This window comes from Prionailurus bengalensis, chromosome C2, assembly GCF_016509475.1.
Source record: "Prionailurus bengalensis isolate Pbe53 chromosome C2, Fcat_Pben_1.1_paternal_pri, whole genome shotgun sequence".
Lineage (NCBI taxonomy): Eukaryota > Metazoa > Chordata > Mammalia > Carnivora > Felidae > Prionailurus > Prionailurus bengalensis.
The window spans coordinates 14651995-14724083 of NC_057350.1; the positions used below are offsets into that span (position 1 = coordinate 14651995).

Here is a 72089-nt window from a genome sequence, read left to right on the forward strand (position 1 = left end):
AGCAGGCACCAGGTTCTGAGCTGTCAGCACAGAGCCCGACACGGGGCTCGAACTCACAGACCGTGAGATCATGACCTGAGCCGAAGTCACACACTCAACTGACTGAGCCACCCACGTGCCCCAAGAAATCCTAGTTTTAAAAGATGTGAGGCCCCCTTTTCCCATAACAGAAAACAAATTACTGAGGTTTTCATCCATATGTCCTTTGATATAAATGTTATACATAGAATACTTAGACTTGTCACAGTTACCACTGAAGAAGTTTAAATGTCTTTGAACATCTACTCTACACAATGAGGTAACTGACCCCAGCTTCCATGGTCAGGGCTGCTGCAATGACCTTGGACGTGACAGCTTTTGGAAACAAGGTAAGGGATATAAATGTGGATATAAATGTTGTCATCCAATTTTTTTTTGTGGAAGATGCTGGACACTTGGTTTCTACCTAAGATTCTTGACAGAATGATCCAACAGCAAAATCCAACTTCTTAAATGTTTAATTTTACCAAATCTATTTCCAGCTTATATCAGGCAGAGAAGATGAATCGAAGGCTTACAAACTTGTTGGCATAAGATTTAAGAGCTGTCTGTGTATGTACAGCTGTTCAGTAGCAATTCAAACTTATTCTATAAATATTGGATATTTTACCACAGCACTTATTTCTTCTTTCACTCTCAAGACACTCATTTTTCATCTGAAATTTCTTTAGTGTATTTTACACTGGGAGAGATCTCTATAATCATTTTCCAATAAACGTGTTTAATGTGGCATTACAATATGGTCTTAACTTTAGTCATTTATCTTAATAATTTTCCTTTGTTTTATGATATTTCAAATGAAGGCAACTGCTTCTTTTCCTGAGGATATCATTTATTTCCATTATTAAATCATTGAAAACCAAATATAGATTTAGCTCGAGAGGGAGAAGTTCCTGGTCTTTCTCAGCTTGTTATTTTTCTTCCCTCTTCTGTGTCTGTGAGTCAGAATGCAGACTTTTCAGTCCCAAGTGGTCTTGTCAGTGATCACTGGAGGAACTTATTACATGGTAAATATGCTTTAGATGGCTTTTTGAATTATTAATAAAAATTTGTATTGGAGCAAACTCTAATTTATGGCAGTGATTTTGGGTGCTAAAATCCCTTGGCTAAGATTCTGGTTGTAAAGAGTCTTCATAATAATTTTAACTTATTTGGTCACTTCGCCACTGGTTATATTCACAGTATTGTTGATCATGAAAGAGAAATTGACACCAAGGAGCTGCATGAGAGTTTCATAGTGAACCACTGGACCAAGAAGTCTTACGATCCTATCACACAGACCCTGTTATCCATTGTCTTTTTACTAGCTGCCTCATGAGTTATTTGCAGGGTAAGGACTACTTATCACCCAAAACTTTTTGAGCCTGACATTCCCCCCCCCCCGCAAATATTGGCTATTTCCACTTTTAAAAATTGCTTTACATTAAGGATGCTAGCAGAACTTTTTGAAGTGTGGTACTATGTACCAAAACCTTAGGCTTAAACTCTCTTGGGAATTTATCATAAGATGATAATTCCAATGGAGACATTATATGGAAACTGTATTAGAAGTCACACTAATGAAAGTTAGAAACATTTTTAAATCAGCTTCAATTTTTTGTAATTCACAATTAACCTAAATCACAGTCTATTGAGTAAGAAAACACAACCTTTTTTCTGTTAACCTTGGCACATATAGTGGGTGAGTAATGTTATATAATTGTGTTTTTAATTTGTGTTTCCCTGATAACTCTGGTAACTAATCATGCCACACAATGTATTTGTTTATTGACTATTTGTATATCTTCCTTTCAATGTTCTCAGGTGTGGGGAGTATATTTGTCTTTAGACATTTGAATTGTAAGAGATCTTTACATATGATAGATATCTCTATCTCTATCATTTCTATTCTCTATCTCTAGTCTATAGCTATACCTATCTTTATCATCTATGCTATATAGCTATAGCTATACTATTTTTTCCAGTCTGTGGCTTGCTGTTGATGTATTTCACTTCACAATGTTTTTTTCTTTTCTTTTCTTTTTTCTTTTTCTACAGTTAGTACTTTCTATGTCTTCAAACAAAACAAACAAATAAACTTCTAGAAGCCTTAAAGTTTTAGTTTTTATGCTTAGTCCTATCATACATTTGAATTAATTTTTGTGTATACGAGGCAGAAATTAAGATCATTTTCTTCTCATTCCCTATAAATATTCCATTATTTCAGTACCATTTGATGAAAGTTTTTTGGGTTTTTTTGGGATCTTTGTAGGAAAAAAATCTCTGATTCCAGACTCCCTAACATTTTTCATTGACTTACTTGTGTATCCTCATACCAATATAACACTTCCTTGATTATTTGAGTTTAATAAGTGTTAAAATCTGTCAATGTAAAGCTTTTTTTTCCTTGTTAAAGATTGCATTGGATGTTCTAGGTTTCTTAGATTTCCTTATACACTTTGGGATCTTTTGTAAATATGCATACATCATACTGGAATTTCAATGAGGATTTTATTTAATATATAATTTCAGAGATATTCTTTCTATTGTCCATACATAAACATTTTATATATATCTAAATGTGTGTGTATCTATATCTATATCTATATCTATATCTATATCTATATCTATATCTATACATACATATCTTTAGTAATTGCTTCCACCATTAATTTGTAACTATCCAAAACTAAGTCTTTCACATCTTTCTTTAAATTACCTGTATTTTATTTTTCTGATATTGTTAATCATATTCTTGTACTTTATTTTCTAAATTTTCATATATAACTGAATCCTAGATTTGTAGATTGAATTTATCTTCTGAATGAATTAGTCTAAAATTAATATTATTTCTTCAATAGTTGTCATTATTTGAGTAGTTACTGAAATTCACCACTAAAACAATGTGAATCTGGAGTTTTCTTTGTTAGAAGTCTGTTTTTTTTTTTTCCTTTGTAATACAAAATTTATTTCCTTAAGAGATATAGTCATTAAGGTTTTTATTTCTTCTTGTGTCAGTTTTAGTAAACTTTTAATTTGAGAAATTGTTGACTTTTATGCAATACAAGAATATTTCACTACAGAAATTAGTACATAACATTTGACTTCGGTCTTGATATAAAGAAAGCCTTTGGAGGGGCACCTGGGTGGCTCAGTCAGTTAAACCTCTGACTTCCGCTCAGGTCATGATCTTGTAGTTCATGAGTTCGACAGCAGTGTGGAGCCTGCTTCAGATCCTCTATATCCCTCTGTCTCTGTCCTTCCCCACCTTGTTTCTCAAAAATAAATTAAAAAAAAAAAACATTAAAAAAAGAGAAAGTCTTTGGAAAATCAGGTTAGTTTATTTTCTACTGAATTATTCCTGCCTGGGGTGGAACCAGCACTAATGCTTTGATTGAGTGGTCAATATACATATAACTATAATATTAATATAGTTCAGTAGAATTTAAAATTAAATCGTAGAATAAAGCAATGACATTAAGTATTTTGTGACTATTTATTTATTTATTTATTTAAATGTTTATTTATTTTTGACAGAGAGAGACAGAGTGCAAGCAGGGGACAGGCAGAGAGAGAGGGAGACACAGAATCTGAAGCAGCTTCCAGGCTCTGAGCTATCAGCACAGAGCCTGACGTGGGGTTCGAACCCACAGACTGTGAGATCATGGCCTGAGCCGAAGTCCAACCCCCAACATACTGAGCCACTCAGGTGCCCCTTGTGACTTTTTAAATCATCATAATTATCTTAGAGCTATGTGGTAAACTCTTCTCAAAAGAACTTTATCTATGCCCTTAGTCATTAAATAACAGGTTTTAAAAAATGAAACATGGATATTAGGCAGTAGAATATCGAATATCCAATTAGTATTATGTGGAAACCATTAGCAAATAATTCTTTAATTTTCTCATCATTTGGGGTGATGGAGTTAAAACGAGTATCCAAATTTTAAGAACACGTACACAATGTTAAAGATATCCTTAGATTAATCTCTGAGAGAAATCACTCTGACTCACATTGTCTACATTTTTGTTTCTCCTCTCACTTCCTGCACAAGAAGATCAATAGAGCTATGTATTTATTCTAGCATAATACTATAATCTTGGATCCCAGAAAGAAGACCTAAATTGCCAGAATGCCTTCTGCACCTCTTTCAGATCATAATTGTAAAGGATTATTGACATTTAAACTAAGGCTCCATCAGTTTTGACTAGAATTAAATATAGAGAACAAAGGAACATTTATTTGTTATATTCTCTCTCCTCTTCTTCTCTCTGTCCTTTTTCAGGTCTGGAAGTGCCTTCTTTAAGGAAGCAACAAGATTTTAACTATCGTGTGTTAAAAATTAAGGAATATGTCTAATGAGACACTGTCAACAGAATTGGTTCTATGTTGGCCCTGAACCACACAAAATCAGGTAAAATTTGTTTGTATCTCAGTATTTTTAGGTATTTGATGTCTAAGTGATTACAGTTTCAAATAGGGCATGGATTTAAGAATAACATTAGTGCCCTGTGTAGCTCAAATAATAACAGGTAGTCATCACCATGAAAAAATAGAGAGCATATGTGGTAAAGTAGTATCATCTTGATGAAACTGTCAGATAGTCACTTGACTGAGCTGTAGAGACCCTCAGAAATCTAAATGAGGTGGAGTTTATGCAAGTCCTGATGTAGGAATAGTCTTTGAAGTTGCAAATGAATATTTCTCATTATAAACATAATTGAATAAAAGGAATTGAGCTAACTGAGCTAAATTTTTACCGGGATGGAAGATTATTCCATGCCTACTAAACAAAAGAGCCAAAAATACTTCTTTCATGAAATTTCTTCTGAGGAAGGAAAATGAGGTGTGTTTGGATGATTTACCACATCCATAAAATTTAGGGCATAAAAGCCTCTGAGCAGATGTGAAGATTCATAGTCAAGAAGCACACATTTGAGAACAAACCAAGCCTTTAACTCTTGACACCATAAGGTATTATGGCAGCTACTCTGGAGATCTGGGCTGTGGCAGTGGCTGGGGAGGTGACAGATATGTCTGCTACTGCCCATTGTGCTAGAGGGATATGGATTCTCTGGCTTCTATTAAAATTCTTCTTCATGAGTCTCATATATTGTTCCATTAGTGGACTTGCTGAATCTGATTTCGACCTCTGGATCAATGAAGACTGCATGGGTCCATTTATTCAAAATAATTAGCACCTAAAGTTTTCAGTACATTTATAATTACACAAATTTGTCTCTGTCTCCTTGATTTCTTTAATAAAGTCTCTTAATTTGAAACAGAAATGCAGGTTTTGTTTAATTCTTTATTATCAATTATACATGTAACTAAGCATAGAGACTACACAACTTTCAAAGGTTTCAATGTACTTTCTTATGTATTAAATATTTCACAGACATATAAAAAGAACATTCAATTTAGACTGAAATGAATAAGTTCTCAAATATCCATTGATTTTTTCTTTATTTTAATTAGATAATGCTTAGATTTAAATTCAATAAGAATAAAAAATCAAGTCTAACAATTTTGAACTGTGTATTTATTGTAATAAATAAAAAAGAATTTATATTGTTTAACATTTTGTACAATTCCATTTATCAATGCAGTCCAAAATAAATAAATTTATCCTTCTTTGAAAATTTGTCCTTATTTAGCTTTTTATGGTAAGAAAAGAAGAGTGATAGATCAAAATGTTTCTCTGAACTTCTAGGCAAGAAAAGCGTTTGTTTTAAATGAATTTCTTGATCATATATAGTATTTTTCTCTATTTCCCCTACTTGACATTCTCATGAAAATAGTTATTTTATAAACAGTTATTTTATAAATGTATTTCAAATTAGTTAATTAAAATATATGTAGAATCAAGCATATTAATTGGTTTAGATTTTTATTATCTTGCTGTTCCTCTGTAGCATGCAACGATACTCTTTTCTACTTTTGCCATCATCATTATCATGGCATTAAAGCCTTTTGCAACTGTATATGAAATGCAAACACCTAGATACAACCAGACAATAAATTACTCTGTAGCTTTACTTGATTAGAGCCATCACACATCCAAAGGATTTTTTTAATGTTTATTTATTTTTATTTATTTTGAGGGGTTTATTTTATTTTAATTTTATTTTAATTTTATTTATTTATTTTATTTTGAGGGGTGGGGAGGAGCAGAGAGAGAGAGGGAGAGAGAGAAATCCCAGTCACATTCCATGTTGTGGAATGTGGAGCATGACGTAGAGCTGAATGAATCCCGTGACTTCAGCCAAAATCAAAAATCAGATGCTTAATCAAGTGAACCGCCCAGGCGCCCCCAAAAGATTGTTTGAAAAGTGGATTTCCAATCAATTACCACTCACCAAAAGCAAGAATTTTATTGTTGACATTTTACATAATAGAGTATATAAAAGATGTAATAGAAATATATTACCTTTTCAAATTTGAATGGCATATTCAGGTAATGGAACAAAGTAAAGCTTTTATTACTGTTTGAGTTGGTGACCTCCAATAATACAAGGGCCACTGCAGAAGTGAGAGCTGACATAGACTAAAAGTTGTTGTGCTGCCCCTTATAGTTCAGGTGCCCAAACTCCAGATGGTTAAGTGAAACCCGGAGTCACCAATACCACAATTGTCAGAACCAAGATCAGAAACCAGTTCACTGAATCCTGGTGATCTGCCCCATCATGCTGACTCACTTTCATTGTATTTTTACAAATTTGAATACCATCTGGAAACTTCTTGCCCTATGAACAGCTACAATTTTATAACTGAGTTTATGGGAAATAGCTCCCTCTGTTAGATTAACTACCTCTTATTGTGTTTTCTTTTACATTTTTATTGTGGAAATTTTATTTCATTGTATATAATTGACTTCTCAATTTCTAATTTGGTTGTACTGCAAGGCAAATGAAGAATGAACAGTGTTAAAACTCATTTCTCAAGATTGTGGCTTTTTATTAGAAAGATTTGGATTTGTTTATGCAACTTGAAGAGAGAAAAAAAATAAAATCAGCCAACTCCTATCACTTGTCCTGTCAAATGTTGTACTTTCACAGGAGAGGATGTTGGGGATACATTTTAGTAATGTCTTTACAGAATTTTTACTCATATAACTAAATTTCATTTGAAACGATTCTATTCTCACACAGGTCAGTACCTTTACAGCCCGAGGAAGGTGTTCCAAAGTTACAAAGAAAAAGAATTATCATTATAATGAAAATGAGAAAAAAAATCTATGTGACATTCCTAGTATAATATAGTATATTTCTGTGACCTACATTTTCATATTTTATTGATTTGTGTCTCAGTTACAGGACAACCTTTGGAATTTATAACAAAAGTTTCCTTTATATATATGTAAAGACTATTATTTATCCCAAGGGAAAATGCATTTCATTCTTTTCTACCCATTATTATAGTGTTATTTAACATCCATTTCAAAGGAAACTTCCTAAAAGTGAAAAGAAGAAAAAATCGTCTACATTGTGTCTAACAACTGAACATAAATCAATACTTCTACAAAGGAATATATATTCTTCATTTTCCAATGGATACTTTTATTTTTATTATTTTTTTCACTTAGTAAAAAAACAAGACAAATATAATATTAATTAATATAATATATTAATACTACAATATTTGAATGTCAATATCCTGCTTCTTATTAGCGGTAAATTTGGTCTTGTGTAAAACTATCACATTTTATTCCTTGGAACTACTTTTATTTATTTGACTAGTGAGGTTTTTCATTTATATCTTATTTAGCGTTTTATCTTAGGTGGATACATCTCTTTCAAATCCAAATGAACAAAAATTAGCCATTAATCACTTTCGCGTGATGTGGCTGAGTTATATGGACACAACGTAATATATTTAATCCAGTCTGAGTTATTTGTGATTCCATGTATTTGAAAGGACTTCGAATGAAAAATTCAGCTTATCAACTGTTTCTAGTTTAGGATAAGAAACAATAGAACAATGTTTGGAAAAAAGTGACATGGGATATGTTGGGCTATGACATATTGAACCATATTTTGGCCTTCAAAAGGTAGCTTGCTAAGGTGTAGTCAGAGAGTTGCAGATTGTGGCAACCATGATAGTTACTTATCAATTTCTTTTTTAAAAATTTTTTTTTAACGTTTTATTTACTTTTGAGACAGAGAGAGACAGAGCATGAACAGGGGAGGGTCAGCGAGAGGGAGACACAGAATCTGAAACAGGTTCCAGGCTCTGAGCTGTCAGCCCAGAGCCCGACGCAGGGCTCGAACTCACGGACCGCGAGATCATGACCTGAGCCGAAGTCGGCCGCTTAACCAACTGAGCCACCCAGGCGCCCCAACAATTTCTTATAATTTACTTACAATTTCTTCCTGAGTTTTATAGTGTTTAATTCCCTATTCTGCTGTTTAGGGTTGAAACACTCATTTGTGGAAATTCACCTTTGATAAAATACTTGGAATGTCATAAAAATTCAACCACTTATTCAGAATCATGTAAATTAAAAATATTACTGACCCAAATCAAGAGACAGGAGGGGCGCCTGGGTGGCTCAGTCAGTTAAGCGTCCGACTTCGGCTCAGGGCATGATCTCACACTCTGTGAGTTCGAGCCCCGCGTCAGGCTCTGTGCTGACAGCTCAGGGCCTGGAGCCTGCTTCAGATTCTGTGTCTCCCTCTCCATCTCTCCCCCTCCCCCACTCATCCTCTGTCTCTCTCTGTCTCAAAAATAAATTAAAAAACATTAAAAAAAATCAAGAGACAGGAGCTACATGGAGATTAGTTAAGTGTATTCTGTTTCATTTCACCACTGTGTTTTCACTTTGAAAACTTTGAAGATAGCTTCATTCTTAAAATACTCTTTTAGCATTCAGAAGGCCCTGAGTTATTGTATGTTTTTTTTTAAAATTTTTTTAATGAGACCTTAATGAGCAATTTGCAAGATAGTACAAAGTAGTTAGACATTGCCTGAGAATAAATGGGTAAAGAATAGACTTATACAGGGCATCTGGGTGGCTCAGTTGGTTAAGCTTCTGACTCTTAGTTTCAGCTCAGGTCATGATCTCATGGTTGGTGAGATCAAGCTTCATGTTGGGCTCCACACTGACGGACTGGAGCCTGCTTGGGATGCTCTCTCCCTCTTTCTTTCCCTTCCCTGTTCATTCTCTCTCTCTCAGGATAAATAAACTTAAAAAAAAAAGATAATAGACATATAAACAAAGGGAAAGATATTACGGAGGATGTGAAAAAGACATGGAAGGAAGTATTTACTAGACTAAGCCAATATAAGCCTGAGGTGGGGGGAAATATCGTAAACTTTAAGATTTTAACTGCTAGTTCCTAGTAGGTTTTGAGAGGAAGGGAAGAAGAATAAAAGCTAAAATGAGAAGGGCAATAAAGATCATATATGAATTACTCAAGTCGGGTAATGTAAGGAAGAGATTGGTGTGTGCAAAAACATAGAGGCAGAGGCAATCTACGGTTTTAGTAAGGCTTTGAAAAGCATCAATTGTGGAGGGGATTTTTAGGACTTGAAATGGAAATTAAACTTCTACTCCGATAAGCCTGCACTTGAGGTGGACTTTGTGCCCTCAGTTTCTGAAATTAATTGTTCCATGTTTTGCAAGCAAAAGGTTGTGAAACTAGTGCTCAAAGCCAAAAATATTATAAAGATTATTATAATTAAAATGCTAAAAATCCACACGTACCTTCTTTTTAAAAATGTTTTCCGTACAGAGGCTCTTTCTTCAGTGCTTGCCTTGATAAATACATTTGCTTTTTGAAAAATATTGATTTAACAGCCGTAAATTGAACAAATATCCCTGAACTTAGTTGAAGATGGATACATCCATCTGGGAGATGACAGAACAGACAAAATGTTTAATTACAAAAGAGATGACATCAAATGGGAATGATGTAATGCACCTGGTAATAAGTAATTCAATTTAGGGTTGGGAATGTACAAATTTTGAGGAGTCAGCCATTTCTTCCCATAAAAGCAAAACAGCAAGGCTCAAGGACATTCTAAATGAGAAGCTAAGTAAGCGGAAGTATTTTAATGAGAATCGGGGCCTCTCTGTGTGTCAGGGGATGGAAGAATTGTGAGCTATAATATTACAGATAGTACACAGCAAGACACAAAGGAAGGTTACACGTGTGATTTTTCGTATGTTCTGCTCAGAGTATATAAGCACCCCTTTACATACGCCAACATTCACACTCGGGATCTTGCCTTGGACAACAAACCAAATTCACCATCCCTGGTGCCATGAGCTACTATGGAGGCCTGGGCTGCCGCTGTGAGGGTTTCAGTGGGCTGGGCTGTGGCTGTGGCTGGGGATGTGGCAGGGGAGGCTACAGATATGGCTGCTGCCCCCCATCAAGCTACAGAGGATACGGATTGTCTGGTTTCTGCTAAAATCCTGGCCCGGGAGCCCACCATCTGAGGCCATACAAGGACTATCCAAATTTGACTACAATCACCAAACCAAACAAGATCATCAAGGACTTACCCAAGATCAAAAACATTTAGCATCTATGATGTTAGGAATGTTTATCATTTTGTAATGGTCTCTTTCATGCCTCCTGCTGGCCTTTATTTGTGCTTTCATAACTGTGGGATTTTTCTATTCCTTTTGCAATAAATTATCCTAAGTTAAAACAGAATACATGGAGCTCAAAATATCAAGGTGATTATTTGTAACTGCACACAATTGACAGTGAAGAAAATAAAGTACTTCATGAAAAACCCGTTATAAGACATATTATATATATAATATATGTAATATATGTATATATGTAATATATATAATATATGTATTATATATATTATATATACAATACATCTTTTACCCATATGGCTTCATGAAAAGCCCAAGTTATAAGATATATTATATATATATAATATATGTAATATATGTATATATGTAACATATATATATAATATATATAATATATGTATTAAATATCTTACATATATAATACATCTTTACCCATATGGCTAGATATGGCTAGATAGATATGTGCAAACCATAATACTCAGTTGAAATGAAGATTTTTTTCCTTGTAACACTACACCACATCTTATCCAATGCTTTTAGTTAGACAATGCTGGTACTTAAACTTAGTACTGAACTATTAACTTTACATATGTTATGGCTAAAATAAGGCCGATGTGAAAAATAACTATTTTTTGTTTAGTTTAACTTATTTTTATTTAGCCCTTTTAGTTATAAGAAAAAAACAGTGATAGAATAAAATATATCTTTAAATATACAGTGAAAGTAAACATTTTTTTGTGAAGCTCTATCCTATTTTCCTCATGGTCCTCCATGGTGGGACAAGGTATTATTCTTCAATATTGTCTGAACCTTGAAATATTTTGTTATTAATCATGGAAACTTAAAAATCACTGTCATCACTTGTAAAGTAATCTGTAGTAAAGCTGTGACTGACCTGAACTTTATGCATTATAGCAAGTATCTTGTAACACTGACCTTCAAAGAGTGAGCCATTTCTTGTTGGTAATTCAAATAAATATTTGCCTATGAAAAAGACATAATAATATCATCATTTCTCTCCCCCTCTCTCCAATTTTATATATATATATAGGTAGTAAAAAAAAAAGTGAATATCCTTGTTTGAGTTAACCAAATTCAATAAAACCAATAGATTTTTAAAGCTGGTAGGATCCCTATAAAGCTCACCATAATGCCATCTTGGATGGGAAAGGACTCCAGAAAGTGAAATGGATCGCTAAAGATCAAGAATGGCATGAGAAATAGAACTTAAGACTAGAACAAATGTCACTGAACACCAGGCAGTCTACTTTGCCATGCCTACCCTCACATAGATCGCATACTTCCCTTCCTGAGGGCTCTCGAATAAAGCATCTTGTTCTGGTCATGCATCTTTAAAGAGCTTAATTATCACAGCTGATTTACCACACCCATTTATTTTGATTTGTAAATTTCTGATGTAGAATCTTGAACTACCAAGTTCTCTTTTTTTAAATTTATTTGTTTAAATTCAAGTTAGTTAACATACGGTGTAGTATTGGTTTTAGGAGTAGAACTCAGCGGTTCATCATTTCCATATGACACCCAATGCTCATCCCAACAAGTGTCCTCCTTAATGCCCATCACCCATTTAGCCCAACCCCCCCCCCCACTTCTCCTCCAGCAACCCTCAGTTTGTTCTCTGTGTTTAAGAGTCTCTTATGGTTTGTTTCCCTCTCTGTTTTGCCGTTTTTATTTTTCCTTCCCTTCTCCTATGTCCATCTATTTTGTTTCTTAAATTCCACTTACGAGTGAAATCAGGGCCCAAATGTCCATTGACTGATGAAAGGATAAAGAAAATGCAGTATATAAATACAAAGGAATATTACTCAGCCGTCAAAAGGAATGAAATCTTGCCATTTGCAGCCATGTGGATGGAACTAGACTGTATTATGTTAAGCAAAATAAGTCAGGCACAGAAACACAAATATCATATGATTGAACTATCAGTTTCTAATTTAGCTGTATCAAAGTAAAAACAACTAGTAATAGGGCAAAATCCAAACTCTCCTTAAAAAACTTATTATAATGCATTTGAAAATCTCAGACTTGTTTATTGAATATATGGATGAATTTGCTCAGCCGGATTGTATCTTTTCAGTGAATTCAGGAGATGTGTTGGAGCGCCACTGTGTATAGATCAAGGTAAATATATTTTAGGGTCACCATTGGAGGACTGTATGCTTTAGTTTCACTGAGTGAAACATAATTTCGCGTGAAACTATTTCCCCCCTAACTGGATAATCATATCATAGTCTGAAAAAAACTTTATATAGCTAAAGAAAAAAATCAATAACTAATCGGAGAAACTAACTCTCTTAGTATAGTGCAGCTTTAGCATATTAGCATACCTCTTACTGTTAGATTGCATTGCTTTGTGTTAGAATTAAGAGACAAACTTTAGAACACATTTCCTTCCAGGGAAAGCTGTCACTTGGTCCAGAAGAATCCATCACAGGATCATCAGCCGCACAACTGAGAGAGCTATCTGATCCAATAGGCAGAGTGTGACAGCATTAAGCTTGTTTGATTTATTTGTGTTGGTATGGCTTCCAATGACTTCATGAGAATGAAATATTCAAATTACAACTGTCTTTTAATTTAGGATGAACAATAACAACGGAACAACTTCTGAAGAGAGCAAAGGAATTAAAGAATAAGTGTGAGGCAGCCAAAACTTTCTTAATTAAGACAAGAAAATGCATAAAACATAAGATTTTTAAAAATCAATGAATCAGGGGCACCTGGGTGGCTCAGCTGGTTAAGCATCCAACTCTCAACTTTGGCTTAGGTCATGATCTCGTGGTTTGTGAGACGGATCCCTGCGTCTGGCTCTGCACTGACAGCACGGAGCCTGCTTGGATTCTCTCTCTCCCTCTCTCTCTGCCCCTTCCCCTGCTCACACAACCTCTCTCTCAAAATAAATAAACATTTAAAAAAGTTAACATACCATACCCATTACATTAAGAAATTCTCTTCATATATAGACGTCATGTTAAAGTTAAAAAAATAAGGTATATACAGGAAGAAAATATTCCAGAACATAGATCTGACAAGATGTCAGTATTCAAGTCTACAAAGAGCTCTTACAAGTCAACACTAAAATATTATAAACTGAACTAAAAATGAAGAAAATACTTGAAACGACACTTCACAGAAGAGGATATCTAAATGATCAAAAAGCATATTTAATGGCACCCACTATTATTACTCGTCAGATCAAAAAAAAAACAAATTAAAACAATACTCAGATATTATTACATGCCCACAAGAATGATCAAATTAAATAGCTTGACAAGTATTGCCAAAGATTTAAAGCAACTGAAAATCTTACATTGCTGATGTGACTGTAAACCTAACAACAGTTTTGGAAAATTATTGATAAGATCTAGTGAAGCTGTTGTCAAAATCTAGAAGGATGGCTATTTTTATAGTGTGATAGTGACCAAAAAGTAATAATAGAAACATTTTAGGCATTAAGGTATGCTTGATATAGGAAGTGTATGCACATTTGCAATAATTCATCAAAATTTTTAAGTGTTTATTTATTTTTGAGAGAGAGAGGGAGACAGAGAGAGAGAGAGAGAGAGAGAGAGCAGGGGAGGGGCAGTGAGGGAGAGAGAGAATACCAAGCAGGCTCCACCCTGTCAGGGCAGAGCCTGATTCGGGACTCCAACTCACAAATGTTGTGAGATCATGACCTGAACTGAAATCAAGAGTTGGATGTTTAGAAATTGTGGTTTATATACACAATGGAATATTACGTGGCAATGAGAAAAAATGAAATATGGCCTTTTGTAGCAACGTGGATGGAACTGGAGAGTGTGATGCTAAGTGAAATAAGCCATACAGAGAAAGACAGATACCATATGGTTTCCCTCTTATGTGGATCCTGAGAAACTTAACAGGAACCCATGGGGGAGGGGAAGGAAAAAAAAAAAAGAGGTTAGAATGGGAGAGAGCCAAAGCATAAGAGACTGTTAAAAACTGAGAACAAACTGAGGGTTGATGGGGGGTGGGAGGGAGGGGAGGGTGGGTGATGGGTATTGAGGAGGGCACCTTATGGGATGAGCACTGGGTGTTGTATGGAAACCAATTTGTCAATAAATTTCATAAAAAAAAAAAAAGAGTTGGATGTTTAACCGACTGAACCACCCAGGTGCCCCAAGGATTCATTAGATTTTATGCCTAAATTTGTATATAATTTATAATTCATTATTATGCTTGAAAAAGAATGCAAATGAAAGGATGGTTATACATTGCTCTAAAGACAGAATGCCGTTTGAAATTGTTCCTATTTTATTTTATTTTTTTCTCAAATTTTTTAGTACTTACTTATTTTTGAGAGAGAGACAGAGGGTGAGCGGGGGACAGGCAGACAGAGACAGAGAGAGATGGAATCTGAAGCAGGCTCCAGGTTCTGAGTTGTCAGCACAGAACCTGATGCGGGGCTTGAACTCATGAACTGTGAGATCATGACCCGAGCCGAAGTCAGACCCTTAACGAACTGAGCCACTCAAGCGCCCCAGAACTTATTCCTATTTTAAATCCCTATTGTTAAGATGCAGTCAGAGAGTTGTTATCCATACATGTGAGAAACATGGTGTTTATTTTTACAGACCTTAGAATTCATTCATTCTTTCAACATTTACTTATTTATTTATTTATTTATTTACTTTTATTATTATTTTTTGTTAATATTTTAACATGTATTTATTTTTGAGAGAGAGAAAGAGAGTAGGGAAGGGGCAGAGAGAGAAACGGAGACACAGAATCCAAAGCAGGCTCCAGATTTTGAGCTGTCAGCACAGAACCCGACTCGGGGCTCAAACTCATGGACCGTGAGATCATGACTTCAGCCAAAGTCAGACGCTTAACCAACTGAGCCACCCAGGCACCCCTGTTTTTTTAATTGTTATTACATAGTAGATGTTAAAGAGACATAATCAAATCCAGTTGGGAAATTGCATTATTTGAAAATTACGTATAAAATGAGGAAAACCTGAGCACTATATTTGAGGCCATATAAAATTCTCAAGAACTTAAAGACAAAGTCTAAAATTAAGGGCACCACAGAAGGAACTTTTGCTCACAATTTTCTTTCTTCTACCTTTTATCCTTTAACATATCTACATTTTGGAGATTCTGAAGACATTGCCCATGTATAATGTTATCTTATTGAATTTGACTGAGCCCTTTGATTTGTATTATTTTTTAAATAGTGAAATCTTAGCAACATACATTTGAAATCTTAGTAGAGTGTAGTATGGTATTTCCTGAGAAGAAAATACACACACACACACACACACACACACACACACACACAGAATAGGCAAAAGGCACATAAATGGAAAACTGTTACTTTGAAAGTAAAGATACAAAAGGAAGGAAGAGAAGGGACTGACTATAGACTGAATGAAAATTGATGGGTGGCAAAGAGAAATTTTACATACTTTGCAATATTGTGCAGCTACTGTAGCCTAATGGTTAATGGGGGACAGAACCTGGATGATATTCTAAAAGAGGTTGTAACATACTTATTAGAATGGCTAAAATCAAAACACGGACAACAAAATGCTGGCATGGTTGTGGAGAAATGGGAACTCTCATTTATTGCTGATCAAATGCAAAATGGCACAGACACTTTGGAAGACAGTCTAGCAGTTTTGTACAAAGCTAAACAGAGTCTTATGCATAAGATCCAGCACTAACTCTCCCCGTCTTCACCCACATGAGTTGAAAACTTATGTTCACACAAAACGACCTGAAAAAAAATGTTTATAGAAGTTTTATTCTTAATTGCCCAAACTTGAAAGCAATCAACACTCCCTCAGTAGAGGAAGAGATAAACAAATTGTGGTACCTCCAGACAATGTGGAATATTATCCAGTGATAAAAAGAAATGAGCTGTCAAGCCACAAGGGTATGGAGGAATCATAAAAGCTTATTGCTAAGTGAAGGAAGTCCATGTGAAAAAGCTACATACTATATGACTCTAACAATGACATTCTGGCAAAGGAAAAGCTATGAAGACAATAAGATTAGTGGCAGCAAGAGTCTGGGGGAGGGAAGGAGAAATAGGTGGGGCACAGAGGATTGCTAAGGCAGTGAAATTACCGCATGGGACCAGTGGTGACATGACATGCATAGTGTAACACAAGGACTGGTCCTTAACCTAGACTTTAAATTTCAGTTAATAATGGCATACCAATATTGGTTCACTAATTGTAATTAACACACCATACTAATTCAAGATGTTTCATAATAGGGGGAAATGTGTGCATGTGTGTGGATACTGTAGAAACTCTGTACTTTATGCTCAATATTTCTGTAAACTTAAAACTGCACTAAAAATAGTGCATTAATTAAAAAAAGGAGATTGTATGTTAGATATATGGGCCAGTCAATGGGAGGAAACAGTGAATGTAAAAATAGAGAGGAGATATAATCTGTATTTTGGGAGGCAATTTGGAGAGATGTCTAAGACAAGAGGGTTAGGATTTGGGAGGATAACTTTTAATCAGCTTTTAAAGCTACTCTGAAATAAATTTTTGATTACTGTGTTTTGCCTTCGGTTTCTGAACAATTTTATCCCACGCTTGCCAAAGCTCATGAAACTGTACAATACACAGAATGAAATTTAAACTATGGATTTTAGTTAATGATTATATATCGATATTGATTCATCAACTGTAGCAAGCAAAAACGGTTTTTAGTTTTCAAATGTGAAAATATAAAGTAGGTCAGCAGTCATCACTGGCCAACGTTCTAAAACTTACAGAAAAAAAAGTAGATCCTTTATTTATTTTATTTTTCTAGAATTCCTTACCGGTATTACAACAGTCAGACTGATTGTTCTTGGCTCTCAAATGTTTACATTCCTCAGCACTGAAAGAGATAAATACCTCACTTTTTTAGACTGAGGAATAAGATGCTTTGAAAGAACATGATAGATTGTAGAGCTTTGAATTTGACCCATTTCTCTGATGTAATTTGGAGATGAAGCATAGCAATCTAAAGAAAACCAGACATGAAGAAATATTTCAATGAAAAACACAACGCTATGAAATATGATTGGCATGCTACCTATGAAGAATTCTATTTGGGGTCTGATATATCCTGCCGTTGAAGATACTTCATTCCTTCATATGAAGTGATCCCATAACTTTTTGTGCCAGTTTTCTGGAGGTATAATTGACAAATAAAATTACGTATGTCTAAAGTATGGAACATAATTTGATAAAGTGATGCAATAACATTTAGAGGCCACCCTGACGAGGCACCAAAGCGATCTCAAACATTTTAATGAGTGTTAGGGCCTCTCCCTGTGTCAGGGGACAATGAATGAATACATTGTTGTCAGGGAGGTAATTAGAAAAATGACACAAAAGGAGGGTACACACGTGATTTATCACATGCTCTGACCAAGGTATATAAGCCTCCCTCCATCCATGCTGACATTCACACTCAGGATCTTGCCTTGAATAGCAAACCCAACTCAACACCCTTGACACCATGAGATACTACGGCAACTACTATGGAGGCCTGGGCTGCGGCTGTGGAGGCTTCGGTGGCCTGGGCTGCGGCTCTGGCTGGGGATGTGGCAGCTTCCGCAGACTGGGCTGCGGCTGGGGCTGGGGAGGCCTCAGACATGGCTCCTGCCACCCACTGTGCTACGGCGGATATGGGTTCTCTAGCTTCTACTGAGACCCTGCCCTGGAATTCGAACATCTGAGGCTACAGGTTCATAACTCAAATCAACCAAAATTTGAACCAAACAGTATCAGCTGGGACCAAGCCAAGATCAACGGATTCAGCATCTTAGAGTCTAGGAATAATTATCATCTTCTCTTTGCCTGCTTCATGTCTCCAGGTGCCCCCTATTTTCACTTTTGTAATCGTGGAATTTCCCTGTTTCCTTTGCAATAAATTATCCTCACTTAAAATGGAAGCTATGGCGTATTTTATTTATTTATTTAACTCAATTCTGATTTTCCCTTTCACAGTGTGCTTCTCTTCTTGTGTCCTTTCAGAGAAACAGTCCTAAACTCCTGGTTATCGGTCCCTGCAATGATCATAGCAATATAAACACAGAGTTTATGAGGATTAATCCGCTTTCCACAATAGCCACCTAATTTTGCTCAGTGGTGTTAGTTTTGATTTAGAATCTTGAACCTATTAATTTCTGGTTTATCTGGATCTGAAAAAAAATAACTAGCAAACAGTGTCAAGTTCAAATGCTATTTCCGATATTAAGGATGGATTTTGAAAGACTCAGACTTGTTTGCAAAACACAAAAGTACATTTGTTCAGTCAGATTCAGATGGTAAGACCTAACCTTTTAGTCAACCCAGTCATATTATATTAGCTTTACATTGACCAGATCAGAGAAAGTAATAGCTTGGTGACTCCACTGGATGACTATACTACTTAGCGTGACAGGGTTCAAGAACTATTCTATTTTCTTAATGGTTAATAGTAATTCTCCAGAATTTGAACAAAGGCCTTCTGTAGTTCTAAAGAAGAAAAATCCATACCATGGCTTGGAGCAGGTATTTGACATTCCTAGTATAATATTATATTATTAGAATTTGAAATACCTGCCTTTATGGGTCTCTGCTGGAGTTAGGGAAATTCTCCAGCACATCTTTTTTCCAGGGAAAAGCTACTGCTTATGTTGGGAACAACACATCACACAACTGATGCGCATCTGGCAGGGTCAAATGGGCAAAGTCTGACACACTGAAACCTGTCTGATTTATTTGTAATTTTATAGCTTCAGCTTGACTTAATGAGAATGAGATATTCAAGTTATTGACTGTTTTTCATGTTTAGAATGATCAATGAAAACGGAACAAGTTCTGAAGAAGGCAGAGAGAAAGAATTAAATAACAATGTGTGATGTAGTAAAAAATGTAATTGGAACCCAAAGCATTAGACATAAAAGAAAAAGATGACTAAATTAGACATCGTTATATTACAACATTGTGTTCTTGTATAAACAGAATGTAAAGTAGAAAAATACAAGCCACAAACCAGGTGAAAATAATTTTAATGCATAAGTTTGATAAAATGCCACTACCCCAAAATGTAAAGAGTTCCCGCTAATCAATTATAAAATATTGATTAATTGATTAATATTAAATAAGCCCAGTTAAAAATGGACAAAATACTTGAACAGGCATTTCAAAAGAAAGGATATCTAAGTGGCTTGTAAAGATATGTTAAATTCCCAGTGCCATTATTGATCAAGCAAAACCGAATTAAACTAATATTCAAATAACACTATGGACCCTAAGGATGATCAGATTAAGACTCTGAAACGGTCAATGTGGGTAAGGATGTGGAAAATCTGGGACTCTCATAGATTGCTGGTGGTACAGTAAACTGTATTAGCAACTGTATTGGAAAATCTTGGGCAGAATCTACTGAAGCTAAATATATATAGTATAAATTGGCAATGTGTTTCCTGTGTATACCCAAAGTAAAGGAATGCTTAGGTCTACAAAAAAGGTCTCTATTAGAAGGTACATAGAGACTTGATTCATAAGAAAGAAAGAAAGAAAGAAAGAAAGATGGGAGGGAAGGAGGGAAGGAAAGAAGGAAAGAAGGAAGGAAGGAAGGAAGGAAGGAAGGAAGGAAAGGAGGAAGGGAGGAAGGGAGGAAGGGAGGAAGGAAGGAAGAGAAACTACTCAAATATAGATTTACCGGAGCAAAATAGTAAATAAATTGTGCTCTAGTTATACAATGGGCTACTTTGCAGCAATGAAAACAACAAAACTAACGTTACATGCAACAACAAAGATGCATCTATCTCACAGAGACAGTGATGTACAAAGTATTTCAGGGGAGAAAAGTGCTGGTATACTTTATGATTTCATTCATATGACATCCAAAACAGGCAAACTTCTAGGCAGGAATACTAACTGGTGGGTCAAGAGAAAATCTGGGCAGCTTGGGTGTAATCGATCTAGGTGGTCTGTGAATTAAAGCAAAATCTCACTAATTTGTACAGTTAAGATTTGGATATTTTACAATATGCTTTAAACAACAACAACAAAAAGTAAATGAAATGATGGCTTATGAGCTTCTCTAAACTAAGAAAACTATTTGAGCCGGTTCTTCCTTTAAATCCTCAGATACATTCAGAGATACCCATGTCTGCGGAAGGCATGATCCTTACCTATAAGAACCCTAGAGTGCATTCATCCATTTGACTCTTCCTCATTGATTTTCTACTTCCTACTAGTATTTGCACAGCAGTCAACAAGTCCAGCTGGGAAAATGCATCATCTGATAATTGCTTATAAGCTCAACAAAAGCTGAACAGTGTATTTGATTCCATGAAAGGTGAAAAAGAATTTAGATGCTCAGTTGAAGAGCGTGTCTGGCAGGACTCAACCAGGATTTGAATCAGCCTTGCACATAGGTGATTAAGTTCTCCAAGTAAGCTGAAGGACTTTTGGCTTCACTTCATGCTTTCTCCACTCTGTCTTTTTATACCTATATTTTTGGAGATTCTGAAGACCTTCTTTTTTTTTAAATTTTTTATTAGTTTTCTTTATTTTTGAGAGGCAGAGAGAGACTGAGTGTGTGTGGGGGAGGGGCAGAGAGAGAGGGAGACACAGAATCTGAAGCAGGCTCCAGGCTCTGAGCTGTCAACACAGAGCCCGATGTGGGGCCTGAACTCAGGAACCATGAGATCAAGACCTGAGCCAAAGTCGGTTGCTCAACCGACTGAGCCACCCAGGCGCCCCTGAAGACCTTCTAAATGTTAACAGCCTCTTACTGAATTTCATGGAGAATTAGGCATTTTTTTTCTCAGCATCTAAGATCTTAATAAGCATTTCATATGTTAGCAGATACAAGTTAGCTGTTTTCTGAAATAGAAAAAAAATAAACACACAATAAGCAAAGAGAATACAAGGACAAAACTATTATAGTAAGAGTGAAGATATATATAGAAAAATTTAGGTAAAAATTGGAGAAAAATGGAGGGAAGCCAAAGATAAATTGTATATGTTTCCTTATTTCACTGCTCAGACCTTAGCGGGAATTGAGAGGAACTAAGGCAAGTGATACTGGAAAATTGATTGAATAAGAGGGTAAATAATAGATTAGTGGAAAGGGAGGAAAAGGTGTCTATGAGGCAGAGAGGCAGATGTAATCTATATTTTTGGGTAGATGATATGCAAGAAAGGGGCTCGGGATGTGAAAAAAAGGAATTTTGAATGTATTTTTTTAATGCTGCTTATGAAATACATTTTGATTACTCTGATTTGCCTTTAACATTTGAATAATATTACTTCATGTTGTTAACCCAAATACTGATTTTCTAAGCTAGTATGCAAAATCAGAAAAGAGAATATTTTTTATGATGTTCCATGTTATAAAATAATAGAACGAAGACGACTCTCTTTCAACTTTTTTTTTCCTGAACTTCTCTACTGATGTTCACAGCAGGTGAACGGATACTCCCAGGCTTTCAAATGTTTCTCTTCTTTGGCTTTGAAAAAAGACTTTACCATGAGGTATTAGGTGCCTTTAAAAGGATATAATAAATTGTGCTGAATTGAATTTAACCAATTTCTTTCATTTAATTATAAGTGAAGAATGACAATTCAAGGAAAGCCAGAGATGATGCAATCCTTAATTTTAAAACACAACACTAGCGACTGTGTTATGCAATATGTCTGGTTATGAGGAATTTTATTTAGCCTGGGATGTTCAGACTTTGAAAGTGCAGCGATCCTTTCTCATAAAAAGGATGCAGTATGTTTAAGGGACACCATGACTACATAAGCAATGCAAGCTCAAACACTTTGATGAGTTCGAGGGCCTCTTCATGTCAGGATCGTGTCAGACAGGTAACACACAGAATGACACAAAACTAGGTAGCATGTGTTTTTATCACCTGGTCTGCTCAGGGCATGTAAGTATCCCTCTACACATGCTGAAATTCACACTCAAGATCTTCTATTGAACAGAGAAACAACTCATCACCCGCAACACCATGAGCCATCACAGCAACTACTATGGAGGCCTGGGCTACGGCTACGGAGGCTTTGGGGGCCCGGGCTATGGTTGTGGCTGGGGATGTGGAAGTTTCCCTGGACTGGGCTGTGGCTGGAGCTGGAGAAGCCACAGATATGGCTGCTGCCTCCCACTGTGTTATGGAGGATATGGGTTCTCTGGCTTCTACTAAACGACTGTGCCAGTAAACCAACATCTGAAATTATAAGGGACTTCCCCAAATTGATGTTCAGTATATGAACTTCCAATATCACGGTGGGATTATTTGCATGAAAGTATTTGGCTTCTCAGAATTTTGAATTTTTCAATTAATGCCTACATCTTCAACATAACTCTAGAATCTTCTTCTGTTTTGCTCTTATAATGCATTGGATTATCTGTTCACCTGCCAATAAAATGTTAAATTTGAAAACAAAATATGGTTTTTGTTTTGTTCATGGAACTCAGTTATGTGGAAGTCATGTGCTGTTTTAATTTTTAGCCCTATAAGACATGTCAGTAGACTGTGGACTGTTACCCAATTAAGTGTGAAACGATAGAGCCTGACAACTGGATTTTACCTGCTGTACACATTGAGAATCTCTAAGATTCAGAGGGGACTGACTGAAAGGACAGTTGCACTAAATTGTCAATGAGGGAAGCTTGGCTTAAAAGAAAAAAAAATTTTTTTCATATACTTCACAAACATGGATGCAGCTAAATTTAAAAACTAACAATTCTAGACCAAAATGAAAAAAAAAATGTTTCAAAAGGTTAGCAATTTAATATTTTTCAATCTCTTGCTTTTACTTAGATAATATTTATTATTTTTTTTTAATTTTTTTTCCCATCGTTTATTTATTTTTGGGACAGAGAGAGACAGAGCATGAACGGGGGAAGGGCAGAGAGAGAGGGAGACACAGAATCCGAAACAGGCTCCAGGCTGTGAGCCATCAGCCCAGAGCTTGACACGGGGCTCGAACTCACGGACCATGAGATCGTGACCTGGCTGAAGTCGGACGCTTAACCGACTGCGCCACCCAGGCGCCCCTACTTAGATAATATTCAGATTTAAGTCGATAACAGCATCATATCTATTTATCAAATATATGTGTTTTAGGTTATTCAACTCACATTTTTCAATTTAGTACAATGCATAATAATTCCATTTATTTAGAAATTTATTTGGTTGTTTTATTTTAAGCATAATCAAATGATAATAGATCAAACCATATCACTAGGCTCATTATGAAAGTAAATCACCTTTCCAAGAATTTTTGTATTTTGAACGATTTCACCCCGTGTGTCGTATTATTTTGCACATTATATCATTTGACATTTGCATCAAGCAGCCGATATCTATAACTCAGTAGTGAATTGGGGCAAGGTTTTTCCTGTGAGGTCATTTAACTCAAAATATGTTAACTAAAATTTTTAGTTACCTTTCCTATATTCTCATTGCATCTTCATGACCAGACATAAGAATTTTTTCAATCCAGGGGCGCCTGGGTGGCTCAGTCGGTTAAGCGACCGACTTCGGCTCAGGTCTTGATCTCATGGTTCCTGAGTTCAGGCCCCGCCTCGGGCTCTGTGCTGACAGCTCAGAGCCTGGATCCTGCTTCGGATTCTGTGTCTCCCTCTCTTTCTGTCCCTCCCCTGCTCAGCCTTGTCTCTCTCTGTCTCAAAAATAAATAAAACATTAAAAAAATTAAAAAAAAATTTTCAATCCAATAAGGGAAACAAACAACCAGACATAATTTTGAACGAATTTATTTTTCAGCTTAAGCTGATGCTCAACACAGCTGAATCCACAGAGCCTTCTTATGAATCTGAATTGTCCCTGATGAAAATGGGCAGGAAGAGAGACATTTTACTGATGAATTAAGAAAAAGCTATAAGGAAATACCAATGTTTTTTTCCTAAAATCAAATGATGTGTTCGGGGAACAATATAAAATTAAGCTATTTTGTTTAAATGTGTCAAAATTGGTCAAATATGTTTGATTCAGTCAAATAGTAGTGTCATAAAGTTGCCAAAATCAAGACATTAAATGACAGCAGGGTCATGCGACTTATCTTTCAAGTAAAAACACACACACACACACACACACACACACACACACACACCCCTCAGAAAAGTAACTGGCTTCTGTAGAATTATGTAGGCTCTAGTGACCAAATCAGGACCAAGGTCAAGGTCTTCTGAGTTCAGGTGTCACAGTGTCCTCTGAGCTTCCATGAGCACAGCTGCATTTATGGCATATGCAGACGGATTACCTTTCTTAGGTAGAATCACCATTTCTACAACATATTGTGGTTTTGATTTAGAGAATTAACACTCTTAATTTCAGTGTTAGTTTTATCTAGATTTCACCTATACCTATATACATCTCTCTCTCTCTCTCTCTCTCTCTCTCTCTCAAAAGATGGAAGTCTTCCTTCAAAAGGCACAGACTTACTCAGTCTACCTAAAGATAAGTTTGCTCAGCCATCAGTTATAACCTAGCTTTTTAGTTGCTCCAGTCTGGGTGTTGTAGACTCTCCATGTACAAAGCAAATGAGATACAGCTATATGACTCTGTTATTTCACACTTGATCAGGTAACAGTCTTTAAACATGCCCTCTAGGGCTAACAGTGAAGACAGTCATCTGTATTATTAGATTGAGAAACACTGTGTATGATACTCCTAGCAAAATACATTATCATATATTATATCTTATTTCATGGTTTCGTTAATATTTTTGAGTGAAGGAAATACATTTTGAATTTATAACAGAAGTGTCCTTACCTTCCAAATAAAAGCTATAACTTGACCAATGGAAGAATGCATCTTCATCATTTCACACATAAACACAGGATCTGACTTTTACACCAAGTCATTGTCTTCTCGTAGAAAGTTCCTGAGAAGAGAATGGCAAAGAATTGTCTAAGTCTTTGAGTCCACTGAACATCAGAGAAAAACAAACAACAACTCTCAAAAAAATATAAATTTCTCAGTTTTTAAGGATAACTAGTATCCAGAGGATATTACCATTTTTTCTATTTTTTAACTCAGGAGAAAAAAAATAAAATATATTCATATGTTTCACAGTATTATTCCACAACTTTATGTTCTTAATTATATACCACTCTTCTTTGAAAATACATAAATAAGGGTGCATTTCATCATTGAGTTTATAAAAAAAATTGTGAATATATTGGTTTTATCTCTTGTGTGTGTAGTTATTTGCCTCGGAAATAAGAACATAAATTAGTATCACACAGTCAAAAAATCTACCAGATTTACTTGACCATTCATGAGATTCTTAAACTTGCTAGATTTATTCGTGATTGTTTGGCTTCAAAATGACTCCTTGAGAATTAAAAAATTTTCCAGGTTTCTGGAACTTTTCCACAACAAAAAGTAGAAATGGAATAATTTTCATAAGAAGGAAAAAGGATTTAATAGCCAAGGCAAACACTGGGTTAAATATTCCTTTAAAACTTGAAAGCCATTTTAATCCATAATCCATTTTAGACAATTGCTAAGGCAGAATTCATTCTTTTATTAATTCAACAAATAATTTTTGTGTATAAGAACAATGAACAAATCCAGTTGGGAAAATATATTATCAAAAATGTTACAGGGGGACTGGGTGGCTCAATCAGTTAAGCATCTGACTCTTGATTTCAGCTGAAGTCACGATTTCATGGTTCATGAGTTCAAGCCCCATGTCCATGCTGTCCGTGCAGAACCTGTTGAGATTCTCTCTCTCCCTCTCTCTCTCTGCCCCTCTCCTGCTCTCTCTCTCTCCAAAAATAAATGAACTTAAAAAAACAAAAACAAAACAAAATGTAACAAAAATTTTACAAAAATACTAAGTCAAGAAGTTATATGCACCCCATGTTCAATACGGCATTATTTACAACAGTCAAGATATAGAGGCAACCTGTGTACATTGATGGATGAATGGATAAAGAAAGAATAACACACACACACACACACACACACACACACACACACACGCTAGGTGGAATATTAGCCAGCCATAAAAAGAAAGACATCTCGTCGCTTACAATAACATGGATGGATCTTGAGGGCATTATGCTAAGTGAAATAAGTCAGAGAAAGATCTATACTGTATTATCTCACATATACATAGAGTCTAAAAATACAAAAACTAAAAACTGAGCTTATAGATACAGAAAACAGATTGGCGGTTGCCAGAGGCAGGGGTTGGGGGTGGGCTAGAAAAAATGTGTGAAGGGATCAAAAGATAAAAACCAGTTATTAAACAAATAAGTTGTAAAGATGTAATATAAGCTGTATATTGCATATTTGAAAATTTTCTAAGACAGTAGACCTTAAGAATTCTCAAGAAAAAATTGCAACTATGTATGGTGATGAAAGTTATCTAGACTCACTGTGGTGTTCATTTCTCAATATATACAAATATCAAATCATTACGTTGTCTACTGAAACTAGTATAATATTATATGTCAATTATATGTCAATAAATCAAATGTTGCTTATAAATTTCAAAACAGAACACAACCAATACAATAATAACAGAAGGAAACAAAATATTCAGTAACATGTTTAATGCCATGTAAGGTACATATATTGCTAAAGACCCAAGTCAAGATATGGTCACGTTCAGGTGGGACTTAAACTTGGGGTTTGGTTTACTATCTTTACAGAGTGAGTGAGCTGAGCAACCCGTGAGGACTAGACATTTGCCTTCGTATCCTTGTCTCTTGCCTCCGTCATTTCATGACTGCCTGTTCATTCTTGGAGATTTTCAAGGAATCAGGATTTTAAGAGATTCTATTAAAAATATTACATGATATTAAGAGTGTATATTCTTAAAAAATTTTAAACTTTAATAAATAAGTAATAGCATACAAAAAGAAAATGCTTCCTGATTGTCTAAGGGAAAATAAGAGGCGGGACACCCAGAATTGGTAGAGAAAATTTAAGGACAAAAATATTGTGATGAATTATGGGTAGAGGGATGAAATACTGAGTGGAAAAAATGGATAAGAACCAAAGACCTAGATGGGGCAAGTATAATTGGGGATGAATGCAGAATGAGATTTAAGGAGAGGCTTCAAGGAGAGGTTTGATACATGGATTACAAAGAAAAGTAAAGAACAAAAATGATCATTGTAAAGCATAGAGCCAAGATCATCTGCATTTTTAGCTAATACTTTGGGTATAACCTAGTCTGGAAAAATGAGCAATGTGTAAAGAGAATATTTTTGAACCGCATACAGATTGGTTATAAAAGTGAGTTGGGTCTCTTAGACGGTCCCTCAGTTTCTGAAATAAATTTTACTACGTTGATGAACAAAAAGGATGTTTTGCAAGCTGATGTGTGTGTGCGTGTGTGTTTGTGCATGTGTGTGTGTGGATTCAACTTGAGAAATAAATTTGGCATTTGGAGAATTTGATGCATTTAAGAATTTTGAGCGTGATCATTGTCGTTTAATCTAGATGGCAGTAAGATACAAGTATCCAAAGAATGATACGACAATGGGAAATGAGAAAATAGTTAATGAGAAAACACCATCAAATATGAATGATGCAATATGTTTAGTAATGAATTCTATTTAGGGAATTCTTGTTTTGTGACTTTGAAGACAGATTTTGTTTCTCATTAAACAAGAAAGAATGTAATGAGTTCAAGGGTGTTCTAACGAGGCAGCTAAGTAAGCTCAGAAATTTTAATGAGTGTGCACCTCTCTTTGTGGCAGCAAACAGATTAATGAGTTGCCTCAAGTGAATGAATAATTTGGAATGATACAAAAGAATGGCCACATGTTTTATCACACTTTCTGCTCGGGGGTTATAAACATAGCTGTAGAATGTTCGACATTCACACTCAGGATTTTGCTTTGAATGGCAAACCAACTCACCACCCCTCTCACCATGGGCTTCTATGGCAGCTACTATGGTGGCCTGGGCTGTGGCTGGGGACGTGGTAACTTCCACAGGCTGGGCTGTGGGTGTGGAGGCCACAGATATGTCTGCGGCTGCCCATCGTGCTGTGGAGGATATGGATTCTCTAGCTTCTACTAAACCACTGCTGTAGTAACCCCAAGTCTGTTCCCATGAGCGTATTTGCCACATTCTTCAGTCAATGCACCCCCTGGGCTTCTCTAGTAAGAGAAATCTAAGAATTTCAGACAATGTATTATTTAGAGATGTCTGCATCATATCCTCTGGCCTCCTGAAACTGAGCACTAACAGATGATGTATGCTGAATACCAGTAAATAACCTAATTTGAAATAGAAAATATGGTTTTGGGGGGCATTGCTTAACTCCATGATGTGTGCATACTTATATGTAAGTTTTACTGTTTACAATTAGAAATGCAATACACGCAGTTACATATGCGTGTGTACACAGTAACATAAAAAGAACTCTAGTTTGAGACATAGTAATTCAAAACAATAGTATGTTATTCCTTCCCTTTCTTTTAGTTACGTGACTTTCAGAATTGCATTTGGCAGCAAAAAATGAAAAAGAGTTTTAAATTTACCTGCATTTAAAGAACACAGTCATTTTACATATTTCGTATTTATCTGTTTGTGTAACATTTTTCTTCTTTTTTTAATGTTTATTTATTTTTGAGAGACAGACAGAGACAGAGCATGAGCAGGGGAGGGGCAGGGAAAGAGAGGGGGACACAGAATCGGAAGCAGGCTCCAGGCTCTGAGCTGTCAGCACAGAGCCCAACACGGGGCTCAAACTCACAAACCGTGAGATCATGACCTGAGCCGAAGTCGGACCCTTAACCAACTGAGCCACCCAGGCACCTGTATCTGTTTCTATTTCTTTTTTTTTTTAATTTTTTTTTCAACGTTTATTTATTTTTGGGACAGAGAGAGACAGAGCATGAACGGGGGAGGGGCAGAGAGAGAGGGAGACACAGAATCGGAAACAGGCTCCAGGCTCTGAGCCATCAGCCCAGAGCCTGATGCGGGGCTTGAACTCACGGACCGTAAGATCGTGACCTGGCTGAAGCTGGACGCTTAACCGACTGCGCCACCCAGGCGCCCCTGTTTCTATTTCTTAATGGAGTTCAAAATTTGCAGCTAATCTTTCACTTATATTGTCTCCCTTTATTTTATTTTATAAAAACAAACGGTGCTATATATATATATATTTTTTTTTTACAGTTACTAGACACCATAATCATTAAAACTGCAACCAGAGCAAACTTTTTTTCCACAAATCTCATAATCCATATTGCTAAATTTTCAGAGAAAATAAGTTCTGTTTTTCTGTAGATCTTTGTGATATATATTATCTTCCTTTATTCAGAGCCTGTTTTCAGCTATTTTGTTATGCATGTAAAATAATGCAGACATAAGATATTGATAAACTGGATTAATAAAACATGAACTTGTGTCATTCAACTCCCTCATCTCGCTTGTCTTCTTATGGGAACAGTGTTTATCATCATCATCATCATTATGCTGAAGTATTTGTAGTCCAGTAAGAACAATATACAAACAGAAACATCACCATGAAGCAAAATATTGTGTGGCTTCAACTGACCAGACATACCATTCGATAATTTAAAAGAAAATTATGCAAAGAGGAGTTAAAATTTTTTTAAGGTTTATTTACTTTTGAGAGAGAGAGAGAGAGAGAGAGAGAGCATGAGCTGAGAGGCAGAGAGAGAGGGAGACACAGAATCTGAAGCAGGCACCGGGCTTCGAGCTGTCAGCACAGAGACTGATGCAGGGCTCGAACCCACAAACCGTGAGATCATGACCTGAGCCAAAGTCGGACGCTTAACCAACTGAGCTACCCAGGTGTCCCCAAGTGTCCCAAAGTGATTTTTAGCAAAACATCATCCCTTTAAAAATGGCCATTTTATTGATAGGACAGTAATATCCCCCTTATATGTAGTTTTGTATTCTGTGATTTCAGTTACTCATGGTCAACCACAGTCAGGAAGTAAATGATCTTCCTTCATGTGTATTGTAAGAAGGTCAAAAGCAGCCTAACGCTGCATCACAGTGCCTACGTCACTCACCTCACGACATCTCAACATGTAGGCATTGTATTATCTCAAGAAGGATGAGTACACTAAGGTATTTTGAGAGATAGACTGCATTCACATAACTTTTACTACAGTATATTGTTATAGTTGTTCTATTTAATTTTTAGTCGTTACCGTTAATCTTTCCTGTGCCTAATTTATAAATTAAACTTTAGCACAGGGATGCATGTGTAGGAAAAAACATAGCACCTGTAGGGGTTGGTACTATCTGCAGTTTCAGGCATCCATGGAGAATCTTGGAACATATCCCCTGTGAATAAGGAGGAATTACTGTGTAAGAATTAGGAATAAAATAGGTAAAATATCAGAATTTCTAAACTGTTTTCCTAAAACTGAATGGCAACTTCAGGTAATGGTATGAACTTATTGATACTTGGTATAAGCTGGGCCAATGTAGTTTGAAAAAGGACAAAACAAAATCACAGAATTAAAGATCTGAAAGGGATATTAAACTCTGTATTGCTGTCCCATAGTCTTGTAGGCAGGGAACCTCAGAATAAGGGATCTTAAGGCTAGAGTCAGAACACTGCTGTCCTTAGTCCCAGTTGTTTGATTGGACCATGATGTTTCTCTCTTTATGTATTTTCTCCTCAAATGTTGTCAAGTAAACCATTTTGAAAATTCTGGTGATGGTTATAAGAAAAGCTAAATTATCACAACTGATTTCAGGGAGACTGATCCCTTTACTTAGATTAACACCTGTTCCTTCAACATTTTTATTGTTCTGATATATAGAGAATTGCAACTGTCAATTTGCAAGTTATCTGGTTTTGAATATAATTAAACAATGAGCAATGTTAAAATTCAACTCTAGGTAACAAAGCAAACAAACATAAAAACCCATGATGACCTCTTCTTTCAGTCAATACTGTCTAGGGGATGTATATAGCATCACAGTGGGCTGACCAGGGGAATAGATCCAAGTTACTCTATTGAAGGATCACACTGTGTAGTTGGACTCAGTAGAATGGAATTTCTATTACCTTTTCATTTGGTTAATATCTCCAGGGACAGGTGCTATGGGACTGACAAGCAGTAATCAATACAATTATTACTGCAGTTGACATTCTTAGTATAATCAATATTATCATAATTTTGTTCTGCTTAGATTGTATGCATCTGTATCTGAGGTGAGAAAAAAAAATGTCTGAAATTTGCAATGAAAGATTTCTTCACTTCCAGGGGAAATGTGAGAACATTTTTCAGTCTTCCATCCATCAACATGAATAGCAGCTTGGGTCATGAGTTAAAATTTTTTAAAAATTAATAATGATCCACGTTTGCCTTTGATCTGCTGAATGGACAGAAAAATAGTAAGCCCTAAAGAAATTTCCAATGTAAAAATTTCACTTATGCACAGAGGAAAAACAGATTTATTCCATATTTTCAATTTTTTTTACAGTGAATGGACATTTACAAGTGATGCATACCACAGTTATGTTGAAAGCACATTTAGTATTTATTATTACTGAAGTTTTGCATTTGTGCCCCATATTATTTCCATCTATAAAGTACAGATAGTCTTAGGCATTAAAAATTTTTTTAATTCTTTAATAATCATCACATTCTTTAACAGAGTTACACAGGGAGACTGTGGAATCCTTAATGTTATGCAATTTATTCGTACTTCTAAAGGATTCATTAAAAATGAAAATATTCATTCTATAAATTGACTTATTTCTGAAATGAGGAATACAAATGGAATGCAGTTGGGTCAGAATGTTTCAGAGATTAAAGGCTAATATTGGGTTTAATGCCACTCTGAAACCAGAAAGCCTGTTGCAACTCGGGTCAGCCTTAATATATTTCCTAGAATAGCAAATCAGTTGCTCAGGTTATGATATGCGTGGTCTTTGCTTTAATGTCAGTGAAAGTCATATAACTCTTATAAAAAATATTAAGTGCCACCTAAGTGCTAGGTTTCGTTTAGATACTAGGTCAGGTCAATGAACAATCCCATCCAAAAATGTGTCATCCAAATATCACTTATAAATCTCAGTAAAGGCTCAGCAAAATGGTTATTGCCATATAAAACAAGTTTCTTGAGTCCCAAGGGTCAAGGATGGACATATTTACATAGGGCTTTAGGTATTAGTAACTAACTCTTTGGGCTGAGGTGAGGGATTCTGAATATCAGGCCAACTGTCTCCAAAGAATGCTTCCTTAATTTTGGTCTTTCTTTAAAATTGTGCCATACATGTACAAAATTTCTTAAATATTCCAGGTAATACAAGTCCTTTTAAAATTTAAGATGATTTCAGGGGTTTTAACAACATTATCAATATCTAGAAAGCTCGAGTCGATATCTTAGGAAAGACAAGTTAGCAATTGCCTAAAGACAAAAAATGGACACAGACTAGGCAAAGAGAAGACAGAGACAAATGTATTATAATGGCTATGGCAATTTAGATAGAAAGATGCTGTGTTCATTTGAATATAGAAATTAGAACTCAAACCATTTTTCCCATTTCTCACTTATACCTGAATGCAGTAGTGAATCATGGAGGAAGGAAGTTGAGTGATGTTTGAAGTGAGATTTGAAAAAGATGTAAGATATATGGATAAATGATGAAGGGCAGAGAAAGTGGAGGGGCAGGGAATGATGTAGGGAGGCAAATACAACCTGCATTTGTGGTAGCAGTGAGACTAGAATGTATTCTGGGGAAAGGGCCCAGGACATTAAAAAAAAAAAAAAAAGTCCTGTGGGAAGGCATCCCCTCAAGATGGATTTTTGATCACTGTGAGAGTCTTTCCAGTATTGATGTCGGTCTGCTGTGTTTTTAAACCCAAACAAGTATGCTTGCATATAGAACCAAAAATAAATCCTTTAACTGTACCTGGCCAAAGTTTTAAAACCTTAGAAATCACGTTACCTTTCATGATTGTTTTCTCGTACACGCGGCCGTGAACCCAATCTTTCTTGACTTCATGTGTTCTTTCATATTCTGAAGAAAGATGCATCATTTGCCCCTCATGATGCAAAACATGTGTGACTTTTGAAGAAATTGATCAGTGTAGGAGTCTTGATTTTACTATCTTTTGCTATTTTTATAAAACTAATTACTACAACTCTGTGATGAGAAGATATTTAATTAAAAATTCAACAATATCTAATGTAACTGACGTTAAGTGACTGGCAATCAAGTATTCTACGCAGGGTGTGGTATGTCGATACTTTGAAGAAACAACAATTCATTCTAAGAAAATTATAGCAGCAAACTCCAGAACAACCTAACTACTAGCCAAGCAGGTTCCGACATTCTTATGAGTGTGGTCAGGGGACCATAGATTAATACTTTGTCTCAGGCAAATGTAATTCATGGAATGTCACCAAAGGAGGGGCACATGTCGCGTCATGTTCACTGGCCAGAGTATATAAGCCTCCTTGTAAAGATGTCGGCATTCACACTCAGGATCTTGCCTTGAATAGCAAACCCAACTCAACACCCCTGACACCATGAGATACTACGGCAACTACTATGGAGGCCTGGGCTTCGGCTGTGGAGGCTTCGGTGGCCTGGGCTGCGGCTCTGGCTGGGGATGTGGCAGCTTCCGCAGACTGGGCTGCGGCTGGGGCTGGGGAGGCCTCAGACATGGCTCCTGCCGCCCACTGTGCTACGGCGGATATGGGTTCTCTAGCTTCTGCTGAAAACATTGTTGAAATTGGAAGCAAAGGGAAAGCCTCCAAATTTATTTGGTCGTATTTTTGTGCTTGATTTCCAAAGCATCTGTCTTATATCCTCCAGGACCAAGTGATAGCTATGTGTCAACGGTCAAACTGTTTCTACAAATATTTGGTGTCTTTTTCCCTCCAGAACCCCTCATCTTAAATGTATATTCAATATATAAAACTGCCCCTTGTTTGATGTCCTCATGTTGGTTTACTTTTCTAGCCACGATTGCCTTAATGTTATCTTTCTAGAAGATCTCGAAGAAAATTTGCGTTTTGCTATTGTCTAATAAAATGATTACTCAAAATATAAATACTTTGGTTTTGTCTGATGTTTTAATTTTACTATTTTAACATCTTCTTTTGCAACTCGGATAAAGATTCTACTTGTGAAGCAGTAAGGTCTGTGGCTATTGATATAGTATGATGCAAAAGTGTCTCGTTCACCACATTGTACAAGCTTAAGAACACATAGGGAGTAATACAAACAGTTAATAAAAATAACTTGCCTTGTCTGTTCTCTTAATATATATCAGTCCTCTCAAAAGTCCTTTAAGTGTTCCTGGAACTACTAAGGGTTGTGTCGTTCTCATATTTACAAACAAGTGCATTCTTCTGTGTGAAATGGCTACTAGCTAAACATTTTCTTTTTCTTTTTCTTTTTCTCTTTCTTTTTCTTTTTCTCTTTCTCTTTCTTTTTCTTTTTCTTTTTCTTTTTCTTTTTCTTTTTCTTTTTCTTTTTCTTTTTCTTTTTCTTTTGTAAGGCCTTTTATTAGTTTCACTGCATCCTCAGGATGAAGGTAGTCAGATTTCCTGCATAGCCTCTGGTCCCACACCTGCACAGCATCCCCCAATATCAATATGCCCTACCAGAGTGGTACTTTGGTTATAACTGATAAACCTACATTGACATATTATAATCACCCAGCTCATATAGTAATGTTCATTCTTCGTATAGTACATTCTATGGGTTTGGACAAATATACAATGACCTGAATCTATCATTATATCATACCGAGTATTTTTACTCCCTTCAAACCTTCTTTTATTTTAGTTTTTATTTAAATTCCAGTTAGTTAACATCCAGCATAATATCGGTTTCAGGTGTATAAGTTAGTGATTCGTCATAATAGGTGCACTCCTTAATCCCCGTATGTCTTCTATGGTCTTCCTTTCCATCTCTTCCCTTACTGAATATCTTCCTGACATCACCAGTCTGGCCAGACATGCCTTTGCTTTCTTACAAATTTTGTTTTTGAGCAGTGGAGGAGAGTGGAAAGTGTCACTCATTTTCCGGGCAGGAACTATACTTCTGTAGTTGGCATCTACTGAGAGCTACTGTTTCTTATAAGGCCAATCCACCTGGCATTGCCATGGGACACTGGAACTCAGAGGTACAGTGTTCGATGGAAAATAAACGTGTGTGTGTGGGGGGGGGTTCTTTTCTGTTTTCTTTTTACACTCTATCACAAATCTCTTAATATTCTATAGATCTTATCATGAATGAACAATGGTATGCAACTGAGTCACACAACTGGATGCTTTACTGACTACAGGGTCTCCTGGCTGGCAACCCTGGCGGCCTTGCTCAGTCAAGGCCAAATGACCTGGCTCTTTCTTTCTTCGCGATGTATTCTCTCCCAGAAAGTTCCTCAATTACTCATGAGGAACTTTCTTTCAGGCTTGATCCATCAGTTCACCCTTTGGAAGGAGCCTCTTGGAACATCAACAGTGAGCACGGATTGGATTCTCTTCTAGAAGGTTTCTGAGCCAACTTTTAAGTGGCCGGAATAGCCTGCTTCACCAGTTTGTCTGACATGACCAGACATGTGTGAATTCACTCACACTCATACTTGGACCCCTATGACTTCTGTCTTGAGAAATTCTTTTTATCCTTCTGTAAACTGAAAGGAAATACATTACTGTAAGAACAGCTTCCCACAGAAAAAACTGTTACCTTTTTACCTACACTGCAGTTTAGATTTTAAATCAGAAAACCAAACAAAGGAAGTAAGAGAAAAAAAAAGTGAAAGAGGAGAAGTCATGTGTCAGGGTCTGGTGACTTACACAGAATTTACCTTAAATATTTTTGTGAGGAGGACATGAAAACCAGAGTGAATGTCCAAATGCTATTAGACTGGAAGGTGTCAATTCAAAGGATCTCTTGCAAATCCCTTCGGCATGCATTTAATCTTGCTAGTGATGCATAAAGCTTAGTATACGCATATATAAAGCTTAGTGTGTTCTAAATCCCGGGGATAAAATAGAAGAATTCTTTAGGTAATTAGTTTATACACTAACAAAAATAAAGTGGAATGATCCTTGTAGATTAATAATAATGATAACTGGAGTTATTATCCTATATGATTTACAACTTGAATTTTTCATTTTCCGTTGTCTATAATGTAACAATATGCAAACTAGTTTGCACGTTTATATGTGCTCTATAAGGGGTGTAAGTATATATAAAGTTTGGCCTGATAAACATATGTAAAAAATCAGAGGGCTTTTAAAGAGCCATTAGTTAGAATACAGAATATGTGATTGCTCAACATAATTGCTTCTGGACAGACAGTACCCTGTACTAAGTATGACCTTGTATAACACGCATATCAGATTTAAATGTTGCCCTTATTTGAAGGTCGTTTCGGTTTTTGATCTGAACTGTCCAGATGCTATTAAATTTGATTTGTGGCCAAACGTAATTAGTGATTCTCCTGAATGTCATGGCTTTTAGAAGCACATTGCAAAAGCTATGTTGATGTTCTTAGTTAAATTGTTAGAGACTTGGAAGCCGGGAACATGAAACACATTTCTAAATTGCAGTCAGTAAGTAGTTCTGGTGGGAGAAGCTTTGTTTATATCTCTTATATCAATACGATGTTAGAACTTACATTCTTCTGAATGTAAGTAGGGGTAAAATATCCTGATTAAAGATAAAGGGTTTGAAGAAGACATGATAGTGTTAGGGGTACCCCTCGCGTGCTAGTGAATGGAGATCACATAATTTAGGGAGGAGGATTAATGTTAAAAGATAGAATTGGAGGGAGAGTCATTTTTTGAGACATGGATGGAATAAGTAAAATTTCTTACTCCAAGGGCACCTGGGTGGCTCAGTCGGTTAAGCGTCTGACTCTTGGTTTCGGCTCAGGTCATGATCTCATGGTTGGTGAACCCAAGTCTTCCTAATTCATAATTTACCCCATTCACATCTTAAGGTGCCATTTTCTTCATGGTCATCTTAGGATGACCATATGTTATTCAAACACAAAGTTTGAAGTCAGATTCCTTGGTTTGCAATGTCAATGTTGATTGATTCCAAGACCTTGGGCAATTGATTTTACTTCATTAAGTCTCACTTTTGTTATCTGCATATTGGGCATGATTTCATTGTTTCTCCTGTAATGTGGAGAGGATTAAATGAGCTAAGGTTGGTAAAGCATAAAGGAAAGGCCAGACATGGACTAAACAACAGACATTATCTATAGCCATTATTATTACCTTAATACTTTTATCTCCTTACAATACCTTTTTTTTTCCTGAATTTCATTCCATAGAAACACCTCTAGTCCTATAAGGGCTATATATAAAAATCACACTTACATAATGGTCCAGAAAGGTAAAAAAGAGCCTATCCTCAACTATATTTCTTTCACATATTTTCTTTTTTCCACAACAAACTTTATTATACAATGTGACGTTTGATTATTTTTCTCCTCCTCTCAGTAGTGAGCTTCTTCACTGAAATCTGGATTTACTCAGCTTTACTGCCTTTACGTTGAAATTTGTTACAGATTCATACAGTGAAATGTCTTACTTTCTTATTTCACTCCTGGATGTAATACTAAATGGCTATTAAACCTGATATGATCTTGTTGAAAGTTGAATTTCTTTCATGTTATATTTTTATATTGAAATGGTAACGGAAATAGTTTGCTAAAAAATCTTAAACATCCCGTATGAAACACCAGATTGCTCCAGGGCAGATAATAAATGCACAAGGCAAGTGCAATTAATTATTAGAACCCCCATCCCAGTAGTCATTTGTACTACATGAAGAGGCCAAAAGCCACGTTCTCCCTCCCAGTCTACTCCAAGGTTCTGTTTAGAGATCCTAGGATAGCTCCACTTAATTAGCAAGGAAGTAATTAAAGGAAAGATAGGTACTAAAATATCATTGTCTTCATTGTGTGCTTTTCTTCAGGAAGTAAAGACTATGAAGAGAAAGACGATTTATCTGACATTGTTCTTCATTGAAAGAGATGGAAATCACTTAAAAACAAAGAATCTTATTGAGAACCTGGGTAACTCAAAGAACCTGTTGATACACTGGGAGATGGGGCTGACAAGCTGTGTAGGACCCAGGGTTGTAAAGACTGCTGGAATAGCAACCAAGCCCACCCTGTAGCGATGGCTTTGTTATGATACCATTTTTAGCCATTTCAGCCACAGTTGCTTTTTAGCCACTACTCAACACCACAACTCTGGATAAATTCTGAATTATTCTTTTGTCTTTGCATCACTTTGTCAAAGATCAAGGACCAGGTGACATCCTAGTTCTTAATTCATGCATCCAAGACATCACTACTAGAAATAATAAAAGGAACTGTCTAGTCTTCCTTGGATCTGTATTGGGAACTGCAATACTTCCTTCTTCCAGAACAAAGAGGAAATACTGAGTAGCCCTCTCTCCCTCCCAAAAAGTAATGTCGGTGACATAGAGCTAAAATGAATCTGCATGGTTTTCTTCATACCAGATTCAGCCCAGAAAATAAGTACATGGTCCTCTTCGCTAAGTAAGCTATTCAATCCCTCAATCGGACCTCCCGTTATAGTTTGTTATATGGGTCAGCTTGGATGGGCTATGGTACTCAGTGATATATCAAACATTGATCTAGGTATTACTGCATGTTGTGTGGTGTCAGACTACCAAAAACCACTGTTGTGACCGGACCAGACTTTGTGATTCTTATTAAGACTGTAAGATGCTTTCAGCAATAACCATCATGAAACTTCGAAAAACTAAAGGTTTGTTACGTGTGAGACCTATAAATTACACAACACACCTGGGACCACACAGCAAGGTCATAGGTAGAGAGAGGGAGAGAGACAGTGCATGGGCCTGGGGTTCTGCTTTTATTGGGGTCAAGGGTGGGAGCCTCAGGTTTTACAGACCACTGTTGATACACTTAAAACACAAGAGAGGGAATACAAAGCTAGGAAGAAAAACAATGGCCAAAATGGTCAGTTATTGAGATCAACTAAGATCTCTAAAACCAAGAAGCCTCAATGTGGGAAGGTGGCCTGGCTTTTTGTTTGGTGTGTGGCTGGCAATGTGTTTATTCAGGATAAGCATCTTTGAAGTGGATGCCTCTTTGAAGTGTGGCAATCAAAGCTGAAGTTAGGTACTCGCCTTACAAAAAGAAAAAAAAAAAACAACTGTCAGGTTTACTTTGACAGTATTTTGAAGATGTGGTTAGCATCTATAATCAGTTGACTTTAAGTAAAGGAAAGTACCCTGCATAATGAGGTGAACCTAATCCAATCAATCAGAAGCCTTAAAAGAAAAAAAAAAATTGAGGTTTCCCAAAGAAGGAATTCTGCCTCAAGACAGCAGTCTCAACTCTTGCCTGAATTTCCAGTCTGCCGGCCATCCCTTCCCCTTTCTGATTTGCCAACCCCCACAATCATGTAAACCAGTTCCTTAAAGTAAATCTCTTCATCTAATTATATGACATCACACACACACACACACGTACTCGCTCTCTCTCTCTCTCTCTATATATATATATATGGATATCCATATACATATGGATATATATGTGTATATATATCCATATATATTTTTTACTACAGTATATACAATATACAGTAGTAGTATGTACTATATACAAGAATAGATATATATACTAAAATAGTGCACACACACACACACACACACACACAATATTGGTTCATTTTATCTGCAGACTCTGATACACCTTCCAAAACATTCCTCCAGTTTTCTATAGTTGATGAAAACTCCCCTAAATCAAATCAAATTGCCACTCAGCACTTAAGGTTCTGATATGTGATCATAGTTAGAACTGTAAATTTAGGGGTGCCTCGGTGGCTCCGTGCCTCTAGTGCCTCTAGATTTCAGCTCAGGTCATGATCTCACAGTTCTTGGGACTGAGCTCTGGGCTGACAGCATGGAGCCTGTTTGGGATTGTCTCTCTCCCTCTCTGTCTCTGCCCCTACCCTGCTCCCACATTCTCTCTCTCTCTCTCTCTCTCTCTCTCTCTCTCTCTTAAAACAAATAAATAAACTTAAAAAAAACCCTGTCAATTCATTTCCTGGGGTTGAGAGGGATACAGACTATACGTTGCTCTCAACCTGTCCCTGGAACACTGCACACAAAAACCTTGGGAGGAAAAGCAAAGAAGAGAAGGATAAAATGAAGAGACAAATCTGTAGCAAGAGATGTAGTGTCAAGAGGACAGGCTCACATGGAATGACACAGCGAGAGACCTAGAACCTAGGGAGCACATGGCGAGTGAGCTCTGAGAATAGATGTGACAAGGGTAAGGGGCAGATACCAAAAGGGTAAGGGGTCAGCAAAGATCAATTTTCTCTACAAAAATTATGACCCAAGTTTTTATTGATCTAAATGTGTTGTAGATAACACCATCAAGTGTCTATCTTAATCCTTTTCTGGAGAGCTCTCTAAATCAGCAATATGGGCTAATAGAAAAGACATAGGCTCTTGGGTCTAAGGCTCAGCTAAGTTTATATCCAACCTGTGTGCTGAATAGCTGTGATGCTTTGGGGCATGTTATTACTTAAATTCTCTATACCATCTGTGAACTGAGAGCAAGAACAGTATCTACATCACAGAATGATTGTATTAAATGAATTAGTACATCTAAAGTTCCTGGCACAAATTAAGCATGAATAAACACTTAATATTCTTACCATCATTATTACCCAGGTGACAGATGTGTCTGTCTCAGGTTCTCAGGTGAAGTCATTAACCCTTCAATAGATGCTTGTTTTAAAGAATGGTGGACAGCTCATGACATTTACATAATATATGTTCTTACAGAGAGTGTCCGAAGCAGTCATATATAATTAGTGAACCAAAATAATCTTTTGAAACACAGTTGGAATATTACCTTATGTCATGGAGTGAGTTTATGGGAATCTCAACCAAGGTAGGATACAAGCTAAGGCTTTGAGGATGGAAAAATTACCTCTAATAGGCACAAAGATGATTAAAGGAATCCTAAAAACATGTTAACATGTAGGAGGCCCTCCCTTGCTGGAATCAAGGTAATATTAAAGGGTTTGGGGGATTTCAGATGCCTTTTCAACTGTGAAGTCTGCAGTCTTTCCCAGCTTCACTTCTGAGGATTTGTAAAGCCCCTGTGCAGAGAGTGACATTTAAGCTCAAGTAACTCAGCTTTTACTACCCAATTGAATTCATTCCTGTAATAGAGAGTAAACTGAGGTCAATGAAAATCCAGAAATTTTGCAATGGGTATTGTGACCTCATGGTTTTGGTCGCCACTCTCATTTTGATGGTGGAGATGAAGACTTTGGAAGACAAGGTAAAAATAATATTCTGGCCTCTGTCTGGTCATGGTGGGTATATGTTCTTAGTAATCAATTCAGCACTCATTAACCTTGGTGCTAACATTCTGTATTCATTGAGTTAATACCATCTTTGTCCCATCACCTGGACCTATTTTGATCATTTTTAGACCAGTATCTTTAAAGCATGACATTATGAAAAACCAAGTCAATACCAGTTAAAACAAATCAGTCCAAGGAAACAATCAAGCAAGCTGGTTTTGCAACATGTAGAACAATACTGTTATTTATTTCTTATCTTTCTTTAGTATTTTCGATGCATTAAATATTTAGTCTCTGGGAGAAAAAAAGGCCTATATGACAAAAGACTTATAAGATATGGCACCCTAATCTCAAAGAAAATTTAATAGCAAAGAACATCGTGGCATTGTCTACGACCTACTTGACCCATTTTATTGTACCAATTCTTCAGTTGAGAAAGTTGGCTTCACCCACAGCTGACTTGACTTTGTGGTTGCATTTGTGCAATAACTTTATAATGTTTGCAAACCTTGACCCCAAAGATATCCAGTTTTTTATCTTTCACAATGACTGTGTAAGGCATTATTTTTCTCTTTGTACTTTCAATCTGAATCTACTTATTATTGTCATAAAAAACAGTGATTTCTGAGCATCATGCTTTTTCAGTGTCGATTGGATCTTCTAAATGAGCAATGATTTCTTATTTTTAGAGATAATATATGTTGTTCCCATAGACATCTGATTAAAATGAGTAGGTAGACACCAGTGTTTTCCAAAGCCAATTGAAACGATGTAGCTGATATAATAACTTTTAACTCTTAACAGAAACACGTCTCCTTTTCCCATTTAGAAACAGCAATAAATAGTCCATGGTAACTTTAAGTGTGACTTTATCTGTGGAGTTACTTTTTTTAACTTTTATTCCAAAGAATGGCCCAATATAAGCATCATACATAATTTATACATCATGCTTACACCTGTGTAAGCCAACCCCAATTCCAGCCAACCCCAATCTTCACATCTCTAAATACATGTATTGTACTAGTTCCATGACCAAGGTATTTTGACATTCTGTGATTCTTGTTTCTACTGTTGCTACGGAGCAGAGTTTCTTTTGAATACTAAAATCTTATTTAGAAAATAAAGACAAATACCTTCAAAAAATATAGACGTCCTTGTGGTTTAAGACAAATGGCTAAGAATTCTTGTTACTACCACAAATTATTACATAACCCATATGCTTTGGTCTTTTGTTATTTTATCTGAACAGAATTTCCTGAAATGTTGATTGTCTGTCTTAACTGGTTGTCTGACTATCTGTGAGGTAGCCTTCAAGATCTGAGGGGAAATGCTGCAACTTTCGAGACAAATGTAAGTTTCCAGCTTTACCTAAAGTTTCAACAAAGCTGTAAAAACGTAACTGCTCTTCAGTGTTTACTGAAGAATCTAGTGAGTGTTGAAATTCATGACTTGAAATAACTTGGGTTAACTGATTTTTATTTTCAAGACATTTTCTTTCGCTTCATAAATTGATGTTTATTGCTAAAAATAAAACAAGTGAACATATGCATTTTGATGAGTTTGGAGTTATAGTGCTCGGCACTTAGTCTGGCTGGCTTCAACTTTAATCACCTGAGATCAGTTCATTTGGATTTAATAAGAAATCCACCATTTAATGCTGAATAATTTGCAACAATATGGATGAACCTGAGGGCATTATGCTAAGTGAAATAAACCAGACACAGAAAGACAAATGCTACAAAAGAAAAAGAAAGAAAGAAAGAAAGAAAGAAAGAAAGAAAGAAAGAAAGAAAGAAAAATGCTACATGATCTCACTTATATGTGGAATCTAAAAACATCAAAATTATAGCAACACAGAATAAAAGGGTGGTTACCAAGGGCTGGGAGTTGGGGAAATGATGAGATGTTGGTCAAAAAGCACAAACTTTCTGTTAAAAGATGAAAGTTCTAGAGACCTAATGTACAGCATGGTGGTTATGATTAATAGTAATGTATTGATTGTGTACTTAAAATTTGCTAAGAGAGTAAATCTCAAGTGTTCTCACCACACGAAAAAGAAGGTAACTGTGTGAGGCGATGCATGTGTTAGCTAGCTTGGCCATGGTATTCATTTCACAATGTGTATATACACTAAACATCATGATGTACACCTTAGACATATGCAGTGTTTATTTGTTCATTACACCTCAATAAATAGTTGGAAAAAATCCACCATTTAAACACGCAGTTCTTCGCTAAACATTTCATCCTCATGGTATATATCAACAGGGAAGGGGAAGCCAGAAGGCCCCCTTGCTTCTAAAACTCATCAGGTTTTATCCCCTTCACCACAAGGCAACAGTTGTCAAAATGCTTTGGGGCTCACCAACTTTCTTTTATTTGTCTGATTCTTGTCTTCATTATAGCTTCTTTATATCACTTTATCTTATCACCTTGGTCCAAATTTCCTATTTTTTCCCCTAAACATTTCCATTAAGCATTTTCTTTACTGAAACAGACACAAAATAATTCTTTTCCAACATATTTGCCTCCTTAAGTTCTTCCTAAAGTGTATCTCTAAAATAAAGCAATACAAAAATACACAAAATCAATGAACACATTTCTTGACAGATTAGGCAGAAACTACAAGGATCAAAAATAACTCCCTCTTTGGTAAATATCAATTATGTGTTTGCATTTGCATACATCTGTATGTTTATATTTGATTTTGAACTCCCTATATGTGAGGACCATCCCCTGCAGACTACTTAACTGGGAAATTTGTATTAATCTTCACCTGAATCAATATTAGGAGTATTTTGGATGGCTGAAAGTTTTTTTGAGACTCCAAGCTAAGAACAGAAAAAAAAAAGTAAAGTACTTTTTATATGAGTTGATAAAGTACTAAAGTTGATTGTTTCGGCTTGAGTGTTCATCAGCTAGTGTCACTGAAATTATGAAGACATAATTTTAGATGCGTCCCCTTCTATGTCTTTTTTTTAAAGCCAATGAAGGAAGAGAATTGAGTCTTCAGAAATCAAAATGAGAAGTGCAGAGAAAATAGAAATGTTTTGCTAAATTGCTTTTAGTCTTGTTATACAAAGGTTGGGAAACGTATCATAGTCGGAAGGAGTGTGTGTTTCTCATATATACTTGATTGCTCCCTGGAAATTAATCATAACATTTATCTTTCCTCTAGTGATTAAAAACCAGCTTCTGGTAAGTTTAATAAACTCCTGTTTATACAAACAATATTCTTCTGAAACTGCTAGGTACTACGACTGGCACTTGAAAATTTGTGTACATTTCTAGACCTAAGAAAAATGTTATCTATCTCTGTCCTTACTTGGTGCAATTCTTGCCTGCTTTGCTACTTCTTTCTTTTACTTTTTTCCCCAACTTACTTTATTGAGATATGAATGACATGCAAAAAGCTGTATATATTTAATGCATACAACTTGATAAGTTTGGAGATCACATATCCCTAAACCAACACCACAATCTATGCCATAAACATATCCATAACCTCCAAAAGCTTCCTCCCATCCTCTTGATGATGATGATGATGATGATGATGGTGATGATGATAATGCTGATGATGGTCATGAAAACACTTAGCATAGAATCTGTCCTGTTAGCAAAATTTTAAATGGGCCAGTACAGCATTGTTGTCTACAGGCACTACGACATATAATAGGTCTCAGGGATTGTCGTATTACATAGCTACGACTTTGTACCCTTTGACTAATACCTCTTCATTTCCCCCTTTCCACAATCCCTGGCAATGACCATTCTCTCTTTGGTTCTATGGTATTTACTGGGCCAGAATCTTCACACAAGCGTATCAAGTAGTATTTGTCCTTCTGTATCTGGTTTATTTCACTTAGCATAATGTCCTCCAGGTTCATTCATCTTGTCACAAATGGCAACGTTTGCTTCCTCTCTAAGGATGAATAATATTCCATTGTCTGTGTATACCATATTTTAAATCCATTTGTCTATTGGTGAACTCGTAGTTTGCCTGTGTGTCTTTCTATTGTGAATAATGCTCAGTGAACATGGGAGTGCAGATATTGTTGCTTCTATTTCGACTAAAGTTTCCATGGGTGGCTTTATAAAGCACTGGCCTTAAGCAAGAAAATTAATAAGGAGAAAAGTGGTTTCAGAAAAGAGAAATGAGATCAGCTAACATTAAAGATACTAAGAACCTCAGAATTTGTAAGCATAATAATAGATATATAATACACCAAAATAGTATAGCCTTCTCTTATTCACTACCTAATTTAAACCAGGAATGCTGAATACCTTACATAAACTCTGGAAACATTATAATCCCCAAATGCAAGGATAAAGAAATTGAATCAGGGGTGCCTGGGTGGCTCAGTCGGTTAAGCGTCCGACTTCGGCTCAGGTCATGATCTCGCGGTCCGTGAGTTCGAGCCCCGCGTCAGGCTCTGTGCTGACAGCTCAGAGCCTGGAGTCTGCTTCGGATTCTGTGTCTCCCTCTCTCTCTGACCCTCCCCCGTTCATGCTCTGTCTCTGTCTCAAAAATAAATAAACATTGAAAAAAATTTTTAAAAATTAAAAAAAAAAGAAATTGAATCAGAGAGTTTAAGTGACTTGCTCAAGACCACACAGCTAGTAGGTGATAACCCTAGGATTTGAATTTGGATCCAAAACCCATGTTTGTTCTTTTTACTACACCCTGCTGTTGTCAGAGAGCACACATGAGTTGTGGTATTGAAATACACTTTCACTGTGGACAAATGAGAGGTGGTAGATTGACTTTGTAGTCATCCCTGGTCAATTTAGATTGATCATAAATTGGTAAAACATAATAGAGTTTTAGAAACCAGAATAAAAATAAAGGGACAAAATGGGTCTTGTTTAAGATCACAAGTTTTTGATTGGAGTGCATCTAGATAAAATCAAGGAGACTCTAGCAGAGGCCAACTGTAATCAGCTCTCCATAGCATTCTTTTTATTTCCTTTTTTTTTTGACCATACCTAATTTTAGATTAATTGGAATAGATATCAGTAATACTCTGTGTAGGGCTGTTGAACAAAACCCATAATCCTAAGTAGAGAATGGACAGAAAGGTCACTTTATTTGAAGAAAATTCTCTAGGCTAAGACCACAACAATGGGACTCAGTCTAATGGGACATGGTGAAGGAAGAGTAGTCGATGCCAATCTTTCCTCATTCTCCTATTGTCCTTCCCCCTTTCACCATGGAATATATGATACCTCAAACTCTATCCGATACCTTTTAAGAAAGATAAGCATTTTCAAAAGTGCTCCAGGAAAACAAGACATTTCATGGGAGATAGGCTAGGTGCTTGGAAGGACGAAATTTAAAAGGATAACCCAGAAGGATGGAAAATTCTGAAAAAAGGAAGGATTCTCTCCTTCACAGAACATTTTCCTAATTCAAATATCTCTTAACACACAAAGTCTAACTTCTTTATGCTAAAAGTGATTGGACTTTACTAGAGGGCCGATGATTTGAACAGCAGAGGTAATGTAAATGAGGTGCTGAGTAGATAGGGTTATAAAGAAAACAACATTTTAAAATTTAAAAACAATCACGAGTCTGTATGATTTTCTCACAAGTCAAGATTCTGTAGAAACCCCTGATACAGATGTTTGTAACGTCCTTTTTTGTTGAGGAAGACAAAATGGCTGCAGTGGTGCCTTTGTACACCAGGGGGCGTATGACAATTGTTCCCTCTTTTCTCACCACTTTGGAGATTTTTAAGTTTTCAGAGAGCTTTCATTCACTCTTTCGTTCCTCGTCATCTCATTGATCATATGGATAGTTTTCAAGACTTCCCCTTGTCTTTTCTGATATTATTCTGGAGCCCAACGACCTGATGTAGGCTGGGAGTTTCTACTTTAAGTATCATTTATAGGCCAACGGAGAGCCATTTTAAGATCGGAATAAAACTTTTCAAACTCTCAATTCTTTCTTTCCAAGTCTGAATTCTTTGCTCTATGAAGACTGACATTTCTGTTGAGGTAGAAACTGGTGCAAATTAGGATGGGCACGACCTAGTTTTCCATAACTTCTCCTTTAGGTGGTTGTACTCCAATGATAGCTTGTTGAGGATCTTTTGGATTTAGAACAATTCTCATTAAAAATCTATGCCAGATTAGGATAAGAAAAATGTCATAGAATGTTGTTTAATGGCTCTAAAATAAAAATTATTCATTAGTGAAAGTCCTTTCTTTTTAGTTATTAAAGAATATAGAGTTTCAAACTATATGTATATATATAATTTATTGCTATATATATATTTAATTTATATATAAAGCTATATATAAATTTATATATAATATATATATTTTACTACTATATATGGTTTATATATGTCATTATATATATAGTTTATTATAATTTCAAGACACATAGCAAATGTAAAAGTGAATATAAAAACTTATACTTTCTTGAAGAAAGTTTTCAGAGTTTTAGTGTGTTGGACACTAGTATTCTAGAGAAAGGGCTTTGTCAATCAGTTGTTTTTTTTTAACACTTGAACCTGAAGGAAACAGAGGTTATGGCTCAATACCAGAAAACATGATTTCCTATGTGCAGTGCCGAGCACAGCCTTTGTAAGGCAAGTACCTCATACAGATCAGAATTAGGGAACATAATGGAGAGCAGTAACTGACGTAGTTTCTGAGGCATGCCATCAATCATACTCCATTTGCATTCTGAAAATGTCTGCTGGCAGTGACCTCTGTTTTCAGAAGTCAGGTGGAACACTCATCTGTTAAATTCAATGCAAACTACAAAGCAAAGCTTAGTGGCTGGATTGTGGCTTATTTCTCAAGAGACTGTGATAATTACAAGTGAAAAAATCCCGGACCGTTCTCATGGTAGAAGGTTTGGGAAAGAAATATACCAATGCACAAGGGTTGCTTAGCAACATGGTTTTCATAAGGGAAAGCCAATTGTTGGGTTTTCAGAAAGTCACCGCCGTGAATATACCATATCCCTATTCCTTTAGTGAAAGGGTGAGAGAATTGGATAAAGGCCTAAGTTCTTTTTGACCCCGCTATCAATGCTGGACTAGCGATGCTTACACACGAAGTTATGATATTTATTTCCTTATGCAATAATTCACATTTTATGGAACATCTGTTACGAACTAAGTAGGTACTCCCATGTGATGTCCATCCCGGCCTCACCAGAACATCATCTACTATCTCTTAGAGGAGAATTAGATGACAAAGAAAATGATTACTATGTCAGAGTATTTCCATACCTGTTAATGGTTAGAAAGTTGACAATGAAAGTAATATTATAGGCATCAGTGTCTAAAACATTGTTTGACCAGGAAGCCTTTTCTAATTATAAGTACAATGCAATAAAAACTAATGGAATATCTAGCATATGATTAAAAAAAAACTAGGCTGGATGCTGTATTAGATTTTTAATGAAGGTAATACTCAAACGGTAGGAAATAAACATGCATGAGTGGTCATGATACCAGAGAAAAATGGTAAGTACCATGTTATCAAGCAGAGGGATTCCTCAGAGAGGGTGAAAGTGTGAACAGGCTGAATGTCCAGCATTTCAACATATAAAAACAGAGCCATATCCCAAACAAAAACAAAGGTGTATCAAAGCACGGCATTGATAGGACATTAATGAACAACTGGGAGTGTGGTAAGAAATGAATCTGCAAAAGCAGGTTGGGACTATATTGAAGATTCTTCTGTGAAAGAACAGTACCGAATGAAAATCAGACAGACCTAAGTCCTGGCTTTAAAAGTCATTAGGCATGTATCCTTGGGCATGTTATTGATTTTCTCTGACTTGGGGTACCTACCACAAAGAGTTGTAAGAATTAGGTAAGATGCTTCATGCAAAGAACAGACTCTAGTCACACAGCAGTGAGAGCCCAGCAGTTTATGTAAATGAGTATAAGAGAGCCACACGGAAGGACTCAGGACATTGCGTTTCAAACAGGATCTTAGCTTGCATTTGCTTTTGTTTTTGTTTTCTTTTCACATTTTTTATTTAAATTCTAGTTAGTTAGCATACACTGCATATTGGTTTCAGGAGTAGAATGCAGTGATTCATCGTTTACACACAACACCCAATACTCATTACAACAGGTGGCCTCCTTCATACCCATCACCCATCTAGCCTATCTCCTACTCACCTGCCTCCATCAACTTTCAGTTTGTTCTCTATCTTTAAGGATCTATTATGGTTCGTTTCCCTCTCTCTCTTTTATCCCCATGTCCCCTATACTCATCTGTCTTGTTTCTTAAATTCCACATATGAGTGAAAACATATGGTATTTTTCTTTCTCTGACTGACTTATTTCGCTTAGCATAATACATTCTAGCTCCATCCATGTCATTGCAAATGGGAATATTTCATTCTTTTTTCATGGCTGAGTAATACTCCAGTGTGTGTGTGTGTGTGTGTGTGTGTGTGTGTGTATCACATCTTTATCCATTCATCTGTTGATGGACATTTGGGCTCTCTCCATAGTTTGGCTATTGTCGATAGTGCCGCTCTAAATATTGGGGTGCGTGTACGTCTTCAAATCTGTATCTTTTGAGTGCACACATGAAACAATGCTCAAAATCACTCATAGTGGGAAATACAAATCAAAACCATGATGAGATACTGCCTCACACCTGTCAGAATGGCTAAATTTAGCAACACAAGAAATAACAGGTATTGGCGAGGATGTGAGGAAAGAGGAACCCTCTTGCACTCTTTGTTGGTGGGAATACAAAATGGTGCAGCCGCTCTGGAAAATGGCATGAAGTTTCTCAAAAAGTTAAAAATGGATTGTTACGTTAGGTTTTCACACAGATACACTTAGCGTATTCAATATGTTGAAATAGCCTTCTTTCACAAGGGAACACGACCTTTTGTATTTTTTTTAAAACTTAGAGCCCTCTCAGAATCTTTGTTCACTTTTAATGGAAACTAGCATTCAAGAACTATTTCATACCTTTTGAACTTTAAGACAGAAAGTAGTGCAAGCTCACTGAAAAATTCTAATCACGATAGTGGTCAGTTTCAAAAGAAGTGGTGAACTGCAGGCAAGCAGAGGACCTACCCCAGGGTGGAAAGGAACGTATCTAGGTTTCCTTCAGGAGGTTGTTGCCCTGTTGGAGCCAGGATGTGCCTTACAAGATTAAAAGAAAAAGAAAAAATGGAGTAGCAAGTTACCTTTTAACCTCTCTATTTTAAGATCTTGAAGCTTGTGCAGGTTAAAAAAAAGAAGAAGAAATACGGGGGCAATCAATACGTGTCAGTGGAACAAAACACAGAGCAGTCATTGGTATGCAGGGGTTCTCAATAACTGAATGGCCGAATAGCCGACTGAATAAGTGAAGCAGGTCCAATTTAGCCCACAGTGTTTGGGCTTCTGGGGTAAAGTAGGTGTCCTATGTCCCAGCACATAGCTGTCAATAAATATTTACCACTGTTATCCTCATTGGAAAACCGCTGAATGTCTTTAACAGGAGAAATGATATTATCTAAACTGTTTTAAGAAGGCAACTCTGTTTTAGTATTCAGTTCTGTTTTATCGATCCAATTGTTTTATCCAAAGCAAAGACTAGATTTGTATGGAAAGAAATCAGACATGGGAAATTTGTTGCAATGTTACTTCACAGGGGGGTCACAAAGGCCTGCACAAGACGGTAAAATAGGAGTGTGGAAGTGGAAAGAAACCGCAGCGATGTGGAACATTCTAGAGGTATAGGTTAATCTTATTGGTCATGTCGGTTAAGAGAAAGAGAAAAATAAAACCAACACCGAGATTTTGAGTCACGGTGATTGAAATAATGGTTTATATTAAAAGCAATAAGGAAATATAACCATGAGGTCAAATTTTAACAAGCTACACTGGAAATATTGATGGTTGATATGTATGGTAAGAGAGGCCTGGGATGAGCTGCCTTTCAGGACTCTCTGGAAGAATAGTTACAATTTCAAATTCATATTTTAAAATTATCTTTAAAATTGGTAGTGAAAAATATGAAAGTAGATGCAGTCATCCTGGGAGGGATTATGAAGCATAAACAAAAGGGCTTGGTTACTCTACCCTGAAGGGTGCCCACATCTGAGGACTGGATAAAAGGAAATGGGGCCTAAGGCGAGATGCATGATGAGAAATCCAAGGTGGTGCAGCATCAGGTAAACATTCTCACAAACAGTTCAAAGTTGAAGAGAGTTTCAAGTAGAGAGTGATAAAATGGCCCCAAGGCATGCAGTTCAGAAAGGGCAGGGAAATTTAGGGAATGAGAAGAAACTACTGAGTTGGATGATTAGGACGGCATCGGTGACCACTCACCTAGAACTTCAGCAGAGGGGGCATGGTGGTGGCCAGGAAAGAGTGAGCAGATACAGGGCACCTGGGCGGTTCAGTCAGTTGAGCGTCCTATTCTTGACTTTGGCTCAGGTCATGATTCCAGGGTCGTGGGATCTAGTTCTGTGTCCACGCTCAGTGCAGAGCCTGTTTGAGATTCTCTCTCTCCCTCTGCCACTCTCCCCTGCTCTCTCTTTCTCTCATATAAATAAATAAATATATTTTATTATATACATTAAGTAAATATATATATTTATTTTAATAATGTTAAATAAATGTAGAATAGAATTTTAATAAAATTTATTAAATAATAAATTACATTTATTTAATAAAATTAAACAAATATATATGTGTGTGTATATATATATGTGTATATATATATGTGTGTGTGTGTATATATATATACACACACACACATATATATACACATATTAAAGAATGAGCAGACATTAAAGATGAGCAAACATCAAATATAGAGTTTATGTGTAGTAAAGAGCCACAGAGGCAAACAATTGGGCTGGACCGTGTAACTAGAACGAAGGCAGGGAAAGGGGCCGCAGCAAGCAGACGTCATCAGTTTCTGTTCACTTATTCTCTGTCCCCATAGATCTATGTATCCAACTCTACACCACTTTGCTGTGGTTATTGTTGTTACAAGTTGGTAGATTTTACCGTGATGGTTCTTGTGAGTTTTCAACAACAATGGCTTTTTCTTTCAAATTATTTTCCAGAGTATGAGGTAGAATATTCTGGTTACATCTATGGCTATTGGCAATTACTCAGGGATCTGGTAATATAAAAACAGTGTCTCGGGCGCCTGGGTGGCTCAGTCAGTTGGGCATCCTACTTCGGCTCAGGTCATGAGCTCACAGTCTGAGTTCAAGCCCCGTGTCGGGCTCTGTGCTGACAGCTCAGAGCCTGGAGCCTGCTTCAGATTCTGTGTCTCCCTCTCTCTCTGCCCCTCCCTGCTCATGCTCTGTCTCTCTCTCTGTCTCAAAAATAAATAAAAACATTAAAACAATAAAAAAAAGCAGTGTCTCTTTCTTTCTTAAAGAATGAGAGGAAGGTCCAGTGGCATAGGAAGTGACTTCCCAATGTATTAGATTAAAACTAGTGTAGTTCTTGAGGATTCCTTTTTCTCCACAACCTTGTCAACACTTGCTGTTTCTGGTCTTTCTGATTTTAGCCATTCTGACAGGTTTAAGATGGGAATGTAAATTGGTACAAACACTGAGGAAAAAAGTACAGCGGTTCCTCAAAAATTAAAAATCGAAACACTGTATGATCCAGAAATTCCACTACTAGGTATTTATGCAAAGAACATAAAAATGTTAATTTGGAAAGATATATCCACCCCTATGTTTATTGCAGATTTATTTACAGTAGCCAAGATATGGAAATAACCTAAGTGTCCACTGACAGATGAATGGATAGGGAAGATGTGGTCACACACACACACACACACACACGCAAGAACATTGTGGAATCACAGAAAAGGATGAGATCTTGCCATTTGTGACAACATGGATGGGCCTACAGGATACTATATAAAGTGAAATAAATCCAGACTGATAAAGACATATACCATACAGTTTCGCTCATTTATGGAGTCTGAAAAACAAATGAATAAGTAAACAATCAAAAAGCAGAATCAGACCTATAAATATGGAGAACAAGCTGATGGTTGCCAGAAGAAGGGGGTTGGAGGATGGGCAAAGTGGATAAAGGGGAGCTGGAGATACAGGCTCCCAGTGATGGAATAGATAAGGTACAGGAGTAAAAGGTACAGCATAAGGAATGCAGCCAATAGTATCGTAATAGCATTGTATGATGATGGATTGTCACTACATTTGTGGTGAGCATAGCATAACACATACAGAAGTTGAACCTCTATGTTGTATACCTGAATCTAATGTAACATGGTATTTCAACTCTACCACAATTTTTTTTAAATAAAATAAAACTAGAGTACTTTTCGTAAAAATTAATTCCAGGGTTAGTAGACAGGGAAAATGGGGAAAAATATAATGGATTTCTTCAAACATCCCCTGATTCTTCAAAGATAGGCTGCACTCTTGATTGTGGTTTTATGCTTCCGAAATGGTGGATTCTTACAGATTATTTATGGATACAGTGATCTCTCACCTAGATTTTTCTGTAAAACTAATTCCAAATGAGGCTGTAGATTGCTAAGAAAACAGAAATGACTTTAATAATTTGCTCTTTTCCATTATCAATATTTTAGATGAATCAACCATTGTGGCTTTGGCTTTCTTGACTGACTCATCTCATTTATTTATCCAAATTCACTAAATAGTAACTAGAGTTTACTAAGGATATAAATGACATTTTTTTCTGAAGAATGCATACAGAGAGTCAACTGATATATGAAAAGGTGCTCAACATAACTCCTCATCAGGAAATGGCAGTCAAACCTACAATGAGATATCACCCTCACACCTGTTAAGGTGACTTTTACCAAAAAGACAACAGGGGTGTCTGAGTGGCTCAGTCAGTTAAGTGTCTAACTTCAGCTCAGGTCATGATCTCATGGTTTGTGGGTTCAAGCCCCGCATTGGGCTCTGTGCTGATGGCTCAGAGCCTGGAGCCTGCTTCGGCTGTATCTCCCTCTCTCTCTGCCCCTCTCTCGCTTCCACTCTGTCTCTCGAAAATAAATAAATGTAATCATTTTTTTTTTAAAAAGACAACAGATAATGGGTCACCTGCATGGCTCAGTCAGTTAAACATCCAATTTTAAGTTTCAGTTAAGGTCATGATCTCATGGTTCATGAGATCGAGCCCTGCATTAGGCTTTGCCCTGACAGTGCGTAACCTGCTTGGGATTTTCTTTCTCTGCCCTTCCCCCTCTTGTGTGAGGGCACTCACTCCCTTTGTCTGTCTGTCTGTCTCTCTCTCAAAATAAATGAGTAAACAAATAAATAAATACAACAGATAATAAGTTTTGATGAAAATATGGGAACAGAGAAGACTTGTACACTGTTGGTGGGGATGTAAATTGGTACAACCACTATGGAAAACAGTATGGAGGTTCCTCAAAAAATTAAAAATAAGACCACCATATGATCTAGAAATCCCGCTTCTAGGTATATACCCATCTGCCTCATTCACCACTCTGTACCCAGCACTTGACTGACACAATGGGTCAAAGGGTGTTGACTGATAGGCTGATCGATGTGGAAGTCCCTTCTGACCCACCTGCCATCAGGTTCTACTATCTTCACGGTGGGAGGTATTGACTTTTAATTCTTTTGGTTTCTCACAGTTCCTTTGAATACATGTGATATTCTTTAAAGGTTTTCAAGAAAGGTGGGTGGCAGCTAGTTTATAGTTTTTCTTCTCATAAAGCTGTATTATCAGAGTATTTTTAAAGGCCTACTTTTTAGGCACCCAGTTAACTCTGGTTGTACTAGATGCTTAGCCATGGACTCTAATTCAGTGTTTGGGTATTAATAGCTAAAATTATGTTGAACTATTTCTTTAAAAAGATAAAAGGTTTCAAAAAATGAAGTATTTTATAAGATTTATAACATACAAATAGGTTTTCTTCACCACCAACTTGTAGTAAATTCCACTAAATGTTAATTCATGGGACATATTCCTGCCAGAAATTTCATTAATGTGATAGATTCATCCAAATCATCATATTTAGATGTCACACTCACTAATAACCTTTTATGGGTGAGAATACCAGGTGATCGACTCTATCTCAGACTACTTTCTTTTCTTAAATTTTTTCAAATGTTTATTTATTTTTGACAAAGAGAGAGGTAGAGCTTGAGTGGGGGGTGGCAGAGAGAGAAGGAGACACAGAATCCAAAGCAGGCTCCCGGCTTTTACCTGTCAGCACAGATCCAGATGTAGGGCTTAAACCCAAGAACCGTGAGATCATGACCTGAGCTGAAGTCAGATGCTCAACCTACTGATCCACTCAGGTGCCTCTCAGACCACTTTTCTAAAAACAAATTCATCACAGCCACTATCAACTGTCATTTAGGAAGCTTCAGTCAGGGCCTCGGGGGCTCCCTTTAGCTTCTCTCCTGCAGTCTTCCTATCCAAGCCACTTTATCTCTTGTTTTTCTGGTACCTTTCAAGATAGTTTCCAATTCCACAGTGATTGTCATAATTCTTTCAGCGATGCCGCTGGTATCAGTGTTGTGCTAGTTCCCTGTATTTCCATCCAAGACTTTCTCCTTCCCCCATCCTTGGCAAAGAACAGATCTTGGGATTATCGGAGTGGGTTCTATCATCTGAGCAGAGGATCCCCTGGGTTCCACCATTAAGTTATGAAAACCTGTGATATCCCACCATGTGGAGAAACTGGTCCCCTGAAACTGGTCAGTGGCCTGGCTCTCTCTTGAGAAGTCTTGTAGTCATGGGTATTAGTAACCTGCAAGGCTTCCATTATGAGGAAATTATAATGCATTATCTTTGTGAAGGTAGTAAATATCTTCTATAATACAATAGATGGTGCTCAAAAGATAATGTGTATGTGCTAAAGTACCATATAGACAATAAAACACTATGTAAATGTTAACCTTTGTTGAGTATTATTTGAAAGACCTCAACTTGAGTACTCAATATCTTTCTTGAATCACTAATACAAGCAGAGATATATATGGGTTATTTAAAAAACCATTTATTTAAACTTGCATCAATATACTTTCCTAATTGTTTTTTTATCCCTTTTAGGGAAGAGACCCTGATTTTGTCCTCAATTATCTCCCCGTCCAAGGTCTGCAATTTTATCTCATTAAAAGTGTCCAGCAATCTAAAATTTCTTCAGTGGCCATCTAGTGACCTGTGCTTGAACCATGGTTTAATAAGAATTTTGTTCCACTTACTGGGGGAGAGACAGTGGGCTATTATATAAAGAAATAGAATTTTTTTGAGATGATTTTGAGCAGGAAGGCATGGAATTAGCTGCTTTAATAACTCCCATGTGGATAATCTCCATTGCAAAAGCTTCCAATATGTGAGTCTTGTATCATTAGTGGGTCATGAAATCTATTTATTGATGGTTCATCAGTACATGTTTCAATGAGAAATAATAGAATAGAATGGGTTGGGATGGGATGAGAGGGGATAGAAAATGTTAGCGTCGCCTTATACACTTTTTTTTTCTGAAAGTTTGGTTTTTGAAAGAGGGTAAGAGGGAGAGAGGTGCAGAGGTTGCGAAGTAAAATCTGTTTCTCAGTATGGGACAGGATGACACAAATTGGAAAGCCTCTGCTCTGTGAGAATCTTCCTTTGGGCGCATTGCCCCAACTGCATGGTGAGGCCGGCTGTGTCAGGGATGGTGTGGACATTCTGCGAGAAGAGTTGTCCCTGATACATTTTTAAAGATTCACATACATAGAAGGAGAAATAATAAAATTCCTACTCAAAGTGTCCATTTGAATTGTACACTATTTGAAAACTATTTTCTTCCTTAGCAAGATAAAACTTATTATTTCTAATGTACTTAAATACACATGGGGATTTTCTTTCTACTACTTTAGTTGTTTTTTTTTTTTTAACTGCCCTGTATTTTGTTTGAGGATAAGAACTGTCTTCTCATCTTTGTAGACCCAAGGGCAGTGCAGTGACGGCCACACAGTTGACATTCAGTAAATGTTTGCTAACTATCCTCTAATGAAATCTTCATGTTTTAGAACAAGCAAATCAAAACTAATATAATAATATCAGGAAGAATTGATTATCAGCTGCCTTCCATCAGTTAACAAGTGTATTTTTTTGTTTGTTTTTGTTTTGTTTTTATGTAATGTTTTTTGTTTTAAACATTTTTAACGTTTATTTATTTTGGGGAGAGAGACAGAGACAGAGTGCGAGCGGGGGAGGGGGCAGAGAGACATACACACAGAATCTGAAACAGGCTCCAGGCTCCGAGCTGTCAGCCCAGAGTCCGATGCGGGATCGAACCCACAAACCGCAAGATCATGACCTGAGCTGAAGTCAAATACTTAACCCACTGAGTCACCCAGGAGCCCCACATAATTTCTTCTTTAAATCCCTAGACTAATCCTGCCAAATAGATGATTTAATCCAATGGCAAAAAGTGAAGAAATTGAGGCAAAAATGTAAGTCACCAAACTCACCAGCTCGCATGCCAGAAAAAATCATCCGTGATAACTAAGTTTAAAAGGAAGAAAAACAGGGGCACCTGGATGGCTCAGTTGGTTAAGCATCCACCTTTCAGCTTCAGGTCATGATCTCCCAGTTGATGAGTTTGAGCCCCGCACTGGGCTCTATGCTGACAGCGTAGATTGGGATTCTTGGTCTCCCTCTTTCTCTGTCTCTCTTCCTCTGTCTGGCCCTCCCCTTCCTCGCCCTTCGCACATGCACAAGCGAGCTCTCTCTCTCAAAAATAAATAAAAACATGGGGCGCCTGGGTGGCACAGTCGGTTGGGCGTCCGACTTCAGCCAGGTCACGATCTCGCGGTCCGTGAGTTCGAGCCCCGCGTCGGACTCTGGGCTGATGGCTCGGAGCCGGGAGCCTGTTTCCGATTCTGTGTCTCCCTCTCTCTCTGCCCCTCCCCCGTTCATGCTCTGTCTCTCTCTGTCCCAAAAATAAATAAACGTTGAAAAAAAAAATTAAAAAAAAATAAATAAATAAAAACATTTAAAAAATGGAAGAAAAACAGTTAGATTTCTCAAGAATGTGTGGAAACTAAGAAATGGGATCTTAAGTCGTCTTTCTACCACATCCCAGTTCATAGAGTGCTCAGGATCTCAGCCTTTCAATAAAGACTCTGTCTGTTTTTGTCTCTTTGTCTCTTTCACTCTCTTCAGTTACTTGGTCTTAGTGGTTTTAGAAAACACTTTTAAAAAAGGAAAACATTTTTCTTCTTAATAGAGCTCATGTCAAGTTTATTCTTAATAGATCCCATTACGTATATCAATTACAACATGGTTGTGTACATAAAATGGTTGTCTACGACTTCACTCATATGAGGACTTTAAGGTACAAAACGATGAACATAAGGGAATGGGAACAAAAACAATATAAAAATAGGGAGGGGGACAAATCATAAGAGACTCTTAAATATGGAGATCAAACAGAGGGTTACTGGAGAGGTTGTGGGAGGGGGATAGGCTAAATGGGTAAGAAGCATTAGGAATCTACTCCTGAAATCGTTGTTGCACTATATGCTAACTAACTTGGATGTAAATTAAAAAAAAGAAATTAAAGAAAGAAAAAAAGAAATAAAAAATGGTTGTATATGCAACAGAATAAAAAATATAAATAAGTAATGAACAGTTATATATACCCACTGAAATATAGGGTATCTTTGAGGATTGAGGGGAACAGTAGAAAAACTAAATAAATCCTAATTTCTCATAATAGACTCTGTACAAAATTGGCATATTTTAAGGAAATGAAATGAATTTACAATTAATTGACCACAGCTTCACAGCAGCCCGGTAGTATGAGCTTGAGCAGTTTAGATTTACCATTATAGACTTCCATTACTCTGTTTCAATATGCAGCAAAAATATTCTGAGCATGACATAGGAGAGAGCAAAATTAAAATGTTCCCTATTCTTAATTTTCTTGCTGGTTCTTTTTGTGTTCCCTGTACAATTATGTAAAATCCAATTACTTAAGTCAATATCATAATAGTTAGAAATCTCTACTTTAGTAATTATGAGAATGTGGTAGCCAAATGGGTTTATAGAGAATGCACTGTATCTTATACAAGAAAAGCTGCTCTTTGCTTACGTCTTCTGCATGAACACTCCTGTCTTTGCACAGAGACGTAAATCTAGGTGGGATTTCTCTTCAGTTGCATGCAATATCATCTGCTTCTCCACACTATTTCTTTTTTATTATTATCATTCCTCCATTTGTGCTCTACTTATTCAAATAAATATTCTTCTTAAAAAATTTTTTATTGTGTATTTATTTTTGAGAGAGAGAGTGCAAACAGGGGAGGGGCAGAGAGAGAGGGAGACACTGAATCTGAAGCAGGCTCCAGGCTCTGAGCTGTCTACACAGAGCCCGATGTGGGGCTCGAATCCACAAACCACGAGATCATGACCTGAGCCAAAGTTGGATGCTTAACTGACTGAGCCCTCAAATAAATATTCTTAAATACTTCATCATATACCCTGCCACATCCTTTTAGAATATTTTTTTAGCATTCATTTGCCTTTTCCAGAGAAAAAATTTGTAGAAATGCAATTTATTAGTGGCACAGAATGCTAATAACTAAATACTCCAATATCTAAGATCTTTGAAAAAGTACTGCTCAGTATTTCCTTGATGTCAAATGCTTAGATAATGTTAATAAGTAAAATATATACTACTTTAGTACCTAGAAGATTGTGACAGCTCACCGTTCTCAGGATGCATACTCTTTTATTTATTTTACTCCTTGTAGTGGGTTATATGGTTTTAAAATAAATAGAGTTTTAAAAGTAGAACTGAGTTTATAATATACTACTGACTAACTGTGATTAGAGACAAATAAACTCCTTCATACTTCAGATGTCTTAAAAAAAAACAGACAAACAAGCAAACAAACGAACAAACAAACAAACAAAACCAGATACCCAACCCAACTCTTTATGTTGCTTCATGGGTTATCAGAATATATTGCTATAGCATGCATTATTAAAAATAAAAGCCCACAAAATTTTGACCACTGCTTTTAGCAATAACATAAAAGTGAATAGGTTAATGATTTCTTTTTTTTTTTTTTAATTTTTTTTTCAACGTTTATTTATTTTTGGGACAGAGAGAGACAGAGCATGAACGGGGGAGGGGCAGAGAGAGGGAGACACAGAATAGGAAACAGGCTCCAGGCTCCGAGCCATCAGCCCAGAGCCCGACGCGGGGCTCGAACTCATGGACCGCGAGATCGTGACCTGGCTGAAGTCGGACGCTTAACCGACTGCGCCACCCAGGCGCCCCTAGGCTAATGATTTCAATTTTTTATAGCTAATTTTTATTTTTAGGTATAAGGATGGATAAATTGCTAACATTTTATTAAACAATACTCTGAAAGTAACAAATTATGTGGAAGACAACGTCCCTGTCATGAGGGCTCCTCTCAGACAAGCTGGCAAGGGTTGGAAAGTAGGTTATAGCCCACAACCACAAAATAATTCCAGTACCTTCCTGACCAGAAGGATTCTACTAACAAAACATGAAAAAAGAAAAAGTGAACTAAAAATCCTATTGCAAATGAAATATTGACTAAAACAATCAAATGAAAGTCCTCATTTTAAATTATATCCCCCCAAAGCATATTAAATTTAGGTGACAGAAGGAAATTCTAAAATTATTACTCAGGAATTTCCAGTGTTCTCCAATTCCTTATGCAGCATAATATAAATTTGTTAGCATGATATCCATGGCCAGATAACCTTTCTGGTTCAAGCTCTTTTCCACTTGCAAAGGGAAAAGGAGGGCCCTTGAACTTCCTCAAACAAGTGCTTTGCACATTGAACTTGTCCTATTTTCTTTCCTGTGATTTTGCTCTGCCTGTCCAAATGCATTATCCTCTAAGTCCCAACCTGAGCTTTACATTTTCTGGAAAAAGTCTTCCGATCTTCATTTCTTTTCTCATGAGATTATGTCAGTCTAACTACAGTTATAGTTAGTTTGTAACGTTGTTGATAGCTGCGTGTCAATTCCATTACACTGTTGCTTAAACTTGCACCCTCCAAGACCTAGCATAAACGCTGGCATGTAGCAGGGACAAATAAATATTTATTTAATGAACTTGTCTTCTTGTATTTGAAATATGAATCCTTTTGAGTAGATGCTTATTAGCATGAAATATTTGGTAGACACACCTGAAGAAGTTCCTAGACAGTAAAGTGCTCATATGATGAACTGAAATGAGGTGTCGAGATACTTAGAGAGTAAAGCTCGTGGTATCAGCTTCAAAGCTTCAAAATGAAGAAATGTAGCTTATGATCAGCTTCATCACTTCTGGTAGATACTAAAAGAATTGAAGGTGTTTTGTTTTGTGTGTGTGTGTGTGTGTGTGTGTGTGTGTGTGTGTAGTGCACATAATGGGTCAGACAAACTGAAGAATGCTCTCAGAATACCCAAAGGTATTAAAGCAGAGTCCATAAACCAGAAATTGGCCTCAATTGGTCTTAATTACCTGAAAGAAAGTAAAAAGATAATCTAAGTCTTGCTATTACTTCTAGGTCTAGGACGATCAAAGAATGGGTGTGATCCTAACAGACAACTTAGATGTTCTGGAACCGAGAAGTTCATCACAAAAAATGCCATTTCCCCCCTCTAATTGCAGTTGAACCAGTCATTGAAATTATAAACATCATCACAATTACTACATTCATCTGCAACAGTGGAATAATATTTACCAAGTGAGTAGCTCAACATTATTTTAGATTTATGAAATATCCATGCATTTATTCAGTAGTCCTCACCCGTAATACTTTATTCATGCAGGGAGCAATACAATATTGTATTTTCACTGTCCTATCTCCATCCCAATTGGGTGATAGGTCCAGTGTTCACCATTAAGAACTATCCCAAGCGGCTCATGTCCCAAATACCCATCTAAATCAGAGGTTCCAAACAAAAGAATAATTTTGCCTCCAGAGGACAATTGGCAAGGTCTGGAGACATATGCAATTGCCACAACAGAAGTATGGTGTGTGTGGGGAAGGTGGGGGAGGCAGTGCTACTGGCATCTAGTGGAAGAGGCCAGGGATGCTGCTAAACATCTTAGGACACACAAGACAGCTCTATCCTAACAAAGAAAGATCCAACCCAAATGTGAATAGTGCCAAGAGCCCTGGAAACCACGGAGACAGTAAATGCTTGGTTAAAGTGCAAGAAACAAAGCAAAAATGTAGAGAATGATAAAAGAAGGGCATGACCAAAGGGGGGGGGGTGGATCATGACAAAGTAAGCGAATAGAGCAAAGATGAGAAATATGATGATGCGAAATAGCACAAGATTTGCAAACAGATTAAAAATTATCGTGGAAAATAAATTCTCCGAACGTTGCCCTCTGCCCTAATATGTTTCACGTGCAGAGCTAGGCCTGAGTTGTGTTTTTAGTAGTACTATGCTGGAGAGTGTGGGGTGATCATTAGCAGAAAGGAAATTATTCCTATGAATACACATAAATGTGTATTAAGAGGTTTCAATGTTCCAGTGAGCCATCACAAAACTGCTAGAAATCTCTCTTGCAAATTAGACATGAGTATCTGAGAAAATGATCTTAAAAAACTATGAACATAATTTTATAAACTGAGAGGAAGATTCTTTATAAGTAAAATTTTAATTTAATCTTGCTTAAAGTCTTGGGCATGAAATTAAACTATATATTTTAGGAGATAGGTACTGCCAGCCCATATTTTCAAGAAAATGGAGACCATGGTAGTTAATTTTGTTTAATGTTTATTATTATTACTTTTTGAGGTGGGGGGAGGGGCAGTGAAAGAGGAGAGAGAGGATCCCAAGCAGACTCCATGCTGTCAGCACAGAGCCTGACTTGGGACTCCATCTCACGAACTGTGAGATCATGACCTGAGCTGAAATCAAGAGTCGGATGCTTAACTGAGCCAGCTAGGCGCCCCACCAATAAATCCCTTTTAGGGCAAACCCTATTTGGCATCTATTTATCAAAGGACTACAACTAACACATTGGATCAGCAATCAGGTTTGTTTATTTTTTTTAAATTTTTTAATGTTAATTTTTGTTTTTGAGAGAGAGATAGAGCATGAGCCAGGTAGGGGCAGAGAGAGAAGACACAGAATCTGAAGCAGGATCTAGGCTCTGAACTGTGAGATCATGACCTGAGCCAAAGTCAGACGCTTAACTGACTAGCCACCCAGACACCCCAAGATTTGTTTATTTTTTTATATGAAGTGGTAACTTACTCTTTGGATTGTCAGTAATGAGTTTTGTGTGATTTACTCACGTTTTTTGAAATCGTTTTTGTTTTATTACTATTGAAACTTAAATTTTTTTGTCTCCATTACTGCACTTGCTACATGATGGTGAGTTAGAATTGTATGTGTGTGAACTTCATTAAAGCAGGGAATTTAGGCCTTTGTTCAGAACAATGTCTTGTCTATAATCAGAAATCAATAAATATTTTTTCAACGAATTCCTAACTAAAATAATTCTCTAAAGCAATCAGATGAACAAATCCACCTACCAGGGGAAATAAACCTTTTAACATGCAATATATGACATGTATTTGAATTGTGCTTTAAATTTCTTGTTTCCTATTGAGTAACTTATGTCATATGAAACAGATAATACAAAACAAAACAAAAAGATGCTTTCCTAATGAAGACAGTCAAAGGTGCGGGATGCATTCAATACATGTACCATATGAATAAAAAAAATGGAATGCCATAATTCATGGTAGAAAAAAAGTTTATTTTAAATGCCAATTCTAGGGATGCCTGGGTGGCTCAGTCGGTTGGGCGGCTGACTTCGGCTCGGGTCGTGATCTCCTGGTCCATGAGTCTGTGAGTTCGAGTCCCGCGTCGGGCTCTGTGCTGACAGCTCAGAGCCTGAGCCTGCTTCGAGCTCTGTGTCATCCTCTCTCTCTGTACCTCCTCCGCTCACACACACACTCTCTCTCTCTCAAAAATAAATAAACGTTAAAAATTGTTTAAATGCCAATTCTATTTGAAATTTAAGTGAAAGAATTCTAAGATAACAATAAGAGAAAAATCTTAGAAAGAAAGTAACAGAAGGGATTCTGGGCATTGACATAAGAATGAAATTTCAATATATATCTCATATGTCTGATTTAGAAAAAAAGGTCACTTTGTCCACAATGAATCACACACTTCTGGGAGGACTGTGACGGCAAGTCCTGCTGAAGGAGATGGTCAGTGATTGCAGATACTGGACAAGCTGCATGTTAACATTTCATAAGGTACAAACATAACCATGAGATAATGGGGGATATTCAGTAAGCTGACCTAAAAAAGCGAGAGCTAAAAGCTGGTTGGTTACAAGTTGACTGGCAACTCCTGGAAGAAAAAAAAGTTGGACGATAGAAGCTGGACCCACAGCCCAGAGATTGGAAACCAGTGCTCCCATAACCAAAAGACCCAAGGCCAATGTTTCCACATCCCAGAGATCCAGTGTAATTTGTTTGGCAGGGTCCGAAGAAGATGGAATTCTTTGGACGGAAGCAGGATGTCTGGTAGGATCTGGCCCCGGTACAGGATGTCCAGCAGCTGGTGGGCTCACAGTAGGTCTCCTGGCAGCCACCAAAGAGAGAGGAGCCCAGCTGGCAGGTGTTGGGAGAGTAGACTGCATTGCTGGGGTAGAAAGAGTCATAGGTGGAAACGGGGTGCCCCAGGTAACCTCCAAGAGAGCTGGAGGAGAAGCTTCCAGAACTGCGGTTGCAGTGCATGTTGGGAGTTCTGAGTTCAGCTGAGTTGCAGAGAGGTTTGGTGAGTGTGACTGTTACCTTCTACTGGAACCTTATTATATACCCTAGCAATGGGGTAGTAGCGTGTGCCCTTTTTAATAAGAATGCTTAATTAGGCTCCAGTCAAAATGAAATCCATTAACCATCAAAGCCCTTTTTTATGAACACAGACTTTTAAATGAAAGAATCTCATTAGTTTTTCAAAGCGATTGTTCATGAGGTAAACATGTCACCTCTCATTCACCTGGCTTGGGTAGATGAATGTAATTGTATGGTAAGTGTCCCTTTAAGATTGGTGTTTTATTCATCTACCCCTCAAGATATTGTATCGAATGGGTAACACAGTGAGAAATTTGCCATGTTTAAAGTTCTCAAAAAAGTGCTTTGTAGGCTGGAGGGGATATTTATTTTGTTCCAAGTTTAGGAACCCAATTGAGAATAACAACAACAAAAATATCCATACTCTCTGTTTCCTCTCCCAAATCTTGTGGCCCTTATAGAAGAAATAAACCCCTATGCACTCCTAATTGAAGGACAAGCTAAATGAATATCCTACACATTTGGATTTTGGTTTTCCTACAACACAAGTGCCCAAGCTGCTTTTGTGTGTATAAGTATTTGATTTAAAAATAGAGGGTCTAATATCTGCAGGAGTACTTTGAAGATTACATTGTAAAAATACTGAAGTCGGGGAATCCTTGCCCTGAAGTTGACTTGCTTCCTGTTAGAGTCACCGATAAATTGTCAAAAACTCTTCATCCCTATAAAGTTTAAGTAATTTTTTGGTGGTGTTGATGTGATTGAAAATGAGAGAATAAGCACTACACATAAAAAAATGGGTCTTTGAGTCTCGTAGTTTCCTCTCCTAGGGTGGGAATTGTACTATAGAAGGTAAAGGAAATCAAGAAATTAGGAAAGTGTCTACCCTATGTAGACTTCAAAGAAATAACAAACGTTTGAAGAATTCATAGTTACAAATGACTTTTATAAATTGAAATGGGGTGGGGGAAATCATAAAAGATGATAATGTGAAATTCAGAATGAAGGTCTTTGATTCTGCCCAGAGAATTAGTATCATTAGTATCTTTCTAGACTCTCCGGCCAAGGTCATTATTGACTGCAAGTGGAGTAGTGCATGGTTACAGGAAATGGCTTAAAATATCCTGTGGGAATGGGCAAACCTCCTAGGATGCCCATCTTCAAAAATTGAAATGTTGTCCAGTGGAAATGAGCTGAGACTCATTCTAGAAAGAACTGAGATTACTAGGTGGAAGCTTTAAGGTAAGATTCATCTAAAAATCTAAGACAAGCCACTGTTGTAGGTAATGAGATTTCCATCTTGAGGGCACTGGGAATAGCTTATCAGGATGTTGTCAATAGGAATCCAACCTGGTAGAGGACTGGAGATAATTGTTAAACTCCCTTCCAAATTGTAGACTTCATGGGTCTGAACTTTTTGAGTAGATGAATTAGTTTTCAAGAATGTTTCATATATTACCCAACATAGTTTGTCCTCTTTCTAAAATAAGCAAATCTTATTTATTAGGCTTCTTAATTATGAATAGCAGAAAGCATTCTACTATATTCCAAACCTTCCTATTTTATTTGTGTATAAAATATTGAACATTGGGGTGCCTGGGTGACTCAGTCAGTTGAGCATCCAACTCTTGATTTCAGCTCAGGTCATGATCCCAGAGTTGTGAGAACGAGCCTTGTGGCAGGCTCTATGCTGAGCGTGGAGACTTCTTAAGATTCTCTCTCTCCATCTGCCCCTCTCCCCCACTGACAATCTTTCTCTCTCTGTCTCAAAAACAAAAATAAAAACAAAAACAAAAATATGGAACACCAAAACATCCGTGTATTCAACTCACCTAAATCGAATTTGCTTTTGGATGTCATCTGCTCTTATATAAGCTGTTTCTGTGGAAGAATATTCTATAAGTCACGTATTAGGGAATTTTTTTTACATTCTTACTTCCACAAAGCGGAGGTTTTTGCACTCCAACACTTTTGTTCAGAAGTGGAAGGGAAATGCTGTACGGTGAAATGAACAAATCAAACAGCACAGAAGCCACAGGAAGATAAACTTTCTCAATCTCTCTACTTCCTCAAGGTATCAATCTTCATTACCCTACTACATTGAGGTGGAATATGAGTCATAGAACAAGAAAAAATATGACCATTATTTCAGAAATTTTGTAATGCTTGTCAGAAACACCTGAAAACAATTTAAGTCAAAGTGATGTATGTTGCTTTCTGAGGCAAGGAAGAATCTCCTTAAGATGGCTCCTTTGGTCCAATACTTCAAGGCAATTACCTTATAAACTTTCTTTAGAACAAGAACATTTTCCAGAGTCTGGGGAGTTTTTTTTTTTTTTTTAATGATCAACACTACTTCTGATTAAAGATAGAAATACATTGGGCATTTTTGCCACGTTTTGGTTTTTTAATGCTTTTTCAGCAATCTTAGATGAATCATCTCTAACATTCCAAAATAGCATAAAGCAACTTATAATATTTAATTTATACCACAGTAAACACACACATACACACACAAGAAAGAAAAACTGAGATTGATATATATATATATATATATATATATATATATATATATATATAAGTTTATTTAGAAAGAGAGAGAGGAAGCAGGTGGGGGAGGGCAGAGAGACACAGAGAGAGAGAGAGAGAGAGAGAGAAAGAATCCCAAGCAGGCTCCATGCTGTCAGTGCAGAGCTGACACAGGGTTCGATCCTATGAACTATGAGATCATGACCTGAGCCGAAATCAAGAGTCCAACATTCAACTGACTGAACCACCCAGGCCCCCAAGATTGACTCTTATTAGTTTTCATACACTTTAAGCAAACCCTGAATTCCTCAGTTCCCTGAAATAAGGGAATCTCAGTTAATATTTCACTGAAGCCATTCAAATTGAGATCTGACTTTTAAAAAATCCTCATACATCTTGCATATTACCATTGCTGCTTCCTGATGATACCATTCATTAAGGAAACTTGCTTGGCAACAATCAATGTATGTTTTTGTTTAAAAGAAATGACTATGAATAGATCAGTTAGTTAGCAACTTTGCCATTCAGATGGCAACAATTTGAGGCAGATTGTGAAAGGGGTATCAATTATTTTTAATTAAGCCAGCCTTCCTCCTCCCAGACACTGTCTACCTCTAAAGCAGTTCTCTGAGTGATCTGCTGGGTGACCTTTGGTAGAGGAAGATGACTAATAGCTTTGAAGATTCAACGCCATTACCTGAATTTCAAGCCACAAACATTACTGTGCTTTCCAGTTGTAAAACCACAAAAACTACATGCGTTTGATTGTGATGATCTTTTCAATTCAATTAAAAGCAGAAGGTAACCTGTTTTTATGTGTCATGCAAACGGCACACCCAATGATAAGGGTATATAAATGCCCCAGTCCAAGATGTGACATTCGAACTCAGAATCTTGCTGTAAAGCACATCTCCTGTCACCATGTCCCACAACTGCTGCTCTGGAAACATCTCCTCTCAGTCTCTTGGGGGGTTCCTGCGCTACCCAGGATCTTCCTGTGGATCTCTCTACCCCAACAACCTGTTCTTCAGCACTAATCTCCGCTCTCCCAGCAGCTGCCAGCTGGGCTCCTCTCTCTACAGTGGCTGTCAGGAGACCTGCTGTGACCCCACCGGCTTCCGGACATCCTACCTGGTGTCCAGCCCCTGCCAGACGTCCTGCTACCGACCAAGGACCTCCATGTTCTACAGTCCCTGCCAGACAACGTATTCTGGGTCTCTGGACTTTGGCTCCAATGGCTTTCAATCTTTTGGTTATGGCTCTCCCTTTCTGGGCTTTGGATCCAGTGGTTTCCAATCAATGGGATGTGGTCCCAATGCTTTTTCATCCCTGAGTTGTAGATCGAGCTTTTATCGTCCAATGTCCTTCTCTTCTAGAAGTTGCCAGTCTGCTTTTTACCAACCAACCTGTGGATCTGGCTTCAACTAATCTTATGTTTGAACATAATACCTCCTATGTCTAGAAATTTAACGAAATAACTACTATATCAAGATCCATGCGGCCTATTGATCTCCTGTCCTATCATTAGCTTACAAATTTGACTTATACTGTTACCTATTATGGATTAGAAATAACTTGAATTCCAGTAATTGGAAAATACATTCATTGAAGAAAGATGTTGAAGCAGTTTTCTTGTAGTTATATAGATGTAGCACTGAGGCATGTTTCTTTCTTAATATCAACTAGTTATTTCTTCTAGTGCATTTGTTTCAAATTTCACAAAATGGAAAAATGTAAGTTTAAATAAAAATATATTATATGACCTTCACATATAAGATTTTTATATTACTTGTTTACTCTGTGTCTTCAAAACTACTTTTAAACATCTGAATGGATATTTCTGATATTTGTGTTTATCATTTAAAATTTTTTTACTTTAGCAAGTAAAGTCATCAGGGCACCTGGATGGCTTGAGTAAGCATCAGACTCTTGATTTCAGCTCAGGTCATGGTTTCACAGGGTGTGAGTTCGAGCCCCATGTCAGGCTCTATGCAGACAGAGCCTGCTTGGGATTCTCTCTCCCTCTCTCTCTGCCCCTCGCCTTCTCTCATGCTCTCTCTCTCTCTCTCTGTCAAAATAAGTAAATAAACATTTTTTAAGTCAAATCATCAACTGTCTTTTTGGTTTGAAAGAAATGATTTCATCTTTAATGTCTACTCCATATCTTCACGTGATAAAATCTAGACATATATTTTTTATTGAAAATTTTTTTACGTTTATTTATTTTTGAGAGACAGAGTGAGACAAAGTGAGAATGAGGGAGAGGCAGAGAGAGAGGGAGACACAGGATCGGAAGCAGGCTCCAGGCTCTGAGCTGTCAGCACAGAGCCTGACGTGGGGCTCGAACCCACAGACCGTGAGATCATGAGCTGAGTCGAAGTCGAACTCTCAACTGACTGAGCCACCCAGGTGCCCCTAGACATATACTTTTAAGAAAACAAACAATTGTGGCCTTTTGTTCTGTATGGAGTGAGAAATTTCAATGTTTTTGTGCAGAATAATTATAAATTGTAAAGGATATTAAACATACTACATAATTTTAGAAAGAAGATTACTCTAATAACTGTATCCTAAAATATAAGAGAAAGTGGACTGAAGTTCTCCAGTAGTAAGTTAGACGTTAGTGAATTAGATTTGGTGAGGCTTCCATTAACCCCGTTCTGCTGACATAGAAGAAATCAAGTCTCAAGTGTTGAATCACTACATTGTACATCTGAAACTAATATAACACTGTGTGTTAACTACAATGGAATTAAAATAAAATTTTAATAATAATGGGAAAAAGAGACCAAGTCTCTAAATTAAATATCTAACACATTCCAATATTTATTAGTAGGCAAGCACAGCAGAGTCAGTCCTGTAAGTTTGGTGAAGTCCCAACATGCTCCTGCTTTGCGGTTGTTTGGTTGATAACACTCATTGGAAAACAACAATGACAAAACAAAACTCAAAGCCAATGCAAATATTCTGTTTCAGCATTCAGCCAAACATCCGGGCAGATGACAACCTTCGAATCAGCACCTCTGTCCCAGATTTTTACCCTCTCAGTCAAGGGCAATGTTACTGAAGGCACAGAGAGCTAAATTCTTACCCACAGGGTAACTGTATGTCTTGGCTTATTCTGTCTGGCTTAGCATCCAGTCTCATTTTTTCATGGTCTTAGAGTTTTTACTTATGAGTGATCATTGAATTAATATAAGTGAGATAGGTTTGAGAGGCCTCCACTTTACTTTGGTCATCCTTTCAGCTAGTGGGGTATAAGATGCATATATAGTGAACAGAGTCTTTGCTTTAACCAATGTTAAATCCGAAAGAAGACAAGCCTTTTCTTATCCTTCCGTTGTTCACCCTTTTTGAATAAAATCGGATTATTGCTTTTCTTTCGCAGACAGTGTGCAAAGGCATGGCTGAGAAACAATTACACTCCGATACAAATGGTAGGACAGCTCACCCATTCAAATCTTGGTGGAGGGTCATTTGTTTTTCTAACCTGGTCGGGACTGCTTTGGCTCTCTTGATGGGGCATAACCTGCAATACGATACAACGTGTTACCAGTGGGTGGAGTTAGTGAGAAATTTGAGAATTACTGATTAGCTGTATATGAAATATGAGCATGCACTTGAGGCTGCCACACCACATATAAAGAATAATTTACATGCCCTTGCTGCTGTCATTTGACCGCATATTATATTAGTTAAATCTGCAACTATTAGTTTTGTTTGGAAACATTTTCTTCTTTAAACTTTGCAAAATTTTATTCTTAGGAGCAATTACTCAAATGAAAAGTTCATATTCAATGAAGAAGGTAAATACAGAATTTCTGTTATTAAAGCAGGTTGACGGTGAATATATAA

The 72089-nt window shown here is 36.8% G+C and overlaps 5 protein-coding genes across 5 annotated transcripts; 4 read left to right on the plus strand and 1 right to left on the minus strand.

Annotated features, from left to right (window-relative positions):
* Nucleotides 1-18023: 18023 nt before the first annotated feature.
* LOC122492311 (keratin-associated protein 19-7-like) lies at nt 18024-18525 on the plus strand. Its single transcript, XM_043596025.1, has one exon. The coding sequence runs from the start codon at nt 18090-18092 to the stop codon at nt 18279-18281; it is 192 nt and encodes a 63-aa protein (XP_043451960.1). The 5' UTR covers nt 18024-18089; the 3' UTR covers nt 18282-18525.
* A 4050-nt stretch (nt 18526-22575) lies between these two features.
* Nucleotides 22576-22860, plus strand: LOC122492312 (keratin-associated protein 19-8-like). Its single transcript, XM_043596026.1, has one exon. The coding sequence runs from the start codon at nt 22588-22590 to the stop codon at nt 22777-22779; it is 192 nt and encodes a 63-aa protein (XP_043451961.1). The 5' UTR covers nt 22576-22587; the 3' UTR covers nt 22780-22860.
* An 11209-nt stretch (nt 22861-34069) lies between these two features.
* Nucleotides 34070-34628, plus strand: LOC122492313 (keratin-associated protein 19-4-like). The gene has a single exon (XM_043596027.1). The coding sequence runs from the start codon at nt 34102-34104 to the stop codon at nt 34291-34293; it is 192 nt and encodes a 63-aa protein (XP_043451962.1). The 5' UTR covers nt 34070-34101; the 3' UTR covers nt 34294-34628.
* Nucleotides 34629-64888: 30260 nt separating this feature from the next.
* On the minus strand, nt 64889-65714 carry LOC122492314 (keratin-associated protein 15-1). The gene has a single exon (XM_043596029.1). It carries the CDS (start codon nt 65646-65648, stop codon nt 65196-65198), a length of 453 nt encoding a protein of 150 aa, XP_043451964.1. The 5' UTR covers nt 65649-65714; the 3' UTR covers nt 64889-65195.
* A 3380-nt stretch (nt 65715-69094) lies between these two features.
* On the plus strand, nt 69095-70002 carry LOC122492315 (keratin-associated protein 13-1-like). Its single transcript, XM_043596030.1, has one exon. It carries the CDS (start codon nt 69156-69158, stop codon nt 69660-69662), a length of 507 nt encoding a protein of 168 aa, XP_043451965.1. The 5' UTR covers nt 69095-69155; the 3' UTR covers nt 69663-70002.
* The last annotated feature ends 2087 nt before the right edge of the window (nt 70003-72089 follow it).

Bases quoted from the DNA above. Each gene is read 5' to 3' on its own strand.
- LOC122492315 (XM_043596030.1), top strand. From the start codon at position 69,156: ATGTCCCACAACTGCTGCTCTGGAAACATCTCCTCTCAGTCTCTTGGG.
- LOC122492314 (XM_043596029.1), bottom strand. From the start codon at position 65,648: ATGCACTGCAACCGCAGTTCTGGAAGCTTCTCCTCCAGCTCTCTTGGA.
- LOC122492311 (XM_043596025.1), top strand. From the start codon at position 18,090: ATGAGATACTACGGCAACTACTATGGAGGCCTGGGCTGCGGCTGTGGA.
- LOC122492312 (XM_043596026.1), top strand. From the start codon at position 22,588: ATGAGCCATCACAGCAACTACTATGGAGGCCTGGGCTACGGCTACGGA.
- LOC122492313 (XM_043596027.1), top strand. From the start codon at position 34,102: ATGAGATACTACGGCAACTACTATGGAGGCCTGGGCTTCGGCTGTGGA.